The sequence below is a fragment of the Marmota flaviventris genome, chromosome 2 (assembly GCF_047511675.1).
Source record: "Marmota flaviventris isolate mMarFla1 chromosome 2, mMarFla1.hap1, whole genome shotgun sequence".
NCBI lineage: Eukaryota > Metazoa > Chordata > Mammalia > Rodentia > Sciuridae > Marmota > Marmota flaviventris.
In genome coordinates this window covers 191,816,784-191,888,715 of record NC_092499.1, presented here as the reverse complement: position 1 = coordinate 191,888,715, position 71,932 = coordinate 191,816,784, and the positions used below count along the sequence as shown (strand labels likewise).

General features: G+C 49.7%; 1 long non-coding RNA gene across 1 annotated transcript; it reads right to left on the bottom strand.

Moving 5' to 3' along the window:
- Positions 1 to 29,565: 29,565 nt before the first annotated feature.
- On the bottom strand, positions 29,566 to 47,932 carry LOC114101372 (uncharacterized). The gene is made up of 3 exons (XR_003584289.2): positions 47,648 to 47,932; positions 41,096 to 41,179; positions 29,566 to 29,761 (listed from the first exon to the last, which is right to left on the bottom strand). It is a non-coding gene; the product is annotated as an uncharacterized lncRNA (long non-coding RNA).
- Positions 47,933 to 71,932: the final 24,000 nt, after the last annotated feature.

Below are 71,932 nucleotides of genomic sequence, written 5' to 3'. Positions count from 1 at the left end.
CCACGGAAGACTGTCAAACAGAAAAGGCCCTTCGCGGGCTGCACAAACCCATGGAGAACTTCCTGATTCCTGTGAGCCCTCTCTTAGCATGTGGTACTGAGGTACCCCCAGGAATAAGGCTCTGTTCCTGCCCTCAAGAAGGTGCCAGTCCAGCAGCGGCCACCACAGGAGTCTAGCTGAGGGTAAAACCCACACAGAAGAAAACACCATTAAGAAGTGGGGGCTCCTCAGTGCAGGCCCAGGTGGGCGGCCTCCTGGAGCAGCGGCACTCAGCAGAAGTCTCAAGATGGCAGAGAGCGAATGTCCAGGTTCCCTCCTCCCCAGCTCTCCGTCCATTTTTCAAACCAGCAGCTGAGCTGCTTTTTGCCCCGAGTGCCAAAGTGCCCCTGGAATGAGGCCTGGCCCGCCCACGCGCACGGCCACATGGTGGAGTCACAGGTGCCTGCACAGGCCCCAGGAGAGGCCGCACTTCTGCTAATTGCTCTGAAATGTTACCAGCTTCTCAAAATTTCGGTGTGGTCTTGAAGCATGGGATGGAGGAGTGAGGCCTGACTTTCCCTCTTCATCTTGGACCCTGCCACGCAGCAACAACGCTCCCAGCAGTTAATGATTCTGTTTTCCTGGTTGATTTCAAGGAAGAGTTACTCAGAGGCTCCTGGTCCAGGTCTCCCTGTCGGATGGTCTCACTGAGGCAACTTATGTAACATTCCTTATCGCCTGTAGTGAGGAAGAGAAGGCTGCCCCCAAAGCCTCCCACAACACTTGCTCTTTCACAGTCTCCTCAGCCTGCTCCGCGTCTGACGGGGACAGATGGGGAGCGTGGGTGGGGGTGTGGAGTGGAGTGCTCCCCCAGGGACTGGGGGTGTCCGGTGAGTTTGAACACAACTGACTCAGCCATGAGCTTGCAGGCTATCTGTGCACCCTCCACCTTCTGAGAGAGCCACAGAGCCCTCGGTGGCCTGGCCAGGCCCTCGCCCTCTGGTGCACTCCCTGTCTGACCCTGCTCCAGCCTCCTGGTCCCCTCCCGCCTACAGATGCAGAGGCACAAGCCACAGAGGGTGAGGAGCACTCTGCTCCAGGGCCCTGACTCTGGGCTCTGCACCCCACAGCAGGTCCTCCAAGGATCAGGTGGGAGCGAGTCTTTGCAGGGGTTTGGGACTCTCCTTACAGTATGCTGCCTTCACTCGGCAGATACTTATTGAGCTTCTCCTTGATGTCAAGTAAAGCACTGGGGACACAGTGATGGGCAGGCAGGAAGGAAAGAAGACAGCCCACGCCTGTGTGGAGCTAGTAATCTATTCAGGAAACAAACCATCACACGGATTGTACTGATACGTGGGAAAATGTGCCTGTGATCAGCAACACAAAGAGGAACTCGCCTGTGAGCAGACGAAGGCTGGAGGTGGACACAGCCAAGGGCTCCCAGACCCACAGGCCCAGGACCTGCTCCTCAGCTCCCTGGAGAGTCTCCTCAGCAAAGGTGTCCTTGGCCCCTCGCCCGCTTCTTGCTCCCTGCCTCTCACCTGCTTCATTCTCCCCACCCCAGTTATCACCCCTCAAAACACATTGCAAACCCACGTGTCCTCTGCTGAGAAGATATAAGCTCCATGAGAGAAGGGACTTTATCTTCTTTTCATCCCATTAGCAGCACCAAGGAGCCATGCCCAGCACATAGTAGGTCTCCAACTAGCATTTATTGAATGAGAGAATGAACTGGGCTGCCCTGTGAAGGCTCATCAGGTGGTGACCCAAGGGTACAATCAGCATCCTAAATACACAGCCGCAGGTAGGACCTGGACCCAGGGAAACCTGATTGGACCCCTGAGGGTGGGGACATCAGAGACAGAAAATGGCTGGACAGAGATGTTGTGGGCGTGCAAAGAATTTTTTTCTTTACCCTAAACACAAAAAAAGAGAATCAAGTTTGCCTTGAGTACTCTGGCTGCAGGTCAGCATGGGCCAGAGTGGACCAGGACGGGCAGGAGACACCAGCTGGGAGGCCAATGGGGAGAGAAGACAGCTGGGCCAGGAGTGGCAGTGGGGGACAGACGTCTAGAGGGTCAAGATCCAGACCAAGATAGGAGATGAAACCCACAGGACAAGATGAAGGATCAGCATGGGGTGGGGTGGGGTGAAGATGGTGACACTGCCCGAGGCATCTCGGCCTCCGGGTCCCCCACCCCCCAGGACAGAAGCAGCTGAGGCATTTCAGTGCAGTTCCACCTGCTCTCCATGAAGCTGTCTCCCACCTGCCCAGGGCCTCCTGGGTCCACAGGATTTTGTTTCTCACGCTATTCGAGATTCACTTGCTCTTTCCCTGGCTGATCAGAAGCAAAAGCCACAGGACCCCTGGACAGGGCCGCCCACCCTCCCCGGAGCGGAGCTGCTCAGGACTACAGCTCCACTCTGGCTTGATTTCTATTGACAACCTACCTGGCGATTTAATCCACCTTTGAAACCCACCAAGAGCCCACAGGACATCAAATATCCAAGGCTTTTGCAGTTTCAAGATACAGGACGCCTCTGATGGGAACTAAAATTTCCAGGAGAGAAAGAATCTCTGTTAGTTGCCCAGCCCAGCATGAGCGGAGAACATCAACCCATAGTGTAGTGTGGGTTGTGTGTGTTTGTGTGTGTGTGTGTGTGTGTGTATGTGAGAGACCACAGGAGGAAAGAGAAAACACTGATAAAGAAGACACCCATTCTGTACTACCCCCCACCACCATGCACACACACACCTTCTTACTACCACAGAGCCAGCTGGAACCTTGCTGGGTTGCCATCGCAGCTTGGGAACGCGTGTTAATGCAGAGCCCTGCACTTCTCCTCCATGTGCATAAACAAAGCGGAGAGCTGTTGATAGACGTGACATTACAGATTCCCCCAAACAACACTGTGACTGTTTCCCAGGCAGAATGCGAGAGGAGGGACCCGGAGTAGATGAACCTGCCCAGAGTCTCCCTGAGGTGAGAACAGCAGTGGCTGCAAAGTCCTTTACCCCAGATTGAGGCCAGGCTTTCGAAAAGCTCTAATAGGAAAACTGCTCCGCTAAGGAGGTCATGTCACTGTCCCTGGAAACCAGCTCCCAGTGCCACTCGGCCAGCAATTGCTGGAGTCAACCACTGGAAAGGAAATTCTGCACCCAGTTCCAGCCCCTTCTATACCACTGACCCAGCCCACACTGCAGGCAGGAGCTATGCTTCCAGTAACTGCAGGAAACTGGCCTCTTCCTCACGCTAAGAGAGCCTCACCAAAATTGCCCCACCCCACCCTGGGCATCAACTGTCCAAATAATGTTGCTGCATCTGATTCCAGACCAGGTTCCATGTCAGCCCTGCCAGTTACTGTGTGGCACCAGCCAAGCTACCCAACCTCTCTGAGATTCAGTGTTTGCTTCTGCACATCAAGAATAAAAGATTGCTGCTCCGTATCCAGCTAGGGGGAGTCCTCTGTGTAGATCATGATAACAGGTGTCAAGAGGTAGCAAGAAGCTCACGTTCTGCTTATCTAAAGCAGAATGCCTATTAATTTCCTGAATATTACATAGGTATTTTCTAAGCTCTTGACATACATTAACCAATTAATCATCTTACTGTTATTTTCTCTTTTACGGGCAGGGAAACTGAGGTGTATGGACAATGAGATGACCACAGATGGCCTGCCCTGTGGCTCCATCCAGGTGTGTAACCACTGAGCTTGGGCAGCAGTAAAAGCTGCGGTTGTTTTCATTATTTTGACCCCTCAAGCAGTCCCCAGAACCCGGTGGTATTTTGTCCCCTGAAGCACTTCACTCAACTCTACCTTGCTGTTCTGCTGCCGCCTCCTTAGAAGGTGCTGCTCTCCTCCTGCTCCACCCACATTGCACATTGCTACAGACATTGTCACCTCTTCTGAGACGTGGCTTCTGTCTGCCCCACCTGCTCAACCCCTTCAGCAGCCCCCTGTTGCTGCCGGGGTGAAGCGCAGACCCCACAGGCCCAGCTGGGTGGCCAGAATTATCTGTCACTGCACAATCGCCCTGGGCCACCCCCACCTCCACTGGGACTGTCGTCCACTCCACCTTGTCACGTATGCCCACCTTGGTGCTCTCCCCAGCATGCCTTCCTGGCAAGTTTCCAGACCCTGCACATCCTTTGCTGTCCTCCAAGGTCATTGACTCATATCTAGAGTGGAGGTCCGCTTTCCAGACCAAAGGCAGGGTCAGTTCACGATAGCCAAGCCATGGAGCTGACCTAGGTGCCCTTCAACAGATGAATGGACAAAGAAACTGTGGTACATGTACACCATGGAATATTATCCAGCCATAAAGAAGAATGAAATTATGGCATTTGCAGATAAATGGATGAAACTGGAGAGTATCGTGCTAAGTGAAATAAGTCAGTCCCCAAAAAAAAAAACAAAAGCCGAATGTTCTCTCTGATATGTGGATGCCAATTCACAATACGGGTGGCGGAGGGAGGAATAGAAGTTCACTGGATTAGACAAAAGGGAATGAAGGGAAGGGAGAAGGGATGGGAATGGGAAAGACAGTAAAATAAATCAGACATCACTGTCCTTTGTTCATATATGAACACATGACCTGTGTCACGCCACATCACCCTCAACCACAGAATGGAAAGTCATACTCCATGTGTGTATGATATGTCAAAACACACTCTCCTGCCGTGTATATCTAAAGAGAACAAATAACCTACTGAAGAATACTAGGAGGAAGTTTGTAACTTCAGAAATGAAGAAAGAGCAACAGAAATAGTGAATATCTGGGAAAATATAATAGACTATTTTTCTCTCTTAAAAAAAAAAAGTGTGGAAACAGGCCAAGGGCAAGGTGTGAGCCAGAGGGCAGCAGGCGTCCCCCAAAAGACAGAGCCGGCTGGAGCCTGGAAGTGAAGAGAGGCTGGGACCAAGGAGAGGAAGGAGAGGGTGGCAGGGACAGAGGAGGTGGGGGGAGAGGGGAAGAGAGAGAGAGAGAGCAGACAGAGGGAGATGAGAGAGAAAACAGGGAAGCAGGCAACCCGGGGCTGCAGTCAGAGAGAGCGCTCCCAAGCCGGTGTCCAGTCAATCAAATGTAAGCCACAGTCACATTGTCTCTACTTCGTAATTTTTTAAAAAGGGAAAACTCACAGGAAATTTGGATTTTGGGCTTCTCTTTCAAAGCAGAGCACTGCATCCCCCAGACCCTGCCATCCCCTGTAGTAATCTTTGCCTAATCTGAAAAGCAGCTGTTTTCTTAGATGGGCCACTCAGTCTCCATTTGGCCACAATCCCCACCACTCCCTGTGACTCTGCCACCTTGAAGTTGATTTGCCGTTTACGCCCGTTACTCTTGCATGATTTTTCTCCTAAGAGAAATAATCAAATGCAGATCAAGAGAGACACATACACTTAGCGTAGATGGGAAGACCATCCGGTGTCTCCAACATGCAAATACCCACCTGTTTCACCAGCCATGTACCTGATGGCCTGTGGGAATCTGAGGTTGGGGCCCCAGGTTTAGAGGCTTCCTGGAACCCGCCCCCGCTGCCAGGCCTTGCTCTACCTGCCCCGTTCCCAGACCGTGCCCCAAGCCTTGACGCTCTGGGTCTGCCCCACAGGCTGCCCCCGTGCCCAGAAAGCCTTCCACTTAACCGTCATTCCACAGAGTCGCCTCCTCTTTGAACACCCGACTGTTCATGAATTAAGCAATCACCAAACTCCTTCTAAAAAGGAAAGAAGGAGCTATGGTGGTTTCATATCCTCTAGCTCAGGTTATGACAGGAGTCTTCATGCTTCCATATAAGTTTTCCTGAAGCCTCAATTTCCTATGAGCACCTCTCAGGCACTGGCGAGGAAACTGAGTCACAAGCAACCACCCCTTTTCCCCTGGGGAGAATAATGAAGTTCCACATAAAATTCCACTTGCGGGGAGGGAAAACAGTTCCAGTATTAAAAAAAAAAAAAGAAAGAAAAGAAAAAAAAGTCTACTTTTGCTAAGTGATGATAAGCAGTTTTATTTGTTGCAAGCAAAAGAAACCAACTCCAACTGACTCCCTGAAGGATAATGTCCAAGCCAGGCTCAGGGGCCACACCTAAGATCCCAGTAACTCTGGAGGCTGAAGCAGGAGGAGATCACAAGTTCAAAGCCAACCATAGCAACTTAGCAAGGCCCTGTCTCAAAACCAAAGCTAATAAATGAGGAGGGGGAAACCGCTCAGTGGTGAATCCCCTGGGTTCAATCCCCAGTACCAAAATAATGAAAAGAAGGAGGAAGATAAGGCTGAAGGAGCTGTGGAGGCCCTGGCAGGAGGCACTAGGAAGTAAAGAAACCATTTTGTAGCCAAGTGGCTTGGACACTGTCTGTAGCCACAGGGTTGCCACAGCTGGGAGGAAGGCTTCCCACAGTGGCCTCTCCTCACCTGACTCCCTCAGAACACAAAGCCCAGGACGCCTCGGCGGTGGCGCTGTTGACATTCGGAGTTGGCCTCCTCTTTGCTGCAGGCACCTCCCTGGGCATTGCAGAACATTAAGCGCCATCCCTGACCCAATGCCAGCAGTGACCCCCACTCACTGTGATAAGCAAACATGTGTCCAGACACTGTCAAATGTCCCCTGGGGACTCAAACGCCCCAGCTGAGACCCCTGGGTGAGCTCAACTTCATCACACCTGGGCTTTCTTAGCGAGGCACGGGGAGGGGCTGGGCCCTCAGCTTCCAGCTCAGGAGGCAGGCCTGGACTTGCCCTCCACCCCAGTACAGGAAGGACGATTCCCACCAGCTACACCCACTGCGGTGCAGGGAAGGGAAACAGAACACTAAAAATCTACCAGTGACAAGTACCACCACTCAAGCTCTAAGTGGCAAGGGCAGAGGACATCACAGCATGGGACCAGGACTTTCCAGGAGCCCTTCACATCATCACATCAGCTGTCACCTGCTCCTCCCCACCCTTCCCAAGCCCCCACCCAACTACGCCCTCCAATCCAGTGCCAAGGGCAAGGGCTGGCTCCATGAGGCACTTTCTGAATTCCCCGCTCTGGACTCTGATGGGAATTGGAGACCTTCCTACTCTAAGTGGAGAGGGACAACAGGTGAGCTCTTCATCAACCCAGGGAACAGAGTCGTTCCTCCTGTCCCCACACTACAGTCACTTGGAACCTGCATGGTATCTCTGCCGTAGGTCAGAGTCACAAGAATTTGCAGCAGCAAATCCATCTCTGCCACCCTGTGCTTAGCATTTCCTGCTCCCTCCCTGAGGCAGCTCCCCGCAACCCTCATAACTTTAAGTTCTTCAAAACATTCTACCAAGCCCACAAAACCAATGGCTTTAAGACCATCTGGACACTGAGGGAAGAAAGAGAGTAGAAAAACAACCATTAAAAAGAAAACAACCCAGGTAAATAAGAGGCTACAGAATTTGAACGACCTCTAAATGTAACATCCGAATTTTAAGTTTGCTTTCTGCTCGCAATTCATTCTCAGTAAACAATTATGTCTTAAATAGATAATCCTCTATAGAATAGTTCTTATGTAAACAGCCAGTAATTTTGATGTATTAGAATTAAAAGAAATTTCCTAAGGCCAAATTCTGCCATGTCTTAAGAAATATGCCTTGGTTATCCCAGGAATAATTTTGCTTCAGGGAGCCAATTAAAGTTATCAGAACTGTAGGTTCTTCTAGATGCTAAAAATGTAATATATTTTGCACACAGTTCTACAGGTTATTATTTGCAGGGATTTCATTTTACGGATTTTGAAAAAATATCCCCAACCAAGGGGAAGGGTTTTAGAAGATCACATAATTCTAAACTGCAAACAAAAAGCACAAGCCTGCGTAATCATGAAGGCTTATAGCCAAAGAACAAGCCCGCTCACTCCTGGACAGCTGACACAAGTTTGTCTAGAAGATGCTACAGCTTTTCATGCTCTGATGTGTGAGGTGCAGTGAGAACAGCCGTAATCAAGAGATGGTTATTTGTTTCCGCTGCCACAAAATTATGGGGTGTCCCACGTGGGCTAGCGGCTTGTGCTTTTGTATATATGGTAATTACCCTGTAAGAAGTCAACATTTGGCTCATTCCCTAAGAAGAAAGGGAAGCAAGGGACAGTTGATGACAGGTTTCCAAGTGTCTCAATTCTTGGCCTGTAATTGTTAGGAGTATGGCCCAAGCAGGGGGGCCTCCATGCAGTGGAAAGACAATGGAGAAGACGTGACCTGTGCCGAGGAACAGGTAAATATAAACAGTTCTATCTGTGAGACCTGTCAAAATATCTGCCAGTCTGATAACCGGGTGAAGAATCTACATGTCCAAGAGTTAGCCAAGCACTATACTTGCAAACAAGATCTGACCAGGACAACCTTTACCATTTCATAATGAGGAAAGAAGGCACTGTCACATGATGATGTCCGCTATGTGGCTTCAAGAAGCAAGAGACAGAGAAGGAAAAAAAATCCATCACTTTTTCTGTTAAAATATCACCATGTCAACCTGTGTGATGTGGTCCATTCAGTTGGGCCAACAGAGTGATAATAGTACAGGGGGGCGGGGGGGGTGAGGGGTCTGGGGTGCAGAGGAGGGTGTCCCAGACCTACAACCGCAAATGCTGAAGTTTCCAAATTTTTAGAAAACAGGTTGAATTTCATTTTCTTCCCTCTAGTCTGACGCAGGGTCCAGACAGTGATTACTGCAGGCTTCGTAGTCCATTCAGCACCTTGCAAGCAGAAGCAGCTGTGGGTGAGCGAGGCTGGCGATATTTTGAATACCTGGATCATAGAACAGGTGCTAGCTGGACGGGCCTGGGCCACAGCATGCTGATCCCTGTTCTCCTGGCCCGGCTGCTCCAGAGAGCTCCACAGCTTAGGAGGTGGTGGCCTGGGGAAAATCTCCATGGTGACCGTGATGAAAACTTCTCACAATCTTATGGTGCCCCATATCCATTTGAATGTAGGTTGAACTGAGGCGGGGCTCAGACACCCTGGACACAGCACCAGCTCTTGGCCTGCTCCCAGGCAAAGGTGATGGATCCAGATACCTGTCTACAACGACCTCCCTGTGGGGCAGCTAAATCTCTCTCTCTCTCTCTCTCTCTCTCTCTCTCACACACACACACACACACACACACACACACACACACACACACACCTCTGCCGGCACTGCACATAGGTGCCACAGCTTCCATCCCTCAGTCACAGTAGGCCTTGCTGCTGGCGCCCAGCCACTCTAAACCTATCAGTGAGGAGTCTGTGGGAACCTGCTCAGGCAACGCTGGGACCCCAAAGGCTTGAACCTAGGTTCCCCCCAACTCCTCACCCGCTAGTTGAACTCTGCAGATGGTAGGGCTCCCATCAGCACCCACCACCTCTGGAGCCTGTGAGTGCTCAGTCTCTCCTGTTTCCCACATTCCGGATTCGAACCTGACAAGCTGAACTTTCCACTGGTCAGACCCTCCTAGAAGGCAGCTGTCCTGACGCTCTCAAGAGAGAGACGCCAATCCCACATTAGAAAACCCTAACGCGGGGGGCACCATAGAACATAGTAATAACAGGGCTTCTTTTCCAAACTTGGAAGAGCCCACCTTCCTCCCTCCTTCTCAAATTCACATTGCAAACAGCAACAGGTGACTTCAGGCTAACGTGACAAAGTCCCTGGAAGCGACCCAAAAAAGCAAGACTATTCCTCAGCCCCTATCACAGCCTCTGCAGGTCTGAGGTGTGCAGTGAATGGGAAGCTGCTTCCCTCCAGCTCCTTTCTGTTTAATCCCTAGGAAATGGCCCTGGCTTCTGCCTCCAGCAGGGTGACCCAAAGCAGCATCAGGCCTCACAGCCCACCAGCCCCCAGAGGTCACTCAGGAATCAGAAGCCCAATGTATGGGCCACAAGTGCATTTTTCATGCATTTGAGGGTTTGGGATTTTTTTCAAAGCATCACTTTTCTCTGAAACTAAGTTTCCCTAAATGTAGATGCTTTCTAGAAAAGTTGGCTTCTTCCATCTGTCCCAGCTACCGTTCTGCATCCACATTGATTACAACACCGTTGTTAGTTGCACATCTAAATGTTTTCCAACATTCTCAAATAATGCAAATTATTCTCCATATGAATCTTCCCAATGCAATACCTTAAAACAATGTGCTAATGTAACTTCTAATGAATACCAATTGGTAAGCTTACATGTTGGGGGAGGGGGAAGAGCCCCAATTATGAAACAGACACCAAGCCGACCTCCACCTCAGCATCCCTTCCACCCATCCCCACCCTTATGCAGAGAGCCACAGACTTGGACCTTGGTTTCAGCTCTTTGTGATTTCTTCATCTCCAATCTGGGACCCTCGTGGGAAAATCCAGAGCCACCAACTTTCAGGGTGGATGAGCTATGACCTGACCATCAGCCTTTGAAAACTCTCTGCCCCCTCACAGCTAGAGGCCTCCTCGAGGGGGGTGCGATGAAAGGAAAAGGTTTTGCCCCTGGAGCCAGGTGAGCGAGGGCTTTTAAGACACAGAAGCCAGCTTTTCTAACCATAGTGAGCAATTTAAATAACAAGGGTCAGGATTAGCCCTTTATAGAATCAGGTGGAAAAAAATCCACGGAGGCAATGAAATGAGAAAGGTAGGGAGGATTCATTCTCTCACAATAGATCCATTTCCCATCTTGCTAAGCACACACAGTCATAATTATATTGCTTTCCGCCGACTTGTATACACACTTCCTCCCTGCCATAAACACACCCGCGCCTGCATAGATGAAAACCGATTTTAATATAGAAACCCCGGTATCTATAATTCATGCTCTTTAGCCTTTACATATTTATTCTGCATTTTAATTAAGGCCAAAATCTGAATACTTTAGATGGATGGTTTCTTTTTTCTTCCATGCATAGCTTATAGGTAAATTACCTGGCAGAAGACCAAATGTTAAGCAAACACAATTGTGCCCAGGACTGGAGGGAAATATTATTGGACAACTAGCCTGGGAGAGATCAGAAAGCTCTGTACTTTCCAAGTAACCATCTTGGGATTGGCAGGACTTGTCCCTCTGCAGTGGCCAAAGAGTGAGAAGATAAAACATCCAAGTGAGGGGGTGACCAGCAAGGAACACTATGCACCAGAAACCAGGGGCGCCCTGTCTAGTGCCTCTGAGAAGAGAGGGCATGGGCGGGTGAGGGAGACCACAAGGGTTTGGAAAGACCCTGAGTTGTGCCCCAATTCATCCTCTGGCCCCACGCTGTAGAAATGACATGGGACTAATCCAGCTGACACCAGGAGCAAATCTAAAACTAGAAACGCCAGAGCTCCCACTTGGGTTTAGGGGGGATGACCAGATTTTTCCGTGGATGTTGGATGCTTTGAAACTCTAGGAGGCTTCTCCATGAATAATAGATCAAGGAAGGTGATCTATTAAACAGTGAGCTGTTAAGCTCCACCCCCAAGGCCTTGTGGGCACCAATATGTTCTGTTTTAGTTGCTAAAGCAGTTTAGTAAATCACAGCCCACAGCCCAAATCAGAACCAACGCCTGCTTCTGTCCATAAAGTTTTATTGGAACACAGCCTCGTTCACCAGTCACCTGTTATCTGTGGCTGGCTTCTGCTGAGGGGGTTAGGTGGAGCCCGGGGGAACAAACCCTCGGCCTGCAGGGCCTAAAGTACTTATTCTCTGGCCCTTTATAGCAAAGGTCTGCCAACCCCACACTCTCGGGAAGGGCTCCCCGACACCCATCCTCTAGTTTCTTCCTTCAAGGAAAGAATTTAAATATTTGTAATTTCCAAATTCCCTTCACCATGCTGTTAGCTCTAGTCTCTACAGAAACAATGAAAAGAAACAGTGGAAAATTCTTGCCCTGCATCTTCTCTGGAGCTAAGACAGCCGTGCTGGTCTTCCAAGGTTCACAGTGTGGTACTGCCCAGCACCTCCAGGCCAGCCACCAGCAAGGCCGGCACTCAGACAGCACAGCAGCCACCATGTAAGGGGGTCCTGGGCCAAAACTTTGTCTCCGTTAACTCCTTTTGATGTCTTTGCCACCACAGGGTGGACCTGCTACAATACGTTTTCAATGTTGGAAGACCCTGTCTGATTCCATATCCCGTGGGCTTAGCATGTAAAAGCTGACACCTCAGACACTTACTCTGCCAGGCACGGTTCTGCTGACCCTTACCCCAGACCCAGCAGGAGAAAGGCAATCCTGCCATACCCATTGCCCAGATCAGGAAACTGAGGCTTAAGAAGGCAAATGATTTGCCCCAGGTCATGCAGCTTGTACAAGGTGGTGCTGGGGCATTGGCTCCAGCACCCGCTTCTGTCCTTGACTTGCTGGCATCTCTCTGGACTCAGCCTCCACGAGCCCAGGTGAGTAGAGTATCTTTGAACATGTAATGAAATCTGTGATTTGCTAAGCAAAGAGTCTTTGTAGGCAACAGAATAGACATTAAGGTATCCCCACACCTCAGAAGCAGCCACCCAAGGGACATGGTGGATGTCAAATACGGCCTCTGGCCCCATCATGATGCTCCTTTAATTCTCCATTCAATCTCCAGGGAAGGACTGCCAGAGGCTCACTTCTCTCCATTCCTTCATATGAAACTGTTCCCACACCTCCACGTAAAATGCACCCTAAATACACACGCATGTGTGCGGACGTATACATACCGGGAAAGCAGGAAGACAGGGCAGATGTCGCGGTTCTATTAATGTTGTAGTTGATACTGATAAGGGACTGTGTCCCTTCTGGTATGCCCCACACACTCTGCTGTCTGGGGAGAGTACCCTGACCCTTTGTAGGAGTCACCTTGAGCATGGCTGAACTGCCTGGTGGGACTGCATCTCCAACCTCCCCTGCCCTCACCTGGCCAACAACAGCCCCTGCCCAAGCCAGGCTGTCCAAGCCAGCTGGAGAAGCTCCAAAGCAGGGCTAGCCCTGGGACTCTCTGTCCTGCAAGCCCCCGCTGCAGTGGCCATGCTCCCAGCCCACCCCACAGTGCGTCCTGCCCTCATCCTGGGAGTCATCTGATATTGTCCTGTTAGATTTTCCTCTCCCGCAAGTTAACAGAGCCAGGTTCTCACACCTTGACCAGCCAGCTCTGAGCTCCGCAAGGCCAGAGCTTGGGGAAGGGCCTTCATGTGGTGTCATTTCAGTCTTACTTTGGGTCCCCCCTCTGAGACTATCATTAAATCAATTTTGTTTCTTCTTTTTAAATAAATCAAGATAGTCATTTAAAAATGCCTAAAAGGGCTGGGATTGTAGCTCAGGGGTAGAGCACTTACCTAGCATGCATGAGGCACTGGGTTCAATTCTCAGCACCACATATAAATAACTAAAATAAAGGTCCATTTACAACTAAAAAACTTTAAAAATAAATTTAAAAACTAAAAATTCTAAAAGACTAAATATGACTGGGTATGGGCCGACCTACAAAGTGAAATTAAAATCCACACTTCATTAACTCTTGTCTTAAAGGGCAGTGTTTTTAAGTGCACCCATTCTTTTTGTCATGCAGGTCCTATCATGGAATTTGTGGACTTTCCTGCCAGCACTGGCCACCTACAACATTGATACGCACGCGTTCTTGGAACCCATCGGGGTCTTGACCTCAATTTATTGTCCAAACAGGTGCAAATTTGCTGCAAGGCGTTATCATCTACTCCATATTTTACTCTCCTGAGTTATCTCATTAAATGCTTTTATAAACATGATCCACAATGTCTACAAGAATTGCTTTAATCTCTTACTTTCATAAATATCATGAGAAAGGAAATAGAGTGACTTGGCACAAGGGGGAGCCCCTGGGAGCCCTGCGAACCCCTGCGTTCTTCTCAGCGTGTTTGTCAACTCTATTAGCATCTGTCCCACAACTGAGAGCCTGCAGTGGTCTCCCATGATGCTGAATAAAAGAGGCGCTGTGCGAAGGCCATGGTCAGCTCCCCGGCGGCCAGCAGCCACTGGTCCCATAGGCCCCTTGCCCTGAGACCTCGCACCTGCTCCTTCCTCTACCTGCACACACCCCAGCTCCAGGAGTGGCTTCTGCTTCCCACTCAGGGCTCGGCTGAAATGTCACCATTCTGAAAAGACTTTTACCAACAGCTGACCCCAAGCATCCCCACCCCAACCTGCTCTCTCCTACGGGCCCAGTGCTCCCCCGATGCCGGGCAGGATGCATTGTTGACACGCTGCTTCCTCGTCCGTCGCCCCAACTTCTATGTCAGATTCATGACAGCGGGGACTTCAGCACTGAGCCACGCGTCGCATAGCTGCCTGCACAGGAAAGAGGGCAGAAGGGAAGAGAGCAGAACACAAGAACGGAAGGAAGGAGGAAGGAGCTTGCGAAGCACCCCCCAGCCCTTCAGCTGCTGTTCATTGCCGTAATTCATTTTCAAAGCCAAGACCCCTTTGCCTCCCCCTAAGTTTTCTTGCTGTAACAGCAACACTGATCCATCAGAGGCAGGGCCAGGTCTTCGGGAACCAGATGCAATTTTGGAGACCTTCTTAAAAAAGAATACGAGGCATCAACATAACACGAGACCCAGAAGGGGATGAAATCGCATGTTTATTTAGAGGAGAAGACGATCACCACATGTGATAAGGGTCTTGGAAACTCACATCCCTCTCCTCCTGGATGTCTGTAGGTAATTTGCCAAGAACGTTTGAGTAAAAAATGCTTTCCCCTGCTATGTCCCTAGAGCACTCTGTGACTCCCAGCAACCCCAGAACACGCAGGGCTGCAGACACACGAGGGGCTCACAGCTGGTCTCTGTGCCTCAGGTTCCCATGGCCCGTGCCCTGGCTGTGCTGCACATCCTCATCCTCATGCTCCCACTTAGCCCTCGCGGCCCCCAGCTCATGAGCCAGTATTGGGGACAGACCCCAATTCACAGAAAGGGAAACCGCTGTGGGTTTCTCAACAGTGTTTATGGATCACACGGGGAAGCGTGCCGTGTCCAGGACACACCCTGCCTTCTTAGGAAAATGTGAGCTCATTCAGTGAAGTCCAAGAATGTCACCATCTTCCCGTCTGTGGCACACTTTGGTTCCATCTTCACAAACTTCTTTATTAATTACTTATTTCCAAGCTACAGCTCATCTTTTTAATTTCCTGACCACGCTTCTAACATCTTGATGTTTGCTTTCATTATTTCTATGTTTGCAGTAGCTCTAAATTCAGTTCCCTCCGAGTTTCATTAACACCCTCTTTGTTCCCTCTTGCAAATCACAAGGCAGGTGCTGTTAGGGGTCATAAAGCACGCTTACTACAACAGTGAACCCTGGGTACCAGCAAAGGGCAGATGACCGTGAGGTACCATTTCTCCCCAGACAAGCAGCGTGGAAAACACTGAAAACTCCTTGGGTTGGTGAGGTGGGGGTGGGGGGTGGGGGTACATTGCTCACAGGATGCAAATTGATACAACTTTTCCATGTACATTTGGCAATTACAAATGCATTACCCCGTGAGTAACAATAGTCAGTGGTAAACTCTACTCCTAGGAATTTTTATATGTGTATAAATTTACATATATATTCACACATGTGCAAAACAATAAATGCCTAAGGTTATTTACCACAGTGTCATTTCTCATAATAGCAAGTTATAGACAGCCTGTGTGTGCCTCTCCAAGGGCCCGGTTAAACTAATCACGGCATAGCCACATAATGGAGTATTATGAAGCTGAAAAAAGGAATAAATAAGCACTTTATATTCAAATATGGGAGGAAATATAAAATATATATTGAAAGTGGAAGCAAGTGCAGAACAACAGTTGGATGACTCTTATTTAAAAAGGGAAAAATGCATTTTCATATTTATGAATAAAAGCATCGTGGGTACAATAGACAAGAAGCCAGCCACGTCACAGCCTTGCTTTCAGACGGCGTGGGAATCGGGGGGAGCATCGCTTTTTGCTGCTCATCCTTTCATGGCTTCTTGATTTTTTATTGAAAGGACTGGACGATGTCAAAAATTAAAATTTAAAACTAAATGGGAAGACTAGAAATTGAACCCTTCGACACTCTCGTCCTTCGCTGGTCATCACGGTAATTGAAGCCACAATGTCTCAGAATCTTTCCATCATGCCCAAGTTTGTTCCAGCCAAGAAGGGGGGGCCTGCTGGTTATGGAGTGGTGAATTCAGTGTCCTTAACCAAGAACTTATTAAAGAAGATGACCTAAAAATTTCAACCAATAACTAGTTTTTTCTGCCCAGATTCCTAACCCATTACCATCTTTGGCAATATCCTTCTTTGCTTTTAAAACATGTTCCTCCCTCATCTGGTGGATGCAGCTCTAACTCAGGCTCACCTCCTCACACAGTGCACATGTGACTCAGGCTGGCCAATAAGCATTCTCTGACCTTGATTGGCCCAGGATAAGGCACATGACCCAAGCAGGGCCAATCATAGTCCTTACTCCATTCCCAGTAAGAGTGGCTTTGATAAGCCAAAGCTGCCCAGAGCCTGAACTTGCTCTGATACTGCGTGGACTCGGAGGGCAAGGACAATTAAGGATAAAGACAACACAGACATGTGGATCCCAATGGTGGAAGAAATGCAGGCCTAATGCTAACTCCTGGATCCAGCCATCCCTGAAGTTAGGGCACATCCCTGGTCTTATTCATTTGACCCAATAATCTCCCTACATTGATGGGGCTGAGATGAGTTAGTTTGACTTGCAACCCAAAGAATCCTGACTCATGTGCTCCCGAGCAGTGATCAACAGGACTGAGTAGTTTGACCAGGAAGAAGGGATCCCACCCATCAGCTTAGCTGCTCTCTGGGTGCTTCTGACTCAGGACTGACCACATCCACCAAGGCTACAGTCTTGCTCTCACTAGTTTCACACACTTGCCTGCTGAGTTACCACCACAAGTCCATCCGTACCTTAAAGGCACTGTTCTGAGAATAATAAGTGCTGTCAAGAGAGCCACACAGAGCAGCTTTGCCCATCCTGGGGGTGAAGACAAAGCTCAGAGCAAGCAACAAACTTGCCACAGTCGCAGGCTGTGACGTTACCCACACCTACCTTGTGGCCTGCACCTCACCTATCTCAGCACCTATTCCTCAGCTCGGTTTAAGAGGATGAACCCTCAAAGAAGCCTCCCATCTGGAATTCCAGGAAGTCAGCAAGACAGGGCTTTGGCTTTAGATAGCAGCCAAGGTCAGGCACCCACTCTGCCACATACTCGCTACCTTGGGGCTGAGCGGAGCTCCCGGCATCTCAGCTCTCCCCTGCCAAATGAGATGCTCAGACAACAGTGGCACATGCTCCTTCCTACTGTGAGGGTGCAGGATGTCACAGAGGAGGAGCTGGGCACACTGCTTCTGGGTTGAGGACGTGCTGTCCATTTAGGAAGGTTTTCTGACCTCTGAAACAGATCGTGTGTCCTCAGATGAGGAGCAGCCACCCATTTCCAGAGGAAGAGAGTATCCTCATCTCCAAAGACACAGGGACATGGAGGAGTCCACCCACACAGGCCTTGTTAGGTGTACCCCGATTCAGTCCTGTTAGCTCAGCCCCCCTCTGTCCCGTCACATGTCTCCACAACTTTCCACTCTCTACCAGACCTACCATTATGGTTTAGATGTGAGGTGTCCCCCAGAAGCTCAGTGACTGGGTTATGAGAGCCTTAACTTAATATAGACAGGGATTAACTGGGTGGTAACTGTAGGCGGGTGGGGTGTGGCTGGAGCAAGCAGGTCACTGGAGGTGTGCTTTGGGGGTTTATGTTTTTGTTCCTGGTGAGCAGAGCTCTCTTTCTGCTTCCTGACTGCCCTGTCCCGAGCTGCTTTCCCCCACCATGCCCTCTGCCATGAAGTTCTGCCTCACGCTGGGCTAGGAGTTGACCAAGCATGGACTGCACCTCTGAAACCATGAGCCAAAACAAACTTCTCCTCTTCGATGTTGGTCTTGTCAGGTATTTCGGTCACAGTGATGGAAAGCTCACTAGAACACCTACTACAAAAACATGCATGTTCAACTGTCTCTGCAGGTCTTTACCTCCTTAAAAAGGCTCCTGTGTCACGTGACACATTAAATAAGTATCTATACTTTGCTCTCATTAATCTCTTTTGTTACAGAGGCCCAGAAAACTTAATATGTGTAAAAGGAAAGATAAGTTTCCTCCCCCACCCCAGACCCTGAGTACATGCTCAGTCCATATTGTTAATCGATATCATGTATTCATTCAATAACATTGACTTAACATTGACTGGTCTCATAACAGTGATGCCCAGTGGTAGATGGTGTAGAGAATATAAAGTTTATCAGACATGGGTCCTACCTTCCAATAGCTCACTATTAACAAGAGAGTTGCGACTCATATAAGTAACTACAAATAAAATAACAATAAGTAGCACATCGTGTCCTGAACCCTGGAGATTCAACAACCAATAAGCCAATGACTCTGCCTTCACCGGAGGAAACCAGCAATAATTAAGTATCTAATTTAAAGTTTTGGTAAGGACTGGGGTGGGGGGGTGCACAGTGTGAGGAGAGCAGCACCCGGGGGTTTGAGGCGGAAGGTCTGGACGTGAAGGGAGTGTGCTGAGAAAGACCCCACAAGGAGACCAGGGAGGCGGCAGAGGCAGAAGCTGGAGAGGGAAGGCAGGAGGCCAAGCCAGGGGGCCACCTCCCCCAGAGCCACACAGAGAGCAGCTTTGCCTGACCGCACAGGGGACTTGGGAATGCAACTGTGCCTCAGAGCTATTCCAGTCCGAGACTGGCAAGCCCAGCATTCACAGTCATGCCCACCCTCAGCCTTGGCAAAGGGCCAGCCTGGAGACACAAACCTGGGCACTTCTGGCTCCCCTTGGTTGTGGGCACAGTGGCTCAACCATAGAGGGGCAGGTGCAGGGCAGAGGAAGCTGGAACCCTCAAGCCAGCGAAGAGCACTCGGAGCAGCTGGTGGGACCCCAGAGGATGTGGCAGCCAAATTCAAACAGCAACCTGGATACCTGGGAGCTCAGCCTCTGATAGGGCTGGGTATCCGGAGAGGCTTCCTGCGGGAGGCAGCATTTTAGTTGAGTAATAGTAGCTGAGCAGAGGACAGGAGTCACTGACTTCAAGATTAATTTCAAAGTGACATAGGTGTCAAATGTGTGAGAAGGCACTGAATCGGGGATCTTGGAGGATATCAGGCAGTCCCATCTGCAGTCTGTCTGCAGCCCTGACACTCTCTGCTGAAGCCCTTAGCAGCCGTGGGGTTGCTGGGTTGATGGCTGCCACAGGTGACATGAACAGTAACAAGAAACCACAGGCCCTTGATGGGCGTACCTAACAAGCTCAGACCTTTCAGGGCCTGATTCCGCTGATCATCACAAATGCTCTCACACTGAGCCCTGCACCCCAGGCTGTGGCCTGTGGATCACCAAGGGCTCCCTGAGTCTAGAGACCAACTGCCACTGATCACACAGCCCAGCACAAAAGTTCTGGAAGACAGCTTTTGTTCCCAAGTGTTGAGAAACCAAGGCCTGGAACAGTAGGCAAATGCGTGGCAGAGGCCTGCCTGCCAATCTACAGTGCTCTCTTTTTGGCCAAGGTCAGAGATGAGGTATATGCAAGTCACAATTTTTCAGTTGCAAGAGGCAAAAACCCTGCTCAAACTACCTTGAGCATAAAAGGGGGGTGTCGCTCAAGTAATTTATGAGTCCAACCATGGCAGAGTCCAGGGGTTCTAACAATGTCAGCAGGAATGACCTCTCTTCTCTCTCTCTCCCTCTCTCTGTTCTTCACCCTCTCTTTGCCTTATTCTCAAGCATCACCTGTCAATGCAGGACTCTCAGGAGCATATGTCTGCAACCTGCCAAGGTGACAATCCTGGGACTAGAGGGCTCCTCTTTGCTGAGACTGTGGTCACGTCATGATCTAGCAACTGGGTGACTTGACCATCCCTGAACCAGTCACTGCAGCCAGGGGGTGCAGAGCTCTCATGAGCCAATCCTGAGTCACAGGTGCCCTGAAGCAATTGGCCAACCAAGCTCACCCAGAACTGCAGACTGAGAGCGTGTCACTGCGCAATAGCAAGCTGTGCGCGTGATGGTGTGCTGGATCCTCACCCCGGCCCTGGAACAAGGTGGCACATCAGCACGCAGCACAGACCGCAATCCTGCTGCGAAGGCAGCAGGCCACGTCGTTGGGGTCACAGTGGCTGCAGCCGGTGGCCAGGCTCCTGGCCCAGCTTTGCAGCTGACACTGAGCAGCTGTGATTTGGTTTCCTTGTTGTGGGGCTCAAATGGGGATTAAATAGAGGGTTTTAATTTATGAGTGGGACATTTTGAGCACCTGATAAATGCCAGCTATTGTTTTTGAGAAGTCAAGCTGCCCATCCATGGAAACAGAGATCCAAGAAGGGAATCCGGTCCTTCTAGAACATATGGTGCATCTATGGCAAATGCAGGACAAAAGGGCCACTTGCCCAGTGCTTCTGTCACTGCCTCATTGACCCTGGTGAAGATTTCAGTCCAGTCTGAATCCATCAGCCTCAACTGTTTGGACAGATCCCTAGAAGCCAGCACTTACCGATTCTATAAGGGTCCCATCCCACATGACATGACATGCCAGTCCTGCAGTGGGAGTGAGCCCCGCTGCAGTAGGGAGCACCCTCTCTCCTCAGGCTGCGCTGGGTTCTCTTCCTCCGCGGCTGCAGGAGGGCCAGGCGCCGCAGCTTAGGGGCCCCGCTAGGCCACCTGGCTTCCTAGCAGTCTCCTCCTCTCTTTCTCAGGCTCCCTGGAAACCCATCAGCCCCGTGGTATTTACTGCCTGCTCCTTCCATTTATGAGTGAGCTACAGAAGAAGAAAAGAGAAGCCCCATGTGCCTTGCAGGCAGGTGAGAGGCACAGAGAAGAAAAAGGCTGCGACCATGTTTCCTTTACTCAGTGCCGTTCGCCGCCGCCTCACAATCGCACTCGACAGCAATCCAATAGCATATTATTAACCAAAGAGCTTTTCCAGATAAACACGAAACAGCTGCTATAATGACATGGGGCTGGGTAGGCAGGCAGAGATAAATGCTAACTTTAAAATTAAATTGCTATTTCCCAGCACCCCTAAGAGAAGGAGAAAGGATAATGGGAATGAGCAACGTGGTGGCCGAGTCTCCACCACGGGGCTCCAGGTCCTTCCTACCACCCACAGCCAGGGCAAGGAAAGGCAGCGGTGATCTTGGGAGCACGGGCATCTGCTGGGCTAATGCGCCAGACACACGCAGTACGTCCTTCGGCCACCACGCGACCCCACAGAGACGGCCAGGACATTCGGCTCTTCGCTTCACAGATGGTGAGACTGAAGCTGAGAGAAGTCAAGTCCCAGGGACCAAGTCACACCAGGTGTGACTTGTAAGGCCAGGATCTGAACTCCAGCAGTCTGGCTCCCAATCCCCTGAATCTAAGAATGAGGCTAAGTGACCACCTGGGCTACTGCACGGACACCACATTTGTCAGATGTGACGGCACCTCCCATGCCAATCCGCTGCTCATCCAACAAATATTTATCAGGTACAATTGTCAGCTACCGTGAGATGGGAACTGTGAAACCCCTAGAACCTTCTCTTGCCTCCTTGCAAGAACCGCTGATGCACATCTTATCAGAGGAACACTGGAGCTCCTCTGAAGGAAGGATGGAGAGGAGTCCAGCATTGGACTGTTGGGGTCCAGCACTGCCTTTTCTGGTTGCTAAGACCCAAACTCAGAGATCAGTTGGCTCAGCAGTTAAAACCACTGAGACCTCAGTTTAAATCCCTGTCCCACCTCTCAGGTGCCCAGTGCCTACTTGGGGATAGTGCCATAGCCTGTCTAAGTATTCTTCCTCTTAGTGCAAAATGGAGAAAACAGTCATATCTGCCACTTGGGGGTTTTGTAAAGATTAAGCAGTGATCTTTATCATTCAGCTGAAGTTCCAAGTTTGCCTGCTGGAATTACACTGTAGGCTGCTACCCTGCTGTTCTAAACTGTCAGACAGGTTTTCCATCACCCAAGTCTTCCTGCCCTCAAGAATCCCTGTGGCCACCCACTGGAATTTTCTCATTGCTGCCCATGCCCTCTGGTGGAACCTAAAACCATCATACCCACCTCTCCAAAAGGATGGTCTTGATGGAGCTGCTGGGGCTGTGTGCTCCACACTCACCTGGAATGAGCATCAGCTAATGCCGTGATCATCCTGAAATTCGACTGATTTGTCCCTATTAGGAGTGTGAATAAGCAAGTGATTGATAGAAGTATATGACAGAGCAGACTTTCTCCTTACTAAAACCTCCTCACTCCAATGGGCTGGGACCCCTGTGGTCAAGTCATTTCTGACTATCCTAATTCCCCATTAGGTATAGTTCCTGGTGCAAACCCTGCCTACAGCAATTATACCCAACACCATTAGCACCAAGCTAAGCACCTCATAGACATGAGCCCCGGGAACCCTTAGCACATCATCACAAGGTCGTCATGGAGGGCACTCCCACTTTACATATGAGGACACTGAGGCACAGAAGGGGCCAGTCACTTGCCCCAAAGTCACAGTCTTGGACTTCAAGTGAACTCCACTGGCTGCGGAGCCCAAGATTTGGTCATTCTGCTGGAGGCCAGAGAAAAGGTCCGTGGCTGCCCTCCACTGTAATTGGTAATAAGTGAAACTCAATCTAAGAATCCCTGAGGCTGGACCAAAAGCCCTCCAGTAGTAGCCTGCGCCCACTGGGCTTCTAGAACCTGCCATCCCTGGAGCTGTGGCTCAAGCTGTCTCCCCCATGATCATTATCAGAGCCTGCCCTTGGTGGTTGCACAAATACTTATTCTATGATTGCTCTACAATCTCTTTAACTTGAAAACACAAAACCAAATCCAATACAGACTGGAAGAAAAAAAAAAGTGTCCTAATTATGCCTGCGTGTCTACGTGGGAGGCCCGGAAACAAGGCTCATTCAGACACAGAAGGATCGAGACCCACAGATGGCCCCTGTGACATCTACACCTTGGCCCTGCTTTCCAGGTGACTTCCCAGGTATGACTGCCTTCCCCATAGCAAGCTGGCTACAGTAGGTCTAGGCCGCAGCCTGGTGGCTCAGCCTAGCTGACACTGAGTTTCTCCCTCTGTAATTCCAGCAGAGAGATCAGATCGGTGAATTTGGAGAATCACATGCTAACCTCTGTACCCATCACATCCCATGACCAGGAAGTAGTCACTGATTGGACAGACCTGGATCATGGGAGCAGTCTGGATGGAAAAGCCCCACCCAAGGGACCTAGAGAGAGAGCAAAGGTGGGGTACTCCCAAAAGGAAATGCCAGCATCCAAAGCAGCCCGCCTAGGTGCCAAGTGAGAGTCCCAGAAACACACTCTGCTTCACTCTGCCAATCAAAAGGCACAACGTGTGGGAGGCTCTTCACTCCAGCCCACTTCTCCTGACCTTGCTCTGTCCTTGAGAAGCAGCCCAAGACACTGCTGGCCATTTCGTAACTCCAAGGATGGCTGGAGGGAGGCAGGAGGGGGAGAGGAAGACAAGAGAAATGACTTCATTCTTTTCCCAGAGTTTTGCGGCAGCCTTGGAGGTCTCGGGTTTATGGACACAGATTAAAGAATCTTTTCATGAGGCTGTTTTATGGGAGAAAGCCGTTTAAGCAAGGAGGCACTTGGCTGCTCTTTCTAAATGAAAATTTTCAATTAGTCTGAAGAAGTTAATTACACCGTCCTGTAATAACTGCACTTGTGATTCTGCAAATCCTCTATTAATTGATTCAACCGTATGCCCCAAACCAAGAATTAGCCAAACAGGTAGGAAAAGACCAAGAGAGAGGAAGCCGGAGGGAGAGACAAAGACGACAAAGAGGTGCAGTATTGTCTGCCGGGTTGACAGGCTACAGAAGACAAGCGCAGGGTTATTGAAGACTGTGGGTGGAGAGAGATTTGGAACTTCTTCCTACAGACCAAATAAGCTTCGCAGGCTGCTTGCCACATGCACAGCAGAGCAGGCTGCACCTGCTGCAGCCTCGTCTCACAGCGAAAGCAGTTCAGAGGAGCCACTGGATCCATCCCGTCCCAGGGCCTTTGGAAGATGCTCCAAATAGTAGCTTTCTGTGTTACAGGGGAAGTTAGAAACCAGGAAATCCTGGCCCCAGCTATAAAAGAAGAGACCGCTCTGTCCTCTCAAGGCTCACAGAATAGAAGCACATAATACAGGCATCCCTCTGGCCTGGGTGGGATCCTGGCCCAGCTGCTGTCTGGCTGCAGGACATTGGGATTGCTGCTTCACCTCAATTCTCAATTTCCTTGTCTATTAAATGAGGAAATGAGTGTATCTACATCGTCGAGGTCTTAATGAAAATTAAATGAGATAATGCACTGGTCCCAGAAGATGGTAAGAATTCCGTAAGTATGATTGCATTCATCAGCTGCCACCCTCCCAATGTGGCATAACATCCACTCCCAAGCTCAGGGACACCTAACAATGAGCACTTACCTCTCACATATCTGCAGGACAGCTGGAACTCTGAGGGACTGGGCTCAGGATACAGGGTTAGGTTGGGCCCACTGCACAGGCCTCTGGTCCTCCCTGAACTATGAGCTCCTGGGGCATGTTCTGCCTGTGGAAAAGGTGACAGCTGAAGAGGACACCCTTGGCCTTGGAAGCTCACAATGGTCAAACCAAGTCACATGCCAAAGACAAAGAGGGCCCAGGGAAATAGACTCCACCCATGAAGGTGAGAGACAGAGAATTCGATTTTCCAAATACTTACCTAATCTAACTCAGCCATTGTAGCTGTACTTTATGAGCACAAAGATGATCTGCCAAGCAAGCTAGGACCAAAGGAGCAATTGTCAAGGACTGGGTTGTTCATGTGTTGAAGCCCTACTCCCCAATGTGACTGTAATTGGAAATAGGACCTTTAAAGATGGATTTAAGGTTAAATTGTATATAAAGTAGGAGCCCTAATACAACAAGACTGGTGTCCTTAAAAAAAAGAGGGAGAGACACCAAAGACACGTGCACAGAGAAGGAAGACCAGGTGAGGACACAGGGAGAAGGCCACAACTGCAAGCCCTGAAGAGAGGCCACCAGAGAAGCCAACCTTGCTAAAGTGGACCTTGGACTTCCGGCCTCCAGAACCATGAAAAAATCAATTTCTGTTGCCTACACCACCCATCTGTGGCGTTTTGTTACAGCAGCCCAAGCAAACTAATACAGAGACAATGAAAGCTACAGAGAAAGACAGTGCTTAGAGAAAGAAGGAAGCAATCTGTACGTGGAAGCTGTGGTCTGGTGGTGATTTCCTAGTGAAGATGAAAGTGACCTGGAGAGTGACATACAGGTGTGACAGATGGCCTTAGCCACCTTGCCAAAGATGTACAGAGAAACTAACCCTCTGTGGAGGCCTTGGCTGCAGATGTTTTGTTAGGCATCTTACAGATGTGTTCTTATTTAACCCTCTAAACAACTCCAAGGAGTGGTATCATCGGTGTCCTACCCCCCAAGGAGAAGGAAACAGCTTGGACAAGACAAAAATCAACATCTGAGGACATCATGCCACAGAAGTGAGACATGTCAGCACTTTGTTTGTACTCGTTGGTTGCTTTTGATTGAGGTGCAGAAAACAAAGTTTATGCCTGAGAAGGAAGGGCTCCTAAGAGATATCAGTGAAAGAAGAAAACAGGTGTTGCCCCAAGACGGGGAGAGCTGCCGCACAGGAGAGAGAGAGACGGGGACAGATGCTGTCTCCCCTTGTCCGTTGGGAATGATAAAAATGGCAGCCAGAAATCGTCAGTAGATAGCCGGGGTCAGGCACTGTCCAGAGTACTGTATAATGTTTACCATTTTCTAATTTGTTGACTTAATCTGCACAATAACTCTGAGGTGGGTTCTCAAAGTGGCCCCACTGTGTGGATACCAAAACAGCCACGCCATGCTTGTCATGAGCAGCTCTGGCCAGGGTCAGGGCCCCAGCAGCCTGGAGCAGAGCCCTTGCTCCCAGGTGCTGTGTGTCCTCCCCTTCCCCTACAGCTGGGGAGAAGTCCAGGAGGAAACCCATCTTGCAGAGGCACTGCTTTGATCCAGCCTCTCCTGTGTTTGTAAAACTGGTGGTCTTCATTGCCCTCCGTACAAAGTCCACAATCCTTACCTTGGCTTTCAGGGTCAGGTTCCGTTTGTCCCCATCTGACCTCTCCAGCTTGAGTTTCCAGCAGGTCTGCTCCCCACATACTCTGCACATTGGAGTCAATGTCCCCCCACCTCCAAACCTCCTCTTTCTCAATCCTACCCAGCTGCCACGTCCTGTGTGGCTCCTTCTCTGAGGGCCTGAGTAGAAGGAATTATCTGGATCACGTAATTTCTGACTTATTTTGGAGGTCTCTGCTGTGCTTGATCCTGATCCTATTCAATTAGCCATCAATTACTTAAAAGTGGCTTAGACAGAGCTCTCTACTAATAAGAAGACCAAAAGAAAGGATTGTGTCTGTTTTCATTGACTTTTCCACCCAATGAGGATCTAAGAGAGACTGGCGCAGATGTTAAAAGTAACACCCAAAGAGGGCCCATGTGGCCCGATGCCATGGGCCACTCTGCCCACAGCACATGGATGGACTGACAGGGTCAGTGAGTGCACCACACTCAACCCCCCATCAGATGATGGTCTCATTAGATTCTTGCCCAGAAGAACTTGACCTCATTCCTGTTCCTTCTTTTGTCCTCCCTTTTTTTTAAAGATAATGTTCAGGACACTTCGGAGGACTTAGGGAGCAAGCAGGGTGACAGAGATGGTGAGAAACAAGTACAGACACTTCAGGAGGGAGCCTGAGGGGACTCTCTGCAGAGAATTTATGAATCTTGGGACACACTGGGTTCAGTTTCCCTTGAATGTCAACTTCAGGAGGCAGAGTGCAGCAGTCGTGTGAATAATGTCAAGTTCACTCCTCATTTACATCTTTCCCAAGGTGGTTCCCACTGCCTCTCTTCTCCTATCCACTGCAAAGGAAGGAGGAGAAGAGAGGACAGGGAATTAGTTCAGGGACATCTGTAGAAAGAGACAAGCAGAGCTGGGGAAAGAAGCCAAGGCAGGTGGTCCTGGACAGGGTTGCAGGGGAGAGGGGCTGAGAAACATGGAAGGGGTCATAGCAGAAAGATGAGCAGAGCAAGAATGTTCCAGAAGTCTTGCCATGAGCCATACATTAAAGCCACATGGATGCCATCTTACATAGTTACATATCGGAGTCTCCTCTTAAGCTGGTCTAGACAATACTTCTGCAATTCCATCCTGTGCCTAAGTCTACAGAGGGGCCTGGCATTTATTTGGGTGACATTTTTCATTCTTGGGGACTGTAGCCATCCCTGGGAGTTCAGTGCGACTGTCCTTATGTGGCCGAGCAGGGAGCCACAGAAGTAGCTCCTTCCAGTGACTGACAGGCCACGCCCAGGATTCCCAAGCAGCTCTGCATGGTCACTGGTCCACCATATCTGAGACACAGGGTCAAGCCACTCAGGCCTCTCTCCTCCGGGGAGCCTTCCTAACCCCCACCCCTGGCAACCGGAATCCTGGTGTTGGCACCGAGGCCTTAAGCTGAGTCCTGCCTATGTTCTCTTGGTATGTCCTCTATCCTCAAGGACGCGCCAGCTCCTGAGGCAGGACTGCTTCTCCTCTCTCGGGCAAGTGCTGGGCAGCACACTCCACAGTTATCACCCCCAGTGGCCCCCACGCTAGAGCAGCCTCTGCCCTGGCAGGTACGCTGGGAGCACAGTCCCTCCAGGCTCCGGGAGCCTTCTGGGATGTGCCATCTAGGGAGCAAAGTGGAGGCCCGGGTTTCAGACGACATCTTCTAATTGACCTATGAAAACTCCACCATGATGTCCTAAGCAGGAGAGCAAAATCCAGCCACGCAAAATGTGGGTTGGGTTTTTGCTCTGGTCCCAGCAGCTGTTCCACAGCCAGCTCCAAGTCCCCAAGTTGTGACTGTCACGGGCGCCACCTGGTGCCAGGAGCCGGCTCTAGTGGAAAGGACTCAAAGGACACTTCTGGGCCTCTGTGATTGCCTGTTCTGCCAGGAACTAGGAATCTCCCTGCTAGCTGGCACCACTTCAGCAGCGGGACCAGGGAAACAGCCAGGAGAATCCCGGTGACAGGGCCCATCTCCGCACCTGGAGGAGCTGGAAAGGGAGCCTCTGCCTCTTCCCCAGGTGGCCTTGCCCACCCTCCATCATGCTGCACCCTCATGCATCTTCTCAGGATCCCATGGGCCCATGATCTGTGGAATTGTATCACAGACAATTATCTTGGAAATTAAGAAGGAAAGAAAATACACTGAGTTGCTTTTCTGTTTTCTCACTAATATGGGTCGGGTGGGGTGGGCCTTTAAAAAACGTGTCTTCTTGGGGCTGGGGTTGTGGCTCAGGGGTCCAGTACGTACCTAGCACGCATGAGGCACTGGGTTCAATCCTCAGCACCACATAAAAATAAAATAAAGATATTATGTCCACCTAAAAACTAAAAATTAGATATTAAAAAAAAAAAAACAAAAACATGTCTTCCAGCACAGCGGATTCCACTTATTCCTTTTGCGGAACAGCAGTGTTGCCAACAGACGTTTGAAGCCCAAGTCGTTTCCCCCCAACCCCCTCCCCCGCACCGATTTCTTTTTCAAATGTCTCTGCTTTCTCAGGTGGGCAGTGCACTGAAGCCTGGACACCAAGACACAGACCTTACTAAACAGGCCTCACGCTTTACGCCCACAGAATGATTAAGATGAAAAGGACCTAAAGGGCCGAGTGGTCCTGAGGACTCGGGGCCCGTGGACCTCCAGGGCTGATGGGCAGAGTGTCATGGACACGACCACTTTGGAAAGCTGCCCGTGGGGGCATCCACCGGGGACTCCGCCTAGGATCCCAGATGATGTGCGGAGTGATGGAACAAACCGGTGCCATTCACACCACGGAGCCCCGCGCCACAGCGAAATCCCGGCTGTAGCTCAGCTGCACGCGACAGTCCCCGCGGGACCTCACGAAGGCGGTTCTGAGAGGGAGGCCAGGCCCAGCGCGCGCACTCCGCGGGGTTCACCACCGCACCGCACAGCCAGCCGCAGCCCTGCCTCGCCCCTGGCCACGCGGTGGATGCTGTGGGTGGATGCTGTGGGCCGGACCTGCGAGGAGGCGGAAGGGGGCTCCGGGCCGGGATGGTACTGGCCAGGTCTGGGTCCTGACATCCATGCTTGTTTGCTTTGGTGTTAACACATAAAAATTGTTACTATACTCCGGTTTGGGGACTTTTATATGCATATTATGGTCAAAAAAAAAGTTTAAAAAATAGGTGATCTCTATGAAGGATTAGGCTTTAATAAAAAGTGATTTTTTTTCTTTTTACCAATATCAAAGGAGCAAAACTCCAAGCTCCTGAGGTTGAAGTCAGGCAGCCTGCAGATGAAAGAGAACAATCAGAGCACTTGCCACGCCCACAGCTTACCCACACACACGCACAGCTGAGTGTCAACAGGTGTCTTCTGTTTGTAGGTGCAAGAGCCCCAGCCCGCGCAGATCACGCCCAAGTTCCTGGGCCCGCCCCCACTTAAAATAGAAAGGAGCTCAAAGGGGCCAAAGGGGGAGCACCTGCAATTCGGCTTTATTTTTATTTAAGTTTGATTCCAAGAAAAATATTGTGTGCACAGGAGATTGGCCAATTTATATGATGACGTCATCTCCCGACGATCTTCCGCCGAAGCAACCGAGGAGGCTGGCCGGGGGCGGGCGAGGGAAGTAAGCGCGGCTCCGGGGTTCCAGGGCCGGTCCCGTCTCTGAGCGGGTGAACACTGCCACCCAGTGGACGCCGCCGAGAACGAGCTGCCTTTGCAACCTACTAACAGAAATTCTGTTTGAATTTATTTAGAAGTGATGGGAACCGCCCATTAAAAAGTGAGTAAAGAATATCCAGACCAAAACAAAATAATAAAGCCTCAAGTAGCAGATAGGCATATATTAAAACGTATTGAACGTCACTAGTAATTGGAGAAAAAGAAGGCAAAACAGCAGCTAAGTACCATCTCCACCCATCTCACTGGAGACATTACTAGACTTGAGTAATCCCAAGAGCTAATGAACATGAATGAAGACATGGTACTCCCGGGGTACAAGTGGGAGGGCAATTTGGAGGGGAATTTGACATTTCTTAATGTTTTAAAATATTAAATTTGGTGCATATGACCCAACAATTTTGATTTTCAGAATTCATACAGTCATTTTAATTTGTGCAACAGAAGACGAGCTCAATCCAGGTCACACTGTTGCCAGAAAACAAGGAAATACTCGGTGAATGACAGGTTCCTGTCCAGAGGACATCCAAGCAACTAGAAGGGATTCCCAGTGACCAAAGTTCAGACAAGCAGAGCATCCATAGAGACTGTGAGCGGTGTGAATGTGGCAAACACGTAGGAATCGACAAGGGCAGATTGGCACACAAGAAAGGGGCCAGTAAAACAAAATTTAAACTCATCTGTCATCAGTGGAGATCATTACAACGCGATCTCCTTACTCCAAAGACTGGTAATTAATGGGAAAGCTAAACATTTATTTTTCGTCTCTAGCAGGAACTGTATTTAAGGTTATGTTATATTCTGTGATCCCAGGAGATAAAAGAAAATTTTTCCTAGCCATTCTGATGGGAGTGTGACCTGAAATCACGACTCCACACCATTCCCACCCGAACGACGGAGGTGAAGAAAAACAGTGGATCCTGTGAACCGGCTTTCCTGCTCTGATGATTGCTTATTCCTAAAGCCTGCTCACACTTTATTTCACTCCTCATTGCATTCTTGGGTTGGAGCATCTTCTAGGCGCACATATATTCTAGACCGTTAGCAGATGAGGTGAGACAGAGTGGTACCTCATAAACCAGCAACATTTCAACCAAGGAAACAGCATAGGGGTAGTTAGAAATGGCATAAACTTATCTTTTTGTTAAGAAAAAACAAATACTTCTCATTTATTAATCTTTGAATACAGGATAGGGCACTTTATTACCAAAAGTTCAGACAGATGGATGTAACCCCAAAATGAAGAAAGCCTGTGTGAAGATGCAGCAGATTCATGAGAACACACCCCACCTCGCGATGACCTTTAAAAACGTGGCAGTGGGAAAAAAACAACAGAATTCGGGTCATCGAGCCTCTTCTCAAGCCGCCTTGCTCAGGACAAGGACTGGGGACGTGATACATTTGGGAACCAAAATTCTGGCCTCCAGTGAACTGGAATGTCTCAGGCAAGCTGTATCCAAAAACCCTCTAAGGGCCGGGCACTGAGGTGCATGCCTCTAATCCCAGCAGCTGGGGAGGCTGATAATGGAGGATCTCAAGTCCAAAGCCAGCCTCAGCAATTTAGTGAGGCCCTAAGAAACTTAGAGAGACTCTGTCTAAAAATGAAAAAGGGCTGGGGATGTGACTCAGTGGTAAATCACCCTTGGGTTCAATTCCTCACCCAGTTTTAAGGCTTATGCGCCAATATGTGGAGGGAGGCCCCTGGAGAGTAAGAACACAGTCTGGATTTGAGCTGAGCTCTGCCAGCTAATGACGTGAGAATATTCAGCTTCTAAATGTCCATGTTGTAACCTGTAACATACATAAAACAAGAATGTCTATGTCAGACGTGGGGATCGAACAAAATAATACAGACAAACTGCTGAGCACATACCCAGCTCACGGACTAAGCAATAAATAACAGCTATTATTATTATTATTATTCTTTTATTCCTGAAGCCAGCCTTCCAAAGCCAATGATTCTTTCAAAACTAGGAAGATGAGACCCTTCGAGACAGAGCAGATAGGGCCAAGTGAAGGTTGGCATCTGTGAGTACTGGCAAGTTCTGACTCACCCACAGCACTGCCCCGTGCCCTAGTCAGGAGGTGCCTACTGGACATGACTGTGGCTGGAGTTGGGAGTATGAAGAATAGCCCAAGGCTGCCAGAGCAGGGAGGGACAGCTGGGCACCCCTGACGCACCCTGCCAGCAGGGCATGTGGTCCACTGAGACGGACCATCGAGCGTCACCGCCCTCCTCTGGACAAGAGGTAGGTGAGTGACACCAGCTATCGCCAATCAGACTCCATCTCCCAGCTCTGTGCCAAGTGACTAAGACAGACGCAAGTTGGGAGCCCAAGATCCTGACAGCTGTGTCCTGAAGCACTGGTGCCTGCCATCTGAGGCCAGAGCTGCCTGCAGTCCCACCATTTCCTTTTACCCTAGGGATACCTCCTGAACTCCAACTCATTCCTTTTGTGCCTAAGTTGCCCAAGATGGGTTCCCTCTGCTCACGACCCGTGATTCCAAGTGATGCAATTCTCTTCTGCTGCTGACCCTGTGCCCTCATCCTGCACTGTCAAGGGCCACGTCCCTGCTTCTGCCAGCAGTGAGGGTTTTGAGTGATGGCACACAGTCAGTGGGTCTTACAAGGACCTGTTCCCAGGTCCCCTACCAGGCAGTCAGGGCCAGCAGCACACATCGCAGACGCCCCTGCAGTCACAGTGCAGGCAGCCATGGAACAAAGTGACGTGTCCTCGGTGACAGGAGGCTGGGCCCCATGCTCCTGGCCTGGGCGTGGGGTCCCTTCTCCTGCTTCCCCGTGGCTGGGCGTGTGCATGCGGCGTGGCCTGAGCAGTGCCGTGGGAGGGGCGTTTTCCCCGGGGCGGAGGGTGTCTCCTCCATTTCCACAATCTTCCTGTGGAGGTTTAAAGCTCAGATGCCTGCGGGGTCCAGGGTTCTATTCATTCCATAAAATACACTGTGCATATTAAACACACAGGCATGTTTCCCCCTTTGAAAAAAAAAAAAAAAAAAGATGAGCATCTGTTTTTATTGGATCATCTCCGTCCTCCTCTTCTACCCATGTTTTTCAGCTTCCTTTGGAGACCTGGATGGAGAATGATCTGACTCTCCTTTTATTTCTATGAGAAAAATAAAGCACAGTGTTGTGTTAAATAATGACTGACAGTGGCCCTGGCAGCTGAGGACAGGGGTATTGTGGTGGGGTTTGGGCAAGCTGGAAAGCCCTGTCCCCTACAAGGGAGGGCTGCATGCAGCTGGAGCTATGGATTTTTATGCGGAAATCAAGTACCCAAAACCTCTCTTCTGAAGGAAATGAGAAATCTAACGTTTTTTATGTAAATGTGCCTGGTTTTTAGATGTTGGCAAACAATTCAGAGCTTCATTTACTTCAATGCAGCAGGTCCACACTTTGCAATTGAAACAAACAAACATGGGTCACATTCTGCTCCTGGAACATGTGCTTATAGCCTCTATGGGTACAGTTCTAGCCAGGGTGGCCCCTAGCACTCAAGTCATGTTTGTAACAATTCAACAAAGTGCCAGTTTTTCCAAAGATATTTAACTGTCACTTTTAAGAAAATTTGTCCTAACAAAATGAATCGGGAATGTTCATGATACGCATGGTATTCTCTGGAGTTGTCCACGGCAGCCCTGGTTTCCTCCTCTGAGCTTTTCAAGATAAGTCCTAAAATCTTGCTCACCAGGATATAAAAAAAAAAATTAAGAATTTTTTTTATTCCCCAACTATGCTTCTAACTTACATTTGACATGTACATACTCCTGAAAGATGAACTCAAAGATTGGTTAAATTATCCAGTTAGGGTAACCTGAGATTAAAGAAGATTCAAGTGGGGTTTTGGCTCACGTCCCCTCCTTCACTTGGAGGCTCTGTGTGACTCCTTGAGGCACATCTGCCTGTGACAGGATAATCTATGCCAAGTCTCCTGAATCCTTTCATATTCTCGAAATAGATGGATGTTATTGTTTACAGCCAGTGTTTTCGTGGTACAAAATCACCTTCTCCCAGCTATCAATTATTGTCATTATCTGTAGCTGGGCGAGTTCCTCACAATGTTTTCTGAAACTATCTCAGATCAGTAATTAACTCCCCAGCCACCAGCTCTCGCTCCCACATTCTAATGAGGAGCCTGACCAGGAGCTATTAGGATGTGAAAAACGGACTTATCTCCAGCATCCTTCTTGGATACAAGGGACTCATTTCCTCTCTTCTGCTGATAGAGGATCAACAAATACTTTCTCCCTTTTTCGGTTGGAAGACTCTGGAGGCCAAAACTGAGTCTGAAAAGACCCGGGCCACTGCTGGAGGCAGAAAGTGCTCAGGGAGGTGCTTGGAATTTCCCCTCTGGCGAAGTCTCTTCTTAATGAAGAAGCTGCCTGCATAATTCAAACCCACTTGAAGCCAGGGCCTGGCCAACCGTGGAGTGGACTCTCTCCACCCACGGCCCCAATTCCCACACCCCAGGCTCCTGGATAATGAGTGAAAGGCTGTCCTCCCCCAAGGGTCCTCCCTATACCTAGAGGGTCTCACAAGTGGCCTGGGAGGCGGCTGGGAGGTGGCATTTATGTCGGCCAAGTGAGGAGGTGCATCCCCCAAGGAGAAGCAATTTGAGCTACCAGACAACCCGAAGGCTGTGTTTTAGTTAGACATTAAACTCCTTTCCAAAGTGTCTGGGTTTCCTCCAAACGGAAAACTCCATCATGAATATTTCTGCCTTTAAGAGGAATCCCAAAGCTCAAAAGAAAAGTTGGTCAAATATTTGAAGCTGCTGTGAGCAAAACAAATTGATAGGCCTCTGGGGACCACTTGGATCTGGATCTCATCCTTCTGATCTGGTCTGCACGGCTCCGAGGCTGGGGAAGACGGTGATCAGCCCAGGACAGACAGCAGGCTGAGGAGCCGGCCACCGGGCAGCCCCTTCGTGGGCCACATTCCAATGCCAAGGACAAGACGGTGCTTGAGATGGAGTGAGTGCTGGACCAGGAGTTGGAGGACTTGGGTCAGGGACCACCTCTCCCACAGAGAGTCCCAGAACCTCAAGTCATTTGCCACAGGGAGTTCTGCCAAGGGGACAGCTTCTGGGGACTCCACTCCTGGTCAAACCCTGCCATGTGTCCACGCCATGAGTCACTGGGACCGAGCCTCAGCCTCCTCTGCAGCCTCCAGGTTGTCACAAACATGGACACGGGAGATCACAGCCGCAGCCTGCTGCTGGTAGATGTTACTCGTGGTGGAGGAGCTGAGGGAGACGTTGGAAATGGACCTGAGCCTTCACCTTCCTCCTCCTGTGCTCTACTGAAGCCCTCCAGCCTCAGCCACTGCCACCTGCACACGGTCAGCCGTCTGCCCCACTCAGTCCCTCCACCCAGAGGCTCACCTCTTCCAGAAATGCCCCGACAGACTTACAGAACCTACGTCAGCTCCCTGGGCACCTGGCAGTCCGTCACACTGTCAGTTGCTAGGGCAGCCTGAACCCTGCCCATGGGGGCAGGAAAATACCTGGCATAATTGGAAGGTATTAGTCTGAGGACTCTCCAACGGGTGACTCCCAACCAGGTGAAGGAGGGGACATGAGCCAAAACAAGGCTAGGAGTTTACTGTCTAACTCAAACAGCCTTCAGGTTGTCTGCTCTGCTCACTCATGCACACACGTGTGTGTGAGCAAAACATGAGTGAGGAGCTGTCATTAACACAGCAGCGAGGTGGACACGGAACCCAAGATCTGCCAAGAGGTCTTCTAAAATACCTATTTAAAATTTACTTATATAAAAAGAATCTAACCAAACATAGGTTAAATTCCCAAATTCACAACAACAATGTATGTAAATGATTTTCTTTAAAATTCTCATATTCATTGATTCTAATTTTGATTTTGAGTTTGCTTTGAATAGTTTTAATATTTTAGAAGGAAAATAACTTTTAAAGTGTGCACGAAATTCTTAAGTCTGTTTACATCATTGTTTTATGAAATGTGTTCAGATTTTGCACACTTCAGTTTATGAGAACTTTTCAACCTCTCTGTGCTCCTCAAAGTGTGGCCTGTGGGCCGCCTGCACTGTTTGTGGGTGTAGGGGTGCTGGTAAGGTAGGTAGGAGAGAGAGTGTTTATCTTTCTACTTCACATCCCCACCCATCAGAAATGGGTTAGAGATAAGTCTCTTCCTCTACTGCTAGGATCACCTTTTTTTTTTTTAGGTCAACTGATAAAACAATCAGAATTTTATTCTTTTTTACATTTTTTTATTTGTTCCTTTTAGTTTTACATGACAATAGAATATATTATGGTTAATTATACATACATAGAGCATAACTCATTCTATTTAGAATCCCACTCTTGTGGTAGTACATGATGTGGAGTTACCCTGGTCATGTCTTCAAATACAAGGCCAGGAAAATTATGTCTGATTAATTCCACTGCCTTTCCTTTTCCCCTCCCCCCTCCTTTCCCTTCATTTCCCTTCTTTTAAGCCAGTGGATTTCTATTATTCGCCTCTTCAGCCTCCCCTGTTTTGGATTATCATCCACAAATCAGAGAGAACATTTGGGTTTTAGTTTTTTGAGATTGGCTTATTTTACTTAGCGTGATAGACTCCAGTTCCATCCATTTACTGGCAAATGCCATTATTTCATTCTTTGTTATGGCTGAGTAATATTCCATTGTATATATTTATCACATTTTCTTTATCCATTCATCTATTGAGGGATATGGAGGTTGTTTGCATAGCTTGGCTATTGTGAGTTGAGCTGCTATCAACATTGGTATGGCTGCATCACTGTATTATACTGTTTTTAAGTCAGTTATCTCATATTAGATAAAAACTTAGAGTTGAGTTTTGTGCAGGGTGAGAGATAGGGTTAAATTTCATTCTGCTACAAATGGTGCACCATCTCTCACCCTGCACAAAACTCAACTCTAAGTGGATCAAGGACAGAGGCATTACACCCGAGACCCTGCACCTACTAGCAGAAAATGTAGGCCCAACTCTCCATCATGTCGGCTTGGGAACCAACTTCCTCAATAAGACTCCTAAAGCACAAGAAGTAAAATCAAGAATCAATAAAGAAGATGGTATCAAACTGAAAGCTTTTTCACAGCAAAAGAAACAATCAAGAATATGAAGACAGCCTACAGAATGGGAGAAAATCTTTACCACTTGCACCTCAGATAAGGCATTGATTTCTAGGATATACAAAGAACTCAAAAAAAAAACAGAAAAATAAAAAATAAATAACCCAATTAATAAATGGGCAAAGGAACTGAACAAACACTTCACAGAAGAAAAAATGCAAATGGTCAAAAAAGTATGAAAAAAATATTCAACATCTCTTAACAATTAGAGAAATGCAAATTAAAAGTACACTGAGATTCCATCTCACTCCCGTCAGAATAGCAATTATCAAGAATAAAAATATCAATAAGTGTTGGCAAGGATGTGGGGGAAAGGCACACTCGTACATTGCTGGTGAGGCTGCAAATTGGTGCAACCACTATGGAAAGCAGTATGGACGTTCTTCAGAAAACTGGGAATGGAACCACCATTTGACCCAGGTATCCCCTTCCTCTGTATATACCCACAGGATCAGATTTTGAATAGCATTGTATATCAATCATTACTGTGATTAAAACACAAGTCATGTGAAAATCTTGATTCCAGCACTATAATTAGTAGTTTGGCTGAAGAGAAGGCAAAAATGGCATTTTGTGGAATACGTGGATTATGATTTATTTATTTCATCTATTTTCACTTTATTACTCTGTCCCCAGACTATCTAGATGCACAAAATCATACAATAAAATTTCATCCTTTTAATGACTCTCTAAGTTGGTCATAAAAAGACTCAGTCTTTGCTTTTGTTGTTGACTGTGAATTCCACATTTGCGTCTCTGTGTTACCCTCAAGACTTGGACCCCACAGACGTCCCAGTGGGTCTGCATGGAAGCCGGCAGAAGAATCGGGCCAGGCTGGAGTTCCAGGAACTCAGCACACCTCCGGAGAAAGCATGGTTTTATTACTTTTAGCCCCTGACCTCAGCCTGAGCCATTGTGCCCAGTCTGGCCAGTACTGAAAAAGGACCCTGGGTCTTTTCATGCTTGGATAGGAAGCACCATACACTCCAGACTCACCCATCGTGTGGAACACAGGACAGGAGGAAGAGCAGTGGCCAGAGGGCGGCCAGGAGCCCCGGGCACTTCAGGGCCGCTCTGGGCTCAGCCTCTGGCATCCGGGTCCTCTCCTGAGCCCCGGATCAAGGACAGCACCAAGTCCCCTCTCCAGACTCCCCCTGCCCTGCTTCAGAGCCACCTCGAAGCTCCCCGTCATAAAAGAGTGGCCAGATGCAGAAGGGCGTTGTTCCTTTGTCCCTGGTTCATGGCAACATCTCCACTGCAGAACAGCTGGTGATTCTGAATTTCTGAATCAGAAAGCCTGGGCTCCGAATCACAGGTCAAAAACAAAACAGTAGTCGCCACACACTTGGAGCCCTGTGAATGACTTGTGCAGCCAAGCCCTGGGTGAGCCACCCATCCAGCCCAGCCCCACGTCCTGCTCGCTGGCCCGTTTCACAAACACACCGTCCAAGGTCCAGGGTTGCATGTATCAGAGCAGAGAGGAGCTGGGCCTGGCCGGTTCCTTCAAGAGAGATGCACAGAGCCCACAGCAGTGCCCAGGCAGCAGGCACGGGCCAGACCTCTCCTTCGCCTCACTTAAACAGCTGGAGGACTCGCGGCCTCTCGCGCTGACCATAGACCTTTCCCTTATGGAAACAAGAATCTGGGACCGTGGTTCATGTCCACTAATCCTGAAGGGGTGAACTTGGCTTGCACACTGCTATGGCAGGAGGAAGGACAGGCTCAGAGGGGAGGCTAGAAATCCTACTCTCCAAAAACAAGCCCAAGGAAGTTCCCATCCAGGGCTGTCGACCTTGGTAGCAAGCCAAGGAACGCCAGCCAGGCTTTATGCTCCAGCGGCCACCAAGAGCCCAAGCCTGTGTTCCCCTAATGGCAAACCACCCTGACCATGTCCTTCAGTCCCCTGAGCACATATGGACATATCTCTTTCCTTTGGGGTTTTATAAGCTCCGTTCTTATATCCACACAGACCTATAGCAGGAGCCTCTTAGGTCCCTGGTAACAAATGACTCAGGAATGCTAACAGCGCACACAGAGGACTGGTTGACGCACAGCGTCTGCCCACAGCAGGCTCCTCCTGAACAGGAACCGCCTACTCAAGGCACCGAAGAGGCTGCGGGCTGCTGGTCCCAGTCCCATGGCCTCACAGTGCACTCTGCTGCCTTAATACCCACAGATCATCAGGGGAAGGAGCACCACGCACCGAAGATGATAACGACTGATCACTGTGGTGCTCATCAAAATCCAGAGCAACACGGAAGTCTTTTTGGAAATGTCTCAAGCATTTAACTCCAGGGCAGCTGAGCAGCAGCGCTGCACAATGACAATGAACAGAGATGGTGGCGAGACAAGGAGAAGCCATTCGTCCCCATAAATAGGATCTCATTTTATTCCCTCCCATTCAGTGCTTTTAACAAAGACTTTCCTATTGTTGCCTTTCAGAACCGTCCAAATCTCCCTGCTGCGCTTCTGATAGTTGCTAGACCCACGTGAGCTGAGCTCAGCATACCTTTTGGAGGATAAGGCTCGTTGTTTAAATGTGATATGATTCACTTTCTACCCTTGGCCTCATCTTCTAGCCATGCGCTTGCATAAGCTTCCTTCCTGTAGAGTGAGGGAGAGCTCATCTCTTCCCCAGCTCTACCCTCAGTCACTCGGTATCACATGCAGAAGGTGGTGAGGCAGGAGAAGCTTCTCGGGGTTGTTTTTTAGTGGTTGAGAACCCAGGCTTTCAGGGCAGAGATGTGGGCTGCACCTCAACATGTCTGACCTTGGTCGTTCAGCTTCCCTACCCAGGTCGTTCAGGCTTCCTCTAAAATGGGGCTCACATTATTCTGCTGCCATTCATGGAAAGAATGAAAGAGATCTGATGTTTTTGCCCCATTAACGTGTGGAACAGGTTAGTTCATTTCTTTTAAATGAGAACAATAATAAAATGCATCTCAAAATTAAATAATGTAGTTTTGACAAGTGTGTGAAGAAAGAAAGAAAGAAGAGAGTCTTCGCCTATGTCACAGACAGGGAGCGAGATGCAAGTATTCTGGAAACAGGGAGGAGCAGGCTCTTTGGAGACTAGTTCAAGATGCCCAGTGGTGAGAGCTACCTCCTGGGGAAGACAGGGACGATCTATGTGAGAGATGGGTCCTCTGGAAGGGATCAAAACTGGACATACATACCCCAAATCCAATCACTTCTGCGATCCCCTCAAAGGTGTCCCTGGGCCTATGTCTATGTGATAATATCACATGAAAACAGGGACATTCAGATAGAGTTAAGGTCGGGGCTTTAACATAGCAGAGCTTCCTGCATTATCCAGGTGGGTCCCACCTACTGATGTGAATCCTTAAAAGCAGGCGACTTCCTCCCGCTGGGAGGGGGAAGCCGTGTGCAGAAGCCAGAAGATCTAAACAGAGGAGAGATCAGCACACTGCCGCTGTCTCTGAGAGAGAAATGGGGCGAGGGGAGCCGGTGCCCTCTAGGAACTGAGGGGCTTCTGCAGCCAGCATGGAAGCAGGGGTCTCAGCCCCACAGCCACAGGTGCATTTGCCAACCTCCTGAGTCAGCCTGGAAGTGCTTTCTTCCCCTGAAGCCTCCAGGAAAGGGCCCTGCCAACACCTTGTTTCGACCTCTTGAGACTCTGGGCAGAGATCCTGAGCTGGGCGGTCCTGGCCTTCTGAACCACAGAACTGTGGCGTAACAAACGGACGTCCTTCCCTCCCTGCCCCCGGCCAGCCCTGAGTCCCCGAGGTACCATCACATTCCTGGATGACTGCAAGGGCCTCCCTCTGCCCTCGCCTGCCCTTTGGTCTACTCTCCATCCCACAGCAAGAGCGGTATTTTTAAGGCCCAAGTCTCACTAGACCACCATGTCACCCTCCCTCTCAAAGAGTCAAGGACAGTCTTTGCACTGGCCTGAAGACCCCGCTTGATCTGCCCCCTCCCCGACTCCTTGACCCCCAACTCCAACATCCCTCTGCTCATTTCGCTGCAGACCCCTGGCATCATTGCTACCCTACAACATGCTGGGCACACTCTGTGTTAAATCCTCTGCACTGTGTCCCCCAAAGCACCTGCATAGCCACCCTTCGCCTACCTCAAGTCTCCACTGGGTCAACGCCAATCGCCCACTCCTGCCCTCTCCTCTCCCAGCCCACACCCCCGACGCCCACACCCTGTTGTTGTCAGACGCTCCGTAGCACCCACACGTCCTCACGTCTTTGGAACTCACCTGCTGTTGTGCTCGTCTTCCTCTTCCAGAACTGCAGCAGTGGGGATCTTTGCTCTGTCCCCTGGTGACTGAGATGACACCAGCCTGTGGAATGAACGGAGGGTAACCATGGTCTACACAAGAGCTTGTGAGTTTGTGGCTTTACCATGTTCATGTGGCTCATGCTGGCCATTCCTCCAGCATGAGCCCACCGACTTGGGAGTCCACCCTGGGCACTTTGCTGCAGAAAGATGCCAATCCCCTGGGTGCCGTCCACAGTGCACTCTCCAAGCTGCATCAGATCTGCAAAGCCAAGCAGCATCTAAAAGCAACCAGGGCAGCAGACGGATCTCCAGTCCTGGGGAGGAGTCGCTGGGGGCCGCTGACAGCAGCAGGGAGTAGGAGAGGTGTTCCCGGGGTGCAGAACTCCAACTAGAGACCCAGTGGGGGAAGCTCAGCTGGCTCAGCAACAGGAAGACACGTGGTGCTTCATGTCAGCCCAGGGAATGAAGGATGCCCGGCCTTGTGAAGAGCACCTACTGTGGCAGCTGGCGCACAGTCAGAGCTCTCGAGGGTGAGCAGCACTCCGGAGGAGGAAGAGAAGCAGGAGAAGAATCATTTGAAATCCAGTCTGTAGTGGGTTGACTGACAGCCCCCCAAGAAGACAGGCCTGGCCTGCACCCCACTTCCTAGAATCCATTAATGTGACTCTATCAGAAAAGGAGCTTTGCAGATTTGATTAAGTCAAATGAGAAGAGATCGTACTAGATTATCTGGTTGGACCCTAAAATCCAAAGGCAGTGTCCTTACAGGAGACAGAAGACACAGAACAGGAGATGTGGACGAGCGAAGGTGGAGGCATATTGGGGAGATGTGGTCCCAAAACACCTGGGGATTCTCGAAGCTGGAAGAGCGGGAAGAATCCTCCCCTGCAGCCCTCAGAGGAGCACTGCCCACCCACACCTTCGGTCCACACTTGTGACCCCCAGGACTGTGAGTGGCAAGTTCCAGTTTGTGGGCACTCACTTCCACCCCTAGGAAACCAGACACAGCCAGGGAGATGGCCCATGGCCGATGGCTCCTGGGGAGGAAACCGAGGAGCTAGAGACGCACATCCTCAGTGGTGTCAGAACAGAGCCCCGAAGGGTCAACGCCTGCAGAATCAGAACATCAAATGTACATCCCTAAAAAGTAGGGTGCTAGCCGGAATACAAAAATTATGGGGTTTTTCTCTTTACAGAATCCTCTAGAAAGAACCAAGTTATGTGATACACATATCCATTCATCTCTCTCTCTCTCTCTTTTTTTTTTTTTTTTTTTTTTTGGTACTGGGTATTGAACTCAGGGGCACTCGACCCCTGAGTCACATTCCCAGCCCTATTTTGTATTTTATTTAGAGACAGGGTCTCGCTGAGTTGCCTAGACCCTCACTTTTGCTGAGGCTGGCTTTGAACTGGCAATCCTCCTTCCTTGGCCTCCTGAGCCGTTGGGATTACACGCGTGCGCCACTGCACCCAGCTTCCATTCATGTCTTCATTGAGTAATTCCACCTGCTTCTGCTGAATACCTACTATGCGCTGGGAAAAAGACATGGAAGGAAAACACTGAAGCGGGTCCCCTCTTCCCAGAGAAGAGAATTAAACAGACAGTTCTCAAAACACACGGTCATTGATGGCAGTTGGCAGTTTGTCTTCCACAGCTGAGGTTGAGAAGCACAGGGCAGGAAATCTGGAGCTGGGGAGAGGAGGGACAGGGAAGGCTTAGTGGAAGACACTCTGGACTGGGGGCGAGGTCCAGGGAGAAAGGGATCAGGAAGGCAGAGGCCAGGCCCAGAGGCGCAGCAGCACCCTGCACCTCGCCCCGGGGAGGAGTGGGAGGCAGTCCTGCTCCTGGAGGCTGCAGCCTGAGCCCCAGGGCAGCTCTGCATGCGGTCAGAGCCTAACAGCCAAGCGCACAGGTGCTGTCTGTGGTGGAGCAGGATGGTCACAGCAGCTGTGAGCCCACAAGGCCACTTATCATCTGACCCCTGACAGTAAGAATGTGCCGGCTCCTGAGCTAGACAGATGTGACCAAGAGAAGGGGTTACACTTCATCACAATGATGAGCCACGGAATGGCTTTGAGCAGATACAGAGCCACTCAGAACCATCACTCTGGTGGCAACATACAGGATGAGATTAGGGAGTGAAGGGACGGAGGCCAGGAGAACAGTGGGAGGCTGGGTCAGAGAGAGGGCTGAGGCTGGCCTGGTTAGCCGGTCCCCCTTCCCAGGCCCCAAAATGGATTTTGTTGTCGCACTGTCTTCAAGGTCCAGCAGATGGCGCCATCGCACCAGTACCACCATTTATCTCCACCCCTTGAATTTTTAAGAACTTGCTTCACACAAAGTTAAATTTCTCTCTAGATTCTGTTTTTTAACAGAGCAGTGTGCTGGGGTATCAAGTGAGAACTTGAAATAAGAGCTAAGTTCACCTATCCAAATAAAATATGCTGGTGTAGCCAGCAGAGAAATGGATGAGAGCCCCAACCACGCTATTTACAAATACGAAGAAATACCAAGACCAATAAGCACAAGAACTGCTCAGCCTCCCTCATAACCAGAGAAGTGGTCACTGAAGCAAAAATAAGATGTAACTAGGGTGTAGAAAGATTCCTTTTTTCAAAATGATGACCCAACTTGGGCAAGGACTTCATAATCAAGCACTCTGGGTCATCGCTGCTCAAAGTCCAAATTTTGTAAGAAAGAGCACATTATTTTCTATAAATCAACCCAGTTTTACCTCTAAGCACCAGTCCTGCAAGGTAATTAAGAAAAGCAGCTTTTGTCGGGCTTGGGCCCTCCTCCTCCCACACTCCAGGTGTCACCAGGTGCCAAGTCTCTGACCATGTATACAGAGACTGTCCCAGAATGCCCATCGCCCCAGCCCTGTTGGATCTGCTGCCCTGGTTCTTCTGTGAGGACCAAGAAAAACCTGGGAGAACTTTATGATTGTCAAGGACCAGTCTAGGCCTTCTTTCTAGGGCCCTGCTACATGGGATCCATGGACAGGTGACATGTGCCTCCCCTGGGTCCATTAGTCCAGACCAGCAGTATGTGCACAATTTGGGTCACAATCTGCACTTCTGCCAGGGCTCCAGGGAGGTTAGGCACATGTTACCACTTTGAAAGCACACCCCTAGCAGGTCTCCCCATACCTGCCTGGTCCTGCCAGGTAAGGCCTGATGGGGCACTACAGAGTCCCCAAGGCTGGGAAGTCACTCACTTGTCTGCAGAAGCCTCCTTTACTTCCCAAGATGAGCATTAATGTGGACACAAAGGCAGCAAAGGAAGGGTCTTGGAGCAACCTGGCCTGTTGCCTTTGCTCTGGAGCAAGCCGCCCCCTCAGCGGGGAGGAGTGGGGAGAATGCCTGCTTCCCTGAGAACAGTCGCGGGAGAGGCAGCGAAGAAGCATAAATCTAGCTGCAAACAAATCCCGTTTTCATTCAATTGATATGAAAAGAAAAGGTCACAATTTAAATGACATGGCCGTAGACTACAACTTAATTTTAATTCTCCAACTTTTCTCTCTTCAGTTTTTCTATAGTGAATACAATGTGGTTTGCCAACAAAAAACACTTATTAGTAGAGCACACTCACACAGGCAAGCTGAGACCCATAAATGAGATGGAAATTGGGCCACCCTTAGGGTAGCACCAAATAACCCCATTTTAGCAGCAGGACAGGTGGATGGTGTGACTTCAAGACTCAGCCTCCTCAGGAGGGCTGCCAGTGTCCTCTCAGGGGACAGGGATTTCTTCTCCTAATCCTATTTTCTATTGGGGTGTTAAGGGTTTTAAAGAGAAATATGATGAGTTGCCGCATTCCGGCTGCAGCAAAATAACCGGGGGGTTGCTGAGAGCCATTGCCAAGTAGGAATGACGCATGGGAATTTCTTTGTCAGCCTACCCCATGTTGCTTAGAGGGAGGACTCTCCATTGTGGAAATGGGCTTGCCTTTGGATCCAGGTCATTTGCAGTGACATTGCATGTATGTTTGAGTAAGGTAACCCTGCTCAAGGACCAGGGTGGATCCGGGTTTAGGGAGGATCCTGCTGGATTAGGGTGGGTCCAGGTTTAGGGTGTATCCTGCTGGGAATAGGGAGTATCCCGCTCCTTGGGTTTAGGGCGGTTCCAGGTTTAAGGTGGACCCTGCTGGGAATAGGGCGTATCCTGCTGCCTCAAGCGCCCGCCCGCTCCTTGAGTTCCCGTTGAGTTCTCGCGGGATTCAGAGAGTATTTTGAGATGCAGAGCCCAGTGGAAGTGTGGATTTTGCGCAGAACGTGCTTGTAGGGTGCCGGTGTGAGTTCGGGAATAAAGAATTGCTGTTTGAATCTACAAGGCTGTGAGTGGCTCATGATTTTGTGCCCAGCCAGACTGTGGCAGGGGGTGACGAGCAACTTGTGTACGTTGATACAGCAGGAGTGGGAGCCGTTTATTGTAGGACTAGAGCGGTATATATACATTCCACACAGCTTATCTAATTAACATAAACTCGATACAGCAGTCAACCAATAAGGAATCTCCACACTTAATGGCTCGCTGGCGTTACTTCACAAACCACTCCCTCTGGCAAAATGCCAGGTGCCATCCAGACTTGTTAACAGACTCTAACATTTGCCAGGCGCCATCCTGACTTGTTTACAGACTCTATCAATGAGTTGCATGACAATTGAAAAGGGAGAAACATTCCAACCCCTGAGTATCTCTCCTTTTAAAAATAATGCACAAATTATAGGCCATTCCAGTAAAATTGAGGCTTTCAGTTCCATCGACTTTAAGCATGAATGACTGAGATAACTGTCTGCTTAGAACAAAAATCTGCCAATTACGCACCAGTGTTGCTGAGTTCTAGCCTTCAACAAAACATGCTCCTGGCCGGCGACTCCCTGAGGTCAAGCGAGGCCCAGGCAGGGAGTCTCTGGATGGTTGCTATTTCCTGCCACTTGCTCTAGAAGCCAAGTGTCTGGGGGGCTCTGCCTCAGCTTCCCGGGACCCACCTCTCACCACTTGCTGAAGCTCTCCCCTGGGACAGAACCTGAGAGGAGGTCCAGTCAGAAGTGTGGGCAGGCCAGAAAATGCCTGGTGTGCACTACAGGGGACAGCGGTGGGGACAAAAGCAAAGTTGAGCCTTTTGCCCACTCATCCTCCTGCAGGTCATCCACGGGCCCATCAAGCGTGGGTGCCTGAGAGTCCCTCACCAGGGCCACCTCTCCAGGGCAATGGCACAACCTGGGATACACACCTGGACACTTTGGGCCTCAGACTGCAGCCCAAGGCAGTGCAGGTGGAGACCAGATCTCAGAGCCCAGGTGAAAAGAAAACGCCACCCACTGATAAAAATCATGTGCCTAAGCTGGGCGCACTGATGCACGCCTGTCATCCCAGCAACTCCTGCTGAGGCAGGAGGAGCGCAAGTTCAAAGCCAGCCTCAGCAACTTAGGGAGTCCCTGTCTCAAAATAAAAACAAATTTTTTTAAAAAATAAATTTTTTAAAAAGCTGGGGATGTAGCCCAGTGGTTAGGTGCCCTGGGTTTAATCCTTGGTTCAAAAAGAAAAAAATCATGTGTTTAAAAAGTAGAATCATGACGCCCATACAATATTTGAGTGTGTGTCAAACTCCAAGTTAATTCATTAACTAATGAGGGAGCCAGGAGATGTGAGCACTGTCCCAAGGGTGGGTCTGAAGAACACATGTCCACAGCACAAACTGACATGAAGTAGCGTCTGTCCCCAGGGTGACCATCAACTGTCCTCCACCCAACAGACACCTGCGTCTCTCTGCTCACAGCCACCGTCAGTCATCAGGTGGCTCAAAGACGACAAAGGCAGCCCAGAAGGGTGTTCCAGCAGGACTTTCAGTCGCCTGTTTTCTTTCTTTCTGGTTTACCTCAGAGTCGTACCACTTTTCCTGAGCAGTCTGTGGGGCTTGGAGAGCCAGCAGGGCACAGGCAGGGGGTGAATGCTCCCGTCTACGGCTTCTTCAGTTTGTCCTGCCGAGTCCACACTCCTGCCCCTAATGAGGCCCATAGCAGACGCCCATGTTCTCTCTGTCCCTCTTGGATACTAACAATCCAGTCCATCCATTTAAGCCAGTGGAAACGCTGTCCTTGCTCCAGGGCCCTGGACGCCCACAGTAGCTCCTCCCACACTGCATGAGGGCAGCCGACTCCCAGGATCACGCAGCTGGAGGGCCACAGGGTCCCCCGGCTGAGTCCCTCACGCAGGGAGCTGGTCCTGCAGACAGCCCCGGCCCCACTGGAGCTCTCTCTGCCCAGCTCCTGACTCCACGGAGCCTCCCACTCTCCTGCTGACCACGCAGCCATCCTCCTGGACACCGTGGGCCTCTCAGTGGCTCTCTGCCCTCAGGGGACATTTGGCTTGCCTGGAGATATCTGGGGTTGTCACCACTGGGTGGGAGTGACACTGGCATTCATGGGTGGAGGCCAGAGATGCCACTAATATATCCTAGGCTGCACAGGACAGTCCCCTACACACACACACACACACACACACGCACACACACACGAACACTTACCCAGCCACAGAAGCCCCTGGGCCGGGATGGAGCAGCCTGCGCTATGTGATGGTCCACAGGAATCTCACACAGCTTCACACCAACAGCCTTCTTGCAGCCAGGTCCTGCCCAGTCCTCTGCCCAGCATCCAGCCGGCCACAGCTATGGCCTACTGCTCTGAAAGCCGTCCTCAAGACCTCCTGGACACACAGCAATCACTGAAGTGCTCCCCTCGCCCTGGGTGAGCTGGAGGCTCACGGACCCTCTCCCAGGACAGCCACACTCTCCACCCCTGCTTCCGGGAGGAGTCTCACCACCTCCCTCAGCTCAGAGGCAGAGGGGGCCGCAGGAGGAGGACCAGGTCCTCTGGCTAAGGAGATCTCAGCAGGGCCGGGTCTCTGGAGCCTGTGCTGGACCTTGATACATACTGTTTCAAAAGTGCAGATACAGGCTGAACCGTGTCCCCCGATTCCAATACCTCAGACTCTGGTGCTATTTGGAGATAGGGCTTTAAACAGTGGTGAGGTTAAACTGAGGCCATCAGGGGCCCTCATCCAATCTGACAGGTGTCCTTTCAAGAAGAAATGTGGTCACAAAAGACACCAGGGTTGAAGGTGCACAGAAGAAAGACCAAGTGAGGACTCAGTGAGACGGTGACCACCTGCCAGCCAGGGGGAGGCCTTAGAAGGCCCCGTGACACTTTGATCTTGGACTTGAGCCTCCTAAAGGGGAGAAAATAGATTTCTGTTACTTCAGCCTCCTGTTCTGTGGTATTATACTGCAGCAGCCCTGGAAGGCTAGTGAATGTGTACACTGGCTCAACTTCCAGTCCTTTGGAGGAAAGAGGCATGGTATAAATCCCTAAAAATAGGTAAACAAATATTTAAACCAAATATCACACATTTCTGGTACATGCCAGGAGAGAAGTGACATTATTTAGTATTAGATAATAACGAGGACAAAGGCTGACACCAACCAGGCATGTGCTATGTGCAGGCACACTGATAAACCCTGATCTCGTGGTTTAGTTAACCCTCATGGCAGCTTACAAGAAGCCGTGTCCTAATCTCCATTTCACAGATGACCAAACCAGCTCTGGAAAGGTTAGTGCCCTGCCCAGTGCCGTGAAACCAACACGCAGCAGAGACAAGAGCTGGACCAAGACTCTGGTTCCAGACACTTGTGATTATGCTGCTTAACCACTGAGCTACATTCCCAGTGCTTTTTATTTTATTTTGAGACAGAGTCTTGCTGAATTGCTGAGGACCTCACTCAGTAGATGGGGCTAGCCTCTACCTTGCGATCCTCCGGCGTCAGCCTCCCAAGTTGCTGGGGTTAGGGGCATGCACCTCCATGCCCTGCTTGGACAAATGCTTTTCTGAGTATGCACTCCTCCTCAGGCCTGTCTGGCAGAAGCACCTGCCTCTCCCTCTGTGAGGCTGCAGTGCATTGAACACTCCAACCTGGGAGCGGTGTGAATTTCAGCCTGGTTGGTGGGCTGTCAAAGGCACATAACTCAATGTGCGTATCTCAGATGTTCTGTTCCTAGACCTCCAGCACTGGAAAGTGAGTCTCCTTCCTTGTAGGACCTCTGTGTTCCAGAAGCATCCATGGCATCCGGTGGGGAATGCCAGGACCTGGCGTCCTCACTCACTGATGTCACCGTGTGCAGCTGTCAGCTGTGTCACCCTCCCCCACTCCCAGCACCGGCTGGGGTTCCCAGATGCTCTGCAGCTCTCCACCTTCTCTGAGCCAGGACGATCAGGCTGCTGGACTCCTCAGGCCATGCAGGGTCTCCTGGTGCCTTAACCTTGGTGAGTCACAGGAAGCTCTGAGAACACGTCCACGACATACACCTACAGAAACCAGACTGATAGGCTCTTGCTCCTGCCCATAACAGGGCCATGTCCCAGGCCCTGCCAAAGGACAAGGGACAAGAGCACCTCTGGTGTCTCCTGACCAGTGATCTCTGATGTTCCCATTTCTCTCCTCCAGCCGGGACCATTGTGAGAGGGAGAGAGGATGCGGGTGGGAATATTCACCTGGATAGTTTTGACTGCTGGAATCAGAGACCCGAAGTAACAGTGTCTTACGAGAGAGAAACGCTTGGGGTTCTGTCCTATGTGAGCATGAAAGCAGGCAGCTCACAGCTGGCACAGCAGCTCCAAGCCCTCAGAATGGCGCCCTGGGGGTTTCTAATCTGTCGTCCTGCCAACCTCAACACACAGATTCCAATGTGAGGTCCATGCTGGGCTCAAGCCCCCAACCATCCCATCCTCAGCCCAGTCACCGGGAAGGAGGGGAAAGAGAAGGCTTGCGGAACTTCTCTAAGGGCCCAACGTGGAAACTGGATTCTCCTTCCTCCCTAACACCACAGGCTAGAATATAGGCACATGACCCCATAATCACCAGGGAGGCTGGAACGTCAAGCTGGGAAGCCACGGGTCCTGCTACAGAGCTCACTGTCATCCAAGAAGAGGGGAACAGGTACCAGCTGCAGGGGTCTGCTTGACCTGACCACAGCCATCTTGAGCCGTAACCACATGACTGCCCAAGCAACCCTGGATGGTTTTCCGGAGGGATCCTACAAACAAACAAAAGCACTGGAGTAGCCTGTGGAGCCCTGAACAGGACCCAGTCATGGTCGCGCCAGGAGCGTGCCTGACACCTTTGAGGTGGGCTTGAGATAAACCAGGTCCATCCATCTTGGATGAAGTCCCTTTTGTCCTGAACATTAGATGAGCCCCTCCTTCTGGCCCTAGTCACATAGATCCTGCTGCTGCCAGTTCCACACTTCTGCTTCCATCAGTAGCTCCCCGGTGAACTGCCTGCTGTGCAATCATGGACCCAGCCGCCTCTCTCCAGTCCCACTGCCCCTGGGACGGTTCTCTCCAGTGTCACCTACTGCAGTGATGATGCACTGGAGGATCAGGAAAGGTAGAACCGAGGGGGCAGGTTGGGATTGCAGTAGGTGCGGTCACGTCCGTCGTCCCAAGGTGTGGTTCTTTGTTTGCAAGCTCTTCTCTCCGTTGGACTGCGTGTTCTTAGAGCCACTGACCCAGAACTCCTGTCTCTGTTCACAGTCCCCCTGGCCTAAGCCCAGGAGAGCTCCTGTGAGACAGAGAGCTCCAGAACTTTCTCGCACTAAGAAAAACCTTCTCATGCTGAGCACAGGTGCCAAGGAAATCATAACTGACACGTTCTGACTAAGTCCACCCTCACTAACTCTGCATGGTACCTCACCTGACTTGTTCCTATAAGTCATAACTGCCCTGTGGGTCAGCAGGGTAGCCGTCCAGCTGCTTCCCCCTGTTTGATCAAACTGTGAGGTTCCGCTTTCCTTTGGCCAGTGTTGGCTTGTTTCTTATAGGGAGGGGCAGAGGCCCACTGAGGCTGGCCCCCGGGGCCCAGCAGGCCCCTGGCTTGGCTGCGGATGCTCTAGAAATGTTTGTTTTTATCACAATTAATTGTTCACTGGATTCCCACCTTTTTGAATGGCCCACTTTGTGAAAAACTAAAAATCTCCCCCCTCTCTGTCATTTAGAAGGCACTTTCCTTGGGCAACGTTCTGAAACCTCTCCTAAGTCCACCTCACGAAGGTAGAGGAGTTTTCATGGAAGAAAACATCTCTCAAGTGCAGAAATCAAGATGAGTGGGTGGCTGCTTCCTTCCTGTCTAGGCACTGCTTATGGGGACATTTTGCTGAGGATGGTGATGGCTTTTAAAAATTAGAATTGTTCTCGATTTCAGGTAAAAACTCAAAGGCAGCCAGTCCATGCTTGGTAAGGAGTTTCTTAAGTCAGTAAGTCCTCAAGTTCTTACTATAGCCCTGGTCCTCGTGGTACCAGGTTTTGGCTGTAGCTCCAGCCATCACGTGATCTGCAGGCAGCCAGATGGATGAAAGAACAAAGTGCAGGACTAAAGCTGTCTGCCAGCTCTCCTTCAGGGAGCATGGCTGAAAGCTGCCGCATAACTCTGCTCCCCTCTCCTGTTGGCCAGAATTGAGCCACAAGGACACATCTAGTTTCCAGGGAGTCTAAGAAACAGAATACTTGCTCTGAGTGGCCATCTGTCAATTTGCTCTTACAGTGCGTGGCATTAGGGAGTGAAGCTGTTAGAGAAGGTGACAAGCAGAGTCTGCCATCCTGGGTTGGTTTGATCTCAGATTAATGTCAATGAAGTATTTGATGAATTAAAATATGCTCATTACTTTATTCCTTTCATTCTGAGCATCGTTTAAATTTTAAAAGTAAGTTCTCGGCTTCCTCTCCGGTCCTCTGGGGAAGGATCCTCCGTGACAGCCCCACTCAGGGGCTGCCCAGCAGCCTGTGGGCTTCTCAGGGCCCCTACATGGGGCCTCTCCTGCTGCTCTTCAACAATTCGCCATCAGCGGAGATGGGGAAATGAAGGAAAGGGATGAATAAGAGGAATTTGGAACGGTAACAAGCAAAAGGAAACTCACAGGGGGCTGATGGTTCACTGGGAAGCATGAATCTTTCATCTCACGAGCTTCTTTGAGAGGGAAAAGTTTTGCTGTCCTTGGATCTTAATTACAGCAAATCCCATGCTTTAAAGGAACACGTGATCCAGAAGTTGAGCCAGAAATGATCACCAGGGCATCTAAAAACCAACGAGTCGAAGAAGAAATAGAGCATCTTTGGGGAGCCATAGGCCCCAGCTGTTTGTTTTAATGCTTGCGATCACCAGGACATTCTGGGTCAGACTCCCTCACCCAGCACCAGACAACATGACTGTTCAGTGAACCCCAAGGTCCAAACGCAGCTCCATGGCCAGAGCGGGGCTTCTGGACTTGGGCACTGTTATTTTGGAGCTGGATGACTCTTCCCTGTGGGGTGTTTCCCGGGCCCTGTGGGATGTTCAACAGTATCCCTGAGCTCTCCAGGCTGGAAGCCCATAGCAACCTCCTCCCTGGCTGGGACAATAGTGTCTCCAGACATTGCCACATGTCCCCTGGGGCAAAAATGACTATTAACCATTGGCCTGGGTGTTCTCAGAGCTTTTAATCAGACACTCAAAGATGATAAGTGTAAATTTGATTTTATTCAGAGACCATGATACTACTCTGGTCCAATGTTTTCAGTTTCTCATTCATTCATCCAGGACCTCGGGATCATAGGACTCCCAAGCCAGGGAAAAGCTCCACCCTCCCAGACTCAGAGGCCTGGCCCGCGGCCCGCAGCAGGCCTTAGGCCCTCTATAAAGATGGTCACACCTCTCTCACAACTTTCCCACAGAAGAAATACCTGGGACTTGGCAAAGTGAATTCACTTGCCCAAAGACACACAGCTAGGAAATATCTGGTTGCAGGAGTTTGGATCCAGGTAACCTGGCCCGGAACCTGCTCTTTCAGCCGCCAGCACACCATCAGCAATGGAGCATCTCGCTTCATATCAATTATTATCTCACAGTGACCTGGGAGGTGAGAGAACCAGTGGGGATGTCCCACTGACCCTGTGTCATTTCATCTCCAGGAACTCACGCGATGCCTGACTGTTAGCAATTATTAATTGAATCAGTGAGAGACCATATTAAGCAGCTGGGGTTGCCACAACAGAATACCGCAGCCTGAATGGCTTCAAGAACCCAAAGTTATTTTTTCCATCTAGAGGCTGGAAGTCTGAGATGAGGGTGCCAGTGTGCTTGGGGTCTGCGTGGGCACTTGGCCTGGGTGACAGCCACCTTCTCACCGTGTTCTCACATGGCAAAGGTAAAGGTCAATATGGCAATGTGGGCACATGTGTTTGAACAGATCAGTGACCCGTGATGGAGGGCCTGCAGTCAGGGAATGAGCACCCATCGCTGACGGGATGGCCGCCTCAGAGGCAGCTTAGTGGGTGACACTGCAGCGCATAGTCCCAGTCTGTGCTCCAACATAGAGTCGGGGTATGTGCTTTGAAGGACCCCTGTGTTTCTACCTCCTGGAGGCACCAGGTGCGTCTTCCCACCACTGCAATCCCTTGCTTCCGCTTCCTCTGTCAGCTGCCTCCTTCCTTAAACCTACTGATCTGAAGCAGGAAACCCGCTGTGGTTAAGTCTTCCGGGCTGCATTGGGTTTGCTTCTTGGTGAAACAGGAAGGGGCTCTGGGCTGCAAGCCGACTCCCAGAGAAGCTTTCGCTGCTCCACCCACACTCACGCTTTCCCACGGGTGTTTGAGCATTTGAGCCTTGGCTGCCACGCGGCTTCCGATACATTGCCCAGCAGAACATGCCACCGCTCACCCAGGGAGCAAAGCAGACATGAGTGTGGAAGCCCCGAGGACCCGAGAGTTGGGAGCAGTGTTCTGCAGGTGCAGCTGCATGGCACTGCCCGAGGACACACTCGGTGGCCAACCTCCTTCTCAGTGCCCAAGAGGAGGGCATCTGCCTGCCACTGAGGGAGCACTTCCTTCCAGCCCCCACTGAAGGACCTCTCACCGGGGACATGTGAAGTCTCCAAAAAGTGTAGGCACATTTGGGGCAAAACCTAGATTACTATTTGCCAACCAAGAGCCCACATTTTTTTTCTTTGAAAGGAATATTTTCCATAAGTAAAAATACCAAAAAAAGGGCTGGGGGTGTGGCTCAATGCCCTTGGGTTCAATCCCTGGTACGAAAGGAAGGAAGGAAGGAAGGAAGGAAGGAAGGAAGGAAGGAAGGAAGGAAGGAAGGAAGGAAGGAAGGAAGGAAGGAAGGAAGGAAGGAAGGAAGGAAGGAAGGAAGGAAGGAAGGAAGGAAGGAAGGAAGGAAGGAAGGAAGGAAGGAAGGAAGGAAGGAAGGAAGGAAGGAAGGAAGGAAGGACTCAGAGAGTTATTTTCTCACTGTGATTTCAGGAGGAAGGTTAGCTGGGCCGGCTGTCCCTGGAGCACTTGATTGTCCACTGTCTCATTCCACTTTATATGACATTGGTAGCTATTTTTGTCAACCAGTGTTCCTTAAATTATGAATTCAGTAAAATGAGGAAACCTTCATGGTCAACTGTGTAAGACTCTGAAGGACACTAAGATTATAATTTTGATACCTTAGTCAATAGAAAGCTTCCATGGCTGTACCTACTATTCATGAAATCTTTCCATAGAACAAAATCAATCAAGCCAAAGCTACACAAAGGAAGCAAGTCAAATCATCAGCACTCATTCCCCGAAGCTGACCTTGACGCTCATGCTTGTACAGCACTTGCCCGGCCCTGTCATATTTATTACACGCCCCCGTGAATACACCAGGTCTTGGTTTCTCAAGAACAGAGCATGCAAGGATTCTTATTCCACAACAAAGAAAGTCCTAGGCAGGATGATGTTTAAAAAGGAAGGACTGGTCTCATGTTAGAGTCACATAATGTATATACTTAACATATGCAAACTCAGCTACACTTGTTCTGTAATGTTTTGCAGAGAAATTGTCAGAGTGGTGATGGAGAGCCCTGCCCCATGCAATGCCCGGCAGGTTAAACCCGAGTGTCCATGAGATAGAGGAAAGACACAGGCTTCCACCTACTTCACTTGGTCTCCATCCCCATGGCCTCTCCCAGCACGAGCATCTCACTGGGGTTTGGGAGTGCAGGGTTGGCTCTTTATGATTTGCTCTTCGTGTCTAAGTTAAAACTTGGTAGGGCTATTTCACAGACTCCATGGAAGAAAATACACTTAGGTGTGCAACCTTATATACTCCTATCATTTAGATGCCAAGACAGGGATGTGGTACATGCAGCAGTGTGTTGACCAGGTGTTCTTTCCCCAGCTGTGGGAGAGCTGGTATCAACAAGCAATCATCTGAGTCCTCTGAGTCCACTTGCCTTCAGTTGAAAAGAGATGTCTTGTCCGAGGCTCTGTGGGGTGGGGAGAGTCCCATGTGTGAGGACCACTCCGTGCTGGGGTGAAATCCAGGCACCCTGGCCTTTGGTAACTGAACTCTGCAGAGCTTCCCAGTCCCAAAGCTGCTGCAGGCAGGACTGACTGAGGATGCTTGTGTTCAGCTGTCCGTCCTGCCCCCTCCCTGCCCAACAGGTGTGTTGGTCCACGAACATTCACCCAATGAACTTCAGCCTAACAACCTGTGTCCTGGAGAACCCACCTGCCAAGGCTCTATGTGGGGAACCCCAACTGTAGGAAGCGGAGGGAATAGACAGCACCAAAGTTCCCCCGCCCCGGCCCTGTAGAACAGGGGTGAAGAGGCTGGTGAAGGAAGACTGTAGCACACCGCCAGCCGGCCTCACGCCACGAGGGTGACACCGTTTCCAGCAAGGATTTTCCTTAAAATGGGAGCTGTCATGGTTCGGATGTGAAAGGTCCCCCAAGCCTCATGCAGCAAAGTTCAGGCCATGATGTCCTGCCTCACCTCAGGCCCCGAGCAATGGGGTCAGCCGACCTTGGCCTGAACCTCTGAAACCAGGGGCCAGAGTAAATCTTTCCACCCCTGTTGTCCCCAGGTACTTGTCACAGTGATGGAAATCTGACTGACACAGGACATCAGCACTTTCCAAGACTCATTTCCCAGGCTGGCAGGTGTCTTCCTGGAGCTGAGCCCTGGCAGCTTCTGGGCCCATATCCTGCTGCTCCCAGAGCCTTCTCCAGCCTCCGTCCAGCTGCAGGTGAGACCCGCACCCTGCACTGGCACCAGGAACTCCAGCTCTCAGCCTGAGCCTGACACCCAGGGGACATGGCATGGCAAGGTTTCTGAAGAGACTCTGGCTTGGCACCGGGGAGAAGCCTGGCCCTTCAGGAACACTGGAGGTTGTTTCTCAGAAGTTGCAAGAGCCTGCCTGTAACAAGGAACGGCCTTGCCGTCAGACCTCTTACCCCATCTCAGCCTCCATCTGGAGAAGTGAGGAGAAGAGGGTGAAGGTGGTGAGGGTTGGCCTGAGATGCCACCCTCCTGCAGTGTGCAGAGCCAGGGGGCCTGCAGGCGGCGGAGCCCTCCCCTCCCAGCCTGCCCCTCCATCTTAATCACATCTGCAGAGTGGGTTATCTTTTTCCAGGTAAGGTCACATACTCACAGGTCTGAGACTGGGACGTGGGCATCCCTGGGGGTGGGACATGGATTTTGTGTCACTTTATCAGTGTTCGTGTGGCTCTGATACAAAACGACGGGTTCCGCTACTCAGGTCGCTATCATTATGTACATTTATGCCAGGGATGTGGCCCCTCTGTGTTGAATGCTGTGTACATCGGTCAACCAAGTAGGCGGGGTCCCTGCCTTTCTGGGGTATGCGGTGGAGCAGTTCAAGGGGAGGTCCTTAGCACCATCAGCATCACCTGGGACTAGAAGGAAAGGCACATTATTAGACCCATTCCAGACTTCATGCTGACACATGCCAAAACTTGAGAATCTCTGCTCTAGGACTTCTCTGTGTCAGGGGTTGGCAAACATATTCTATACTAAATATTTAGACTTTCCAGAACATGTGTGTCAAAGCTGTTCAACTCTACAGTGCAGTACTGACAGTCACGACAGTATGTAAATAAACAGATGTGCCCGTGTCCCAATAAAACCTTATTTATAAAAACAGGTTGCGAGGGGGCTGGGGTAGTGGCTCAGAGGTATAGCGTTCGCCTAGCACGTTTGAGGCCCTGGATACAATCCTCAGCACCACATACGACAATTAATAAATAAAATAAAGGTATTGTGTCCAACTATAGCTAAAAAATAAATATTAAAAAAAAAAAAAACAGTTGATGGGCAATAGCTTGCCAATTCCTGCTCTATCTATATGAAATGAGCTCCCAGCCTTGGAAGAAGCCTCCTCTGAGGACAGGGATTTTTCCTCAGCCTTCACAGAATCTTTCTATTTCCTTTTGTCTGATTCCTAGCTCACAAGAAATTGCTGGATAGTAATTTGTATTCTCAGGAATGTCTGAGGAAATCCTCAATACAAAATGCTCGTGCCTCTGGTCTCTGAGGTATCATAAATGAGCATGTTAATCCTGATTAAGACAAGTCAGTCATGATGCTCCTTAACAGACACGTGGTAGTCAGAATCCTGCCTCTCACAGATGTCCATGTCCTGGTCCCCAGAACCTATGGACATGTTGTCCTGTGCAGCAAGAGATCCTGTGCATGCCATTCATTATTGACCTTGACATGTAGAAAGTGTTCTGGATTATCCTGGTGGGGTCAATGGAATCACAAGGGCCCTAATTTTAAAAAGAGACAGGATGTCAGAAACCCAGGTCAGAGTCAGAGGAAGGTGTTAGTCGCAGCACTACTGCCTTTGAAACTGAAGGGAGGCTCCATGGGCTAGAAACGCAGGCAGCCTCCAGACGCTGGAAAGCACCAGCAAACGGCCTCTCCCACGACCGCCAGGCAGAGTGAGCCCTGCTGGTCCATTTTGGACTCCGGCCTCCAGAACTGTGAAATACTTGGTTTGTATTGTTTTAAGTCACCGAGTTTGAGGTAATTTGTCACAGCATCAGTAGGAAACTAATACAGACCATAAAACAGTGTGATAGAGTCTTGTGAGCTCCCATTCCCCGGTCCCGCAGGAGTGCAGGCCTTGCTAACCAATCCAGCCCTTTTCCCAAGCTGACGAAGCCTTGGGATTCTTTACCACCTAGCTTCTCAGGGAGGAGATTCTTTACCTAGTAACCCAAAGTAGAATTCAAGAATGGGTCAAATTCTTAGTCATAAATAACAAAATCCACTCTAATTAATTAAAACAGAAAGGAATTCACTAAGGTTATAAAGCAGCTCACAGACTCTATGGAAACAGAGCATTGAGTTTGGTTGTCTTACAATAAGAAAAACACTAAAATTACCCTTACAGAAAGCCCAGTGTGGTACCTTTGGCCACTATCACTCTTCATACATTGGAAGTACTGAGAATGAGGACTACCAAGAATCAGTACCACCAAGAATGAGTAGCACCAAGGACAAGTACCACTGAGAATGAGTACCAGGGAGAACCAGTGCCACTGAGAATGAGCACCAGCACAATTTCTGAGTGCAGGATGGACCTTCCCTACTATCACCACAGCAAATTCCACTCTGGCTTACTCCTCAAGTCATTTGCTTCAGAAACAGGTTTTTAAAAGGCTACATCTCTTTCCTCACTATTCAAGGGTAGTCTGTGGCCAAGAACATCAACATCACTTGAACTTGCTATGTTTGTTAGATTGCTGTTACTGTAACAAATACCTGAGATAATCAACTTATAAAGAAAAAAAGGTTAATTTTTGGCTCACAGTTTCAGAAGTTTCAGTTCATGATTGACTGGCCACATTGCTTTTAGGCCTGTGGCAAAGCAACAGGCCACAACAGGAGCACTTGGCAGAGAAAACCACTCACCTCATGGCCAGGGAATAAGAGGGAGGGGCTCGGTCCTACAGTCCTTGTTAAGGACACACTCCCCCTGACCTAAGAGTCCCTCACTAAGGCCACCCTTTAAAGTTTCCACTGGCTCCCAGTAGCACCATGCTGAGGACCACACACTCACCCCACAGACCTTGGGGGACACTTAAGGCCCAAACTGTAGCACCTGCTAAACCAAGCCCCTGGGTGATGGGATCACAGTGATGCAGAGAAACTCTGCTCCACACCATGTCAGCACCAGGGGAAAGTCAGACCCTACCCCTCCTACAGCACCAACCCAAAGTGCAGACCCTACTCCTCCTACAGCACCAAAGCCATGGCCCAGAAACATGCACTCAAAACAGAGCACTCAAATGTCCACCAGGCAAAAGAGACACAGGGAGTTAAGGAAGGTTAGTGACGCCCAATTTTGTGAATGAGAAAAGAAACACAACTCTAAAGTTCCAAGTTTGTTTTTTAAAGCAGGAAATACATACAGTACAGATTATCCAATACCCTAGAAGCATTAATGTTCATCATGTCCGATTTTTCAACCAGACTTGCTGGCCTCTAGACTTTGGAGCACCGTGGATCATTTTGTCTTCTTCACACACGAAAATCCTGCCTTTTGACATCACTTGGCACAGTTGCTGCAATTTGTGAATCAACCACAAGAAAAATGGACTTGGAGAAGCAAATTGATTTTATCCTGAGTTTCCAGAGAGATTCCAGCCAAGTGCAAAAGAAAAATGTTCTTTTCAAAAATACACTGAAACAGCACTAGAGGAAGGGCAAACTTTTTCTCTGAAGCTCCAATAACTGAGTGAGCTGAAATAAACTGACCACAGACAGATTAGCAGGCGAAGCTCCATGAGCAATAGACGGGGCCATGGTTTGGTATTGATGTAGGACAGAAGAGGCTAGACACCGAGGAATTTACAGGAAGCAGGTTCATGGGCTGCAGGATCCAGAAGGGGCTATCTCCTAAAAGATTCTCTGGACCTCAGTCTGGAAATTCTTGGAACTTTATACCCAAGGAGGGGGTGGGGCTTGGAGGTTTACATTTTTGTAGGAGTCAACATAAAAGTATTTTTTTTTCTTTAGGTCACAGAAAGTGCTTTTGTCCCACTTTTAGGTTAGTAAGAGGTTTTACAACAAAAGCAGAAATGACATCCATCAAGTCTGTAGCCCAACTTAGTTTTTGCAAGATAGAGTAACTTAGACCTCACAAGAAATGGGAAGTCCTGTCTCACGTTCAGTTTTTTTTGCAGAAATTTTTGCTGACCTTCTGTTAATAAGAACAATTATGGTGAGGGTCTCTGGAGGAGCTTAATTAAGACTCTTTGGTGGGGCAGGGGGTACCGCTACAATACAGCATGTCAGCCTTCCCAGCGAAGGCCCGAAAGCCAGGGGAGGGGATTATCCGCTTTGGTTGGATGAAGCACCAACTGGGGGTTCAAGTGTGATTGGGGAAAAAACACAATCTGAGGCTAATGGACCCAGGGGCCCAGCAAGGCCTGTCCAGAGACTTCATGGCCTCTCTGTGCAGCCAAGCTTCCTTCTGAGGGTGGGGCAGGACATTTTCTAGAATGAGGGTCTTATTATCTATGATCAGACAAGGTAGGGCAGAGACATTCATTATGGCCAATTCCTAAACAGATGTGGGAGGATGAACTTCTGGTTTCTGTGACTTGGAGAATTAGGGGCAAGAGACCAGGGCAGACGATGGGTTGCTTTAGAAGATCCCTCCGGGTGTCTTCTCTGAGCCCAGGGGAACCATCCCTCCCACAGAAGAGCTCCCAGAATGAAGCAGCTTGCTCTGTTCCCAACATCTGAAATTTGAGAGGTTGAGAGAGAAAAGGTCGGGCAAGCGTCGGAGGAAAAGACCACCAAGAGACCGTCTCATGCAACAGCAAAGGGTTTATTGGGGGTCCAGCATGCTGGGGCTCAGAGCTCACTTCAGAAGAGCAGAGAACAAAGAGCCCCGAGAACCACTTGAGCAGAGTTTATATACATTCTTTAGAGAGGGCAGGGGCTTTACAAGAGGAAGAGGGTTCTGATTTTCTTGTCTTAAATGTCCTTAAAAATGACATACTGAATTTTAAGGAGAACTATTTATGTTTGTTGGAGATTTGGGGTTTTTTTAGTTTAATTTGATTTTTTTATTATTTACAAAATGACAAAGTGTGAAAATGGAGGGTTTTGTGATTCAAAGTCAAACACAGCCCAGATGAGCGTAGCTTGCCCAGCCGTCTCAGCACCAGGAAAAGACTCTTCACTGAATTCACAGTGCATTTCTACACAGAAAACAGATTAATGGTTGCCAGGGCTGCAGGGAGTGGGAAGTGGGGAGTGACTGCTAATGGGGATCCGTGTCTGGCTGGGGTGATAAAAGGGCCCTGGAACTAGGTGGTGGCCGAGGCTGCACAGCCCTGTGAATGTGCTAAAAACTGCTGAATCATCCACTTTTAAATCATAAACTCCCTGGTATGTACGTCTCAATAAAAATAAGCAAAAAGATTTACAGATATGAAAATATTAGGATCTTAGCACATGAGTAAACATAAATTTAAAGATTATTTGAAACACTAAAAGTTGGAAAAATGTTTACTCAGTACACAGCATTAAAATATGTGGACACTTGGTTGAAAAAATACAGCTGACTTTCTGTTGTGTGCCATTTTGCCAAATGAATATATCTATTTGCTTGTATGTAACCATAAATATCGATTCTATAGATAAAAAGAGAGTGTTAGAAATACTGGGATGCCACAGGAAATCAGACGCGCTCAGAAGTAGCAGAGCAAGACAACATTTGCTACCCAACAGTCTGGCAAGGAGGTGCTCTTGGGCAGCAGCCGGTCGGTCTGTTTTGTCCCTAACTCAGCACGATGGCCCCTTGCTCTGAGAGGGGAGCTTGGGGTCAGGATCTACGTGTCTGGCTGATTTTTATATTGGAGAGGACAAGTGAGAGCTACAGTTACAATTGGATATCGGTCGCGAGCTCAGACGACAGGTTTGATTTTGACAGAAAAGAGAACATAAATTGTACGAGAGGAAGAAGCAAGGAAAGAGGGAGGGAGGGAAGGAGGAAAGGAGGGAAGAGAAAGGTCCTGCCACTTGGTGAGCACTGGACAGTAGTGCCCAGAGGTGAAGGACTCTAAGAATGGCCCAGGGCCCTCGCGACTTTGAAAGACAGGGCTGATGTAGTCGACACCCAGTGGTGTGTTTACAACCCGGGTGCAGTCTGCACGGCAGAGACCCAGGCCCAGCAAAGCCGAGACCCACACCACTCGGCAGACTGTGGGGCCCCCACACCTCCCTGCCCAGCCACCTTCCTGGGGAGGGTGGGGCGTGGGCTCAAGGACGAGTAGCTCCAGCAAGACGCTGACAAGCTGCAGCCTAAGGAGGGACAACCCCGAAGAAGTCTCCGTGATGCGGAGCTGGCTGCTTTCTTCTGAGCTGTACGCAGGGAGCTGCCACAGAGGAGCTGAGCGCCCCCTAGCTCTGAGCGATGGAATGTGGAGACGTGGCAGGCCAGCCCTGGGCTGTGGGTGAGCTGTGAGCACCTTGAGCACACAAAGCCATCTGGACTGAGGATGCAGCTCTGTCTGGGCTGTGCATGTGACTCTTGCCTCATTTGATTGGCTTCTCCTCAATAAAACCGGGTTTGATGCATGCTGTCTCTCTTGCCTGCCTTGCCTCCTTTGTGGGAGCTGGGTCAAGGGATCCGTCACAGAATCCAAAGGAAAGGGCATTTCTCTGTCCCTGTGTGGTTATTTCATGCCGGCCCCGTTCACCTGGAGTGACCCTGACTGGTGCAGTTGTGTGTTGCAACACTACACTCTGCTTCCGCCACATTCTACAAAGATCACTAGACACAGAAGCTTCTGTTAGTGGTGCTGGGGAAATGAGGAAGGGATGTGCTAGCTTTGGGGGACAAAAGGGATCAGAGGGGAGCAAAGCAGGCAGCAGGAGCCGTGGACAGACATCCCGGGTGACAGGCTGTGAAGCATGAGTACAGAGGACTACGACAAACACGTGACCAGGACACCTCAGCTCCACCCTGGACGCAGCCTGCTTCCGTCAGATCCCAGGAGTCCATGCGCTCTAAAAACAGAGGCTGTGTGTGCCCCAGTCTCCAGCAGGTCAGGTCTGGCTTAGCCCCCGCCCTTCTCTGCCTCTTTCTCAAAGAGATAATAAGACCCATGGTTGTATATTTCTTGCTATGGCCATAAGGATACAGAAAAGCTCATCTCGTTTGCTTCTCTCTTGTTTTTAGTATGAAAAAGAGGACTGGGACAATGTTTGGAGAAATCACAGTTTACGTGTCTTCTAGAGTTCTCTGTGCTTCTCCTACTGGACTCTGGGGCTACAAGAGGTGGATGTGCTAATGTTTGGGAGAGAAAGAGCACGGGTTTGGCATAAAACAGATGTGGGTCCAAATCTGTTTTCTGCTTACCCACTGTGTGACCTTGGGATATTCACTTTACCTCTCTGTTTCTTAATATGCAAAATGATCTGATGTGCACTGGCTGATGGTTTTGGAGACTGGAGACCATGTAAGCAAAGCTCCTGGCTCACTGGAACACTCAGTAAGTGACTGGTTGCCCTTGTTGTCATGACAGGGTATCACGCAGGGTGAGCATTTTCGCACTTTGCAGTGATGGTCTGGTAGGGAAAGAGCGTAAAGGAGAATGTGGGAACAGAAGCAAGACTGTCAGACCCCATGGAGGACTACCCTCTCCTCAGCATCATGGGTGTGGTACTTATGTGTCACTTGACCATGTCCCTTCCATAAATGAAGTAGGATTTTAAGACCTAGAAGAAACCTACATGAAAATGTCAAGGCTCCTGGGGCCACACAAGGTCATCAGAACCGGATGACATAACATCGCCCTGGGGAAGTGATCAAGACCATGCCAGTGACGCCATGGAGATGTCCTGTGCTCCAGAGTGACGGGAGGAGGCGGCATCTGTCTCCGTGGCATTCTTCCCACAAAGCCATAACTCCCCTGAGTGCAAGAAAGGCACAGACACTCCCAGGTTGAGGGACCTCCCATAGAACACCTGCCTCACTCCTCAAAACGGCCCAGGTTGTGAGAGGCGCGGAAGACTGCAACAATCACCCATCAGGAGACCAAGGACATGTGACAGCTGGCGGCAGTGTGGCATCTTAGACTGACCCTGGAGCAGAAGGGGACATGAGCGGGAAACCTGCAGGATCGAAATCAAGTCTGGGGAGACGAGCAAGGTACTGGCATTGGGTGCTTGGTCCTACAGGGGCGCCATGGTGACATGATGCTAATGGGGGGAGGGAGGAAGGGGCAGGTGGAGCTCCCTGTACTGTTCTGCCGTTTGGCTATAAGCTGAGAACTCATCCAAAGTAATACATCATGTGGTCTTAAGCTCTCCATTTCACAGCACAGTGGCTGGGCATGCGCCGCGTCTTGAGTGGGCATTAGAAGCTCCGCGGTTTGATGGGGATCATCACAGGCATTCCCAGCTGCCCTGCTACAGTCACAGATGAGCTCTTTCTGTTCCTTCCCAGTAGCTGTCCTGCTGTCAACTCATCCTTGGACAATGAGTAACTCTGCCTCCGCCTGTTCTAACTGTTCTCCATAAAAACACAAGTTCCCAGCCCTGTGAGACCTAACTGGCGCTTAGTCACAGGAAGTGCCACCCCCAGCATCTGCACGTATGCAGCCCCATGGGGCACTCTGAGAGGTTCAGGACCTGTCACCAGCTCTTCCACAACCTCTGCAACTCTGGTAAACTCAACCCTGCAGAGCACCAGTGGGAACAGCCCTGTCCACACCGCCAGCCCCACCTCCAGGTTAGTGTGCCTTCCCCACCTCCAGGTGTGTTGGAGTCAGTCGCAGCTAGCAGCTAGGAGCAGCTCAGAAGTGCTTGAAATACCCACGTTTCTTCAGGCCTGACAGGAGGGCCTGCAGGATGGGGTGAAACCACATCCCCAGCACTTATGGTTAGCATTGCCAAACTACGGGGGCCAGGAAACCGAGAGTCGGGGACTTCAGGGCATGAAACCCCTGACTCAGTAAGGGCCAAAGACCCTTCCAGATTGTTTTCTGCCATGACAGCAATATTTAGAGTTTCCTCACAGTGCGGTTACATTAGGCAGAAGATGATTGGCTTATGGATATTGTCTAGCTTGTGTATGATTGACAGGCACGCCCCACTCGAACCCTATAACAATTATATGCATTCCAAAAATAAACTGAGCTACTGGACAATGACCTGTGGTGGGTCTCCAGACAGTTCTCTCACCAGCTCCTGGAGTCTCTGGGTTGATTCTGCGTCTCTACCCCCCCCCACCCCGTGACAAGGTAGCCAAGTGGCCATCGACCACGAAGGGACGTAGGAACACATACACAGGTGAGCCTTCCCCACCTCCAGGTGAGCCTTCCCCACCTCCAGGTGAGCCTTCCCCACCTCCAGGTGAGCCTTCTCTTCTTTGTGATGAGCAAGGACCTGCACCAAGCTCACGGGGAGGCTTCTTGTCCACCTGACCGTGCCTCAGCTGCAGGTCTCCTGCTTCCCTAGAGCTCAGCTTCCTGCCAGCCCAGGAGCTGCCATAGGTGTAAAGGCAGCTGTGTGAGCCCACCAGGGCCTGCCAGGGTGGACCAGGTGTGCTCAAGAGCTGCCCAGGCTGGCTGAAGCCGCCCAGTTTGGCTTCTTCACCTGCCCGATGTTGCTTTCTCTCCTCAGGTTCTCTAGGTGCTGATCCCTGGCAAACCTCCTGCAGGCACAGGTCCATCTGAGCATCTGCTTCTGCAGAACTCAAGTCTGTGGCATCTTTCTTGGAGGGAAGGGCCAGTGCTTTAAGGATGACCAATCACATGATCCTCTACCTGCCTTCCCAGCCTCCTTGTACTAGTGCTTGTTCAGGGAAGATCATGTGACCCTATCTAGTCAATGAGGCATGAGCATAATTATAATGGGGGATTAAAAGATAATTAGTAAATTAAAAAGTGAGGTGTCTCTGCCTTCATAAAGGGGACAAATCCACAAGTGTTGCTCTTCTCACTTCGTTTTCTATTTGTCACAGATTTCACAGCTGGAGCTGCTGTCACCTTTGACTGCCTGGTGTCACACATGAGAGAAACAGAGTTACAGAGACAGTGACCCCAGTGCTGCTGAGCTCCCAACCAATACAGCCACCGTCTACCTCCAGACATCACGATGCATGGAAAAAATGAACTCTCGTGTGTCGCAGTGCAGTCATTTTCTGTTACAGAACACGCAGAACGCCGGGTGAAGAAAATGAAAGCCAGCGTCTATTGAGTGCCTACTGCACACCAGCCCAGGACTGGGAACTGTCTAATCTTACTCACTCAATGTCCACAACAGCTTCATAGAAACACACCTGCAAGCCTGGCCCAGCCCTGCCTAGACCCAGTGGCTCTTTCCTGCTGGATACAGAGTGGCCCTATTGTAGCTAAATACCTGATCTGGAAACTGAACTGGAAATGGTGAGCTCCACGCCAAGGTCCTGCCTCAGAGGCGTGACCTGAACAGACAGGCACACAAAAGCAGAGCAGGAGAGCACTCGGCCCCTGCCTCCTGCCTCTCCTGTTCTGCCTCCCGCCTGGGAGCTTTCTGAACACCAGCAGTTCTTGTTTAGCAATATCTCAAAACCCAGAGGAGCATTCGGAGAGCAGAATGCCCGTTCCCCAGGCACTGTCATGCCCAAGTTCCTTTGTTGGCTTCACTTGGGAAGGTGGCTACCTAGATGTTTATATTTCTGGCTGTCACTTTCAGAAGGCAGTCAGGTCCCAAAATATACAGGCAAAACAGGATTTTTTTGTAGCCTGGCAAACATTACTTCTTTCCACCCACATATCTGGGTCCTGTGTGCCCTAATACTGAAGGTAGAAAGCAGCTGCAAACCATGGGACAACGTCAAGGCCAACATCAGTGTCAGTAAATACATCATGACTGGCAACGCTGGACGTCCATGGGTAGAAGATTGAGACTTGACCCCCGATTCACCCTGAGCAAAGCCAACAAAGACCTACAGGTAAGACCGAGATTCTGAAACCAATAGAAGAAAATAGGAAGCTGTCAAGACAATGGTATGGGTGATGACTTTTGGGTACAATCCGAAAGCACAGGAAACGAAAGCAAAAATAGACAAATGGATTTTACCAAACTAAAAACCTTCTGAACAGCAATGAAAGAGCCACAGCAGAAAATATCTGTCAACTCTTTATCCGACAAAGGATTGGAATCCAGGATCCATGAGGGACTTGAAAAACTTAACCTAAAACCCAATGGTTCAATTTTAAAATGACCTAACTAGATATTCAGCAAAAGAAGAAATACAAAAGGTCAATAAGTACATAAGAAAAGATACCATATCACTGTCCATCATTAGCCATTAGGTATCATTAGCCGTCAGGAAATGTAAATCAAAACTCACTGAGATATCATGTCAGTGCAGTCAGAATGACTATTGTTCAAAAAAAAGTGAAAAAAAAATGCTGGCAAGGCTATGGGAGAAAAGAGAGACAACTCAACTGGTAGACATGCACGTTAGTACAGCCATTTTGAAAAACAATGTGGATGTTCCTCAAAAAACTAAAAATAGAACTCTATATGATCCAGTTATTCCACTCCTTTGTGCCTTGGTATGTATCTAGAGGAACTGAAATCAGCATCCCATAGAGATCCCTGCACGCCCGTGTTTATTTCAGCACCACTCAAAGATATCCCCTAAGTGTCTATCAGTGGATGAAAATGTGGTGTATAGTCACAATGGAATATTACTCAGCCACAAAGAAGAATGAAATGCAAATGTATCATTTGCAGCAAAATGGGTGGACTGCAGGATTTCAGGCTGAGATAAACCAGACACAAAAGACAAGTACCGCCCTGTGATTTCCCTCTCACATGTGGGAGCTAAACAAAGTTGACCTGAACGTAGACGGTGACTACTAGAGGCTGAAGGGCAGGTAGATAAAGGGAAGTTGGGTCTGATCAATGCAGCCTGTGTGCATGTGTTGAAATATCACGCCGAACCCCACGAATATATACAACATGTCATCAGAAATAAAATGTTTGTAAGTGAGGTAGAGGGACTTATTGACTCATGTGAGTGAACGTTACCCAGTTTAAGCCTCAGACTTGGCTGGTCAAGCAAATAAATTCTCATTCCTCGGCCCCATGCTGCTCTGTGCCAGCTTCGGGCAGGCTTCCCCTCTTATCTCTCAGCTCCAATAAACCACCTGGACAGCCCCTCACCCTGCCTGTGGTGAGTGGCCACCCTGTTGAACAGAGCAGCTCTGAAACTGGCCAGGTCTGGAGCACAGGCCAGGAGTATCACCAAGCCTTCCCGAACCACAGGGAGCGGAAAGGAAAGGAGCAGAGATGCCGACAGGAGAGGAGGGGAACTGCTGCTGGGGAGAAGCCCTGGAGGCCAGTCCATCCCATCTGAAGAGAGTAAGTGGGCCAGAGTGCTCACCACATTTGTCTCTTGCTTCTTGAGGACAAGGTATCTCTCCACCATTGACACCGTCCTACGATGGTAGCTGTATCTTTTCCCAAGATAGCAGTATCTTAAGGGCACAACTAATCCACTCAGTGAGTTCGGAGAAAAATCCATTAAGGAACTTGAACTTTTGAAAAATGGGTCATTTGACTGATGTTTATGTAGGGTGGGAAGAGTTTATACAAGATGTCCCTGAGACACCCCTTTCCTAATAATTTCAAGAGATAAGGCAGTATTTGAAAAAACAAAATACATTTTAGTTAAAATCTCTATCTCCTGGATCAGAAAAAAGAAATAAGGGGAAATGGGAACTTCTTTCTTGGCTGGGTGGTGAGAGCAATCAACAGAATCAAATGGTGAGCGAGGCTTCAGAGAAAGGGAATGAAGTCCACGCTGGTGACTGCAAGAGTAAAGCGTCAGCCCTGGTTAAGGAAGCAATTAAGGATGGTGAGAGGCTCATCTGTGGCTGCAGGAGCCGCTGGAGCACCCCAAGGCTGTGGGGACTTCTGAAGGATGAGGGAAGGGCACAGACGTGTTTTCCACACGTGCGTGTTCAGTTCAGGCAACTTCAGAGAGGTTGCTGCTCTCGTCCACACTGTTAAAGACACAGGTTAGAAACTCCCATTTTTTCTTGTATGATTTCTTTATTTTTAATCGACAAGCAAAAAGTGAATATGTTTATGGTGCTTTGATAGATGTGTGCACTGTGGATGGCTCCATCACACTGTTCAGCGTGTTTACTAGCGATTCTTCATGGGACTTCGATGCATTTAAGACACAGGAACGCAACTGCCATGGCATTTTCTAACAAGTTTATTGGGGTGTGTCTATAGACCATAAAATTCACCCACGTTAAGTGTACAAATGAGTGACCTTCAGTGTGTTTTCTGAGTTGTGCAACAGCACCGTTCTCCGGCTTTTGAACATGTTCATGCCCCTGGTGTCATGGTTTGGGCCAGGAATGTCCTCAGGGTTCACATATTCAGGCTTGGTCCCTGATGCAGCAACAGTCAGACCTGGGTCTTGTGGAGAGTGGCTGGACCATGAGGGATCGGGCCTTGTCACTAAAGTCATCCACTGGTGGGCTCACATTTGATGGCAGTACGGGGAGGTGAAGGGAAGTGGAGAGGTGGGACCTAGTTGGAAGAAGTGAGCCACTGGGGTGAGCCCAGAGGGTTTATCTTCTCCCCGGCCCTTTCCTCTCAAATTCTCTCTCTCTCCCTCTCTCTCCTCTCTCTCTCTGCCCCCACCCCCACCCCCCGCCCCTCCTTCCTGCCTGCCATGAGCTGCGCAGTCTTCCTCCACCTTGATCTTCTGCCATTATGTTTTACCTCATCTCAGACCCAAAGCAAAGGAGCCAGCTGACCATGCACTGAAACCTCTGAAACTGTAAGTCAAGATAATCCTTTCCTCCTTTAAGTTGATTTTATCAAGTGTTTCATCACAGTGACAAAAACCTGACTATCACACCCACGAAGACCCCTTGTGCCCATTTACCATTTATAGTCCATCCCCTTCCAATGCCACCTTCCATTCCTGGCTGCTAGGAATCTACTCTCATCTCTACAGATTTGTTTTTTTCTGTATATACTTTATAGAAGTACTAGCATACAGTAGGTCATCTTTCGCGTCTGGTTTCTTTCCCTTACAGGTTTCTGAGGTTCTTTTGTATGAGCCTGCATCAGTACTTGATTCTTTTTTACTGCTGATAGGGATCCATTGTGTGGACACACCACAGCTGACGGTCTCATCATTATTAGAGGAACCTTGGCTTGTTTGCACTTTTGGTAACTATGAATAGTGCTGCTATGGATATTCACATTCAAGTCTCTGCAGAAACATTTTCTTTTTTCTAGGTACTTCATTTCACTAGATACTTAGGGGAGGAATTGTTAGATCATATGAAAAATTTGTGGAGTTTTTTTCCCCTGAATTAGAGAAGATCAAACCAAGAAAGAGAGAGCTACACTCCCAGCCTTTTTTTGCTAAGACTGGCCTTCAACTTAGGGTTCCCCTGAGTCACTGAGATTACAGGTATGCACCAACATGCCTGGCTTATGTTTAACCTTTTTTTTTTTTTTGAGGCAGGATCTCACTAAGTTGCTTAGTGTCTTGCTAAATTGCTGAGGCTAGCTTTGAACTTGCGATCCTCCTGCCTTAGCCTCCGGAACTTACAGCATGAGCCACCGTGTCTTTTTTAAAGAAACTGCCAAACTATTTTCCAAAGTGACAGTGCCATGAGATTATTTTGAGGCTGTCTATTGTCCCTTGTAAGAAATTAAGCCTCATGCTAGGTGATGATTCATAAAAATGAAGAGGTCAGCTCCTCCCACAAGCCACGTACAGTCTAACAGCTAGGAAAATTACAGAGCAAGATAGTCACTTCCTCCTTTGCCTAAATAGCAGGGGCTACCAGAGCTTTACAGAACTAAGATGATCTGGAAATAGAGATGGCGAAGGGATTCTTCTTTTAAAGCACATTAAGCAGCTGATAGTCTCCTGACAGAAATCAGAGCTAGTCTTATCTAGGAGGCTGAATTTAGCTGCAAAGAATAGAAAGCCACACATTATGAAGGATTATGCAAATAGTTTTTTCCTCTCTCTCTCTCTCACACTCATAACTAGAAATCCAGAAGCAAGCAATTCAAGGCAGGGACTGCCTTTCTACACAGTCATCAGGAATTCAAGCGCCCCACGGATTGGGAGTCCACCGTCATCAGATCTGGCCCTTGTCTTTAGCCCTCGTTTTATCTTTCCAGGCAGCAAAAAAAGACATTGTCAAGGGCAGAAGAGTTTGTGCCAGTTGGGTTTGCTAGTGGGTTGGTTCTGCGGCCTCCCTGGATGTCCCTCTAAGACGCTGCTTACACCTTCTGGCTGGTACTGGGCCACGTGCCTTGTATGCACAGGAGTCTGCATGACACTGTAAGCCAAGTTTGCTGCTGTCCCAACAAACAGGGCCCATGAGTGAGGAAGAAGGGGTGAGCAGGCATTGGTGGACAACCTGCAGTCCTGCCTTCTTGGAGTAGAGAAACGAGCATGGGGAAGAGCATACCAAAGAAGCTGGCACACAGTAGGCAGTGGTTTGGATCTCCTCCACCCAAAGTTGAATGTACAGCAGGGACCTGGCAACAGGTGATTTACAGGGGAATGGATCCCAGGAAGCAGGCGTGAGGGAAAGGGGAGATTGAGATGGGTGAGGAGGAAAAGCCAGCAACAAGACAGGTTGTCAAGGCTGTGGCAGTGGGCAGTGGGTTCGATTCCAGGGGACACTGGGGAAGCATATGAAGCACCTGCCAGAGTCCACCCAAGGACAGGAGGCTGCAGAATGTGTCTGTTAGTTTTGGCTTTCGTTAGTTGAGGATGCCACGCACTCCCATCACTTCTAGGCTGAAATTGTTCAGGCAAGAAATCACACACACACACACACACACACACACACACACGGAAGGCCTGGGGCAGAATGTAGAAGCCCTGAGGGAGACAGCGGCAGAGCGAGTGGAAGTCTGAGCTCGCTG